The sequence below is a fragment of the Myotis nattereri genome, assembly GCF_964212035.1.
Source record: "Myotis nattereri genome assembly, chromosome: 16".
NCBI classification, from domain to species: domain Eukaryota; kingdom Metazoa; phylum Chordata; class Mammalia; order Chiroptera; family Vespertilionidae; genus Myotis; species Myotis nattereri.
Genome location: NC_138091.1, coordinates 48,748,804 through 48,820,259, shown reverse-complemented (window position 1 = coordinate 48,820,259; position 71,456 = coordinate 48,748,804). Strand labels below are relative to the sequence as shown.

At 39.7% G+C, this 71,456-nt stretch overlaps 4 protein-coding genes and 1 pseudogene across 13 annotated transcripts in view; all 5 read left to right on the top strand.

Annotated features, from left to right (window-relative positions):
- KRT25 (keratin 25) overlaps positions 1-5,925 on the top strand; it is a 7,115-nt gene extending 1,190 nt beyond the window's left edge. The window contains exons 3-8 of the mRNA XM_081109832.1: positions 63-219; positions 2,623-2,784; positions 2,868-2,993; positions 3,804-4,021; positions 4,361-4,428; positions 5,556-5,925. Of these exons, the coding sequence (XP_080965958.1) occupies positions 63-219; positions 2,623-2,784; positions 2,868-2,993; positions 3,804-4,021; positions 4,361-4,428; positions 5,556-5,665 (841 nt within the window). The 3' untranslated portion in view covers positions 5,666-5,925. The remainder of the gene's footprint in view (positions 1-62; positions 220-2,622; positions 2,785-2,867; positions 2,994-3,803; positions 4,022-4,360; positions 4,429-5,555) is intronic.
- Positions 5,926-19,977: 14,052 nt separating this feature from the next.
- KRT24 (keratin 24) lies at positions 19,978-24,653 on the top strand (the record flags this gene model as incomplete). Of its 2 annotated transcripts, none has more annotated exons than XM_081109827.1 (8): positions 19,978-20,589; positions 21,354-21,436; positions 21,818-21,974; positions 22,237-22,398; positions 22,497-22,622; positions 22,936-23,153; positions 23,537-23,649; positions 24,308-24,653. In XM_081109827.1, the coding sequence occupies 8 exons, from the start codon at positions 19,978-19,980 to the stop codon at positions 24,409-24,411; spliced, it is 1,575 nt and encodes a 524-aa protein (XP_080965953.1). The 2 variants fall into 2 exon arrangements, with proteins under 2 accessions (XP_080965953.1, XP_080965954.1); XM_081109828.1 differs by having other exon boundaries at positions 23,582-23,649; positions 24,308-24,411.
- Positions 24,654-31,153: 6,500 nt separating this feature from the next.
- Positions 31,154-31,776, top strand: LOC308532991 (high mobility group protein B1-like; annotated as a pseudogene). The gene has a single exon. The product of its transcript is annotated as a high mobility group protein B1-like (transcript).
- A 6,675-nt stretch (positions 31,777-38,451) lies between these two features.
- KRT222 (keratin 222) lies at positions 38,452-48,237 on the top strand. 4 transcript variants are annotated; one of them, XR_013996979.1, is made up of 7 exons: positions 38,452-38,716; positions 41,726-41,854; positions 43,037-43,257; positions 45,331-45,404; positions 45,589-45,724; positions 46,145-46,456; positions 47,679-48,228. XR_013996979.1 is itself a non-coding variant. In XM_081109853.1 (6 exons), the coding sequence occupies exons 2-6, from the start codon at positions 41,750-41,752 to the stop codon at positions 46,371-46,373; spliced, it is 765 nt and encodes a 254-aa protein (XP_080965979.1). In that variant the 5' UTR covers positions 38,452-38,716; positions 41,726-41,749; the 3' UTR covers positions 46,374-48,237. The 4 variants fall into 4 exon arrangements, 2 of the variants coding, with proteins under 2 accessions (XP_080965979.1, XP_080965978.1); XR_013996978.1 differs by having other exon boundaries at positions 38,458-38,634; positions 47,679-48,236; XM_081109853.1 differs by having other exon boundaries at positions 46,145-48,237.
- Positions 48,238-50,479: 2,242 nt separating this feature from the next.
- SMARCE1 (SWI/SNF related BAF chromatin remodeling complex subunit E1) lies at positions 50,480-69,589 on the top strand. Of its 5 annotated transcripts, none has more exons than XM_081109191.1 (11): positions 50,480-51,164; positions 53,363-53,414; positions 53,594-53,637; positions 56,584-56,751; positions 61,451-61,531; positions 62,430-62,561; positions 62,835-63,006; positions 64,920-65,092; positions 66,120-66,221; positions 66,872-67,082; positions 69,312-69,589. In XM_081109191.1, the coding sequence occupies exons 2-11, from the start codon at positions 53,408-53,410 to the stop codon at positions 69,518-69,520; spliced, it is 1,299 nt and encodes a 432-aa protein (XP_080965317.1). In that variant the 5' UTR covers positions 50,480-51,164; positions 53,363-53,407; the 3' UTR covers positions 69,521-69,589. The 5 variants fall into 5 exon arrangements, with proteins under 5 accessions (XP_080965317.1, XP_080965318.1, XP_080965319.1 ...); XM_081109192.1 differs by having other exon boundaries at positions 50,618-51,164; positions 56,584-56,688; XM_081109193.1 differs by lacking the exon at positions 56,584-56,751 and having other exon boundaries at positions 50,846-51,164.
- Positions 69,590-71,456: the final 1,867 nt, after the last annotated feature.

Below are 71,456 nucleotides of genomic sequence, written 5' to 3'. Positions count from 1 at the left end.
ATTGATTGTTGGCTATTTCCCCAACCATGTGACAAACTGGAAAATCATTAACACCCTTTAAGGTATGAAAATGAGCTGGCTCTTCACCAGAGCGTGGAGAGTGATGTCAATGGGCTGCGCAGAGTCCTGGATGAAATAACCCTGTGCCGGACAGACCTGGAGATTCAGTATGAAACCCTGAGTGAGGAGATGACGTACCTCAAAAAGAACCACAAAGAGGTGAGAGCTGATTGTCTATGCTTTGCCACCCCTCTGCAGACACTCCCTACCCGATAGGAGATCTCGTACTTGGCTTCTTAAACAAGACATTGGTCCTAATAACCATTATCAGACAGATGGGGCCTGAGTTGTCTTCAGAAGTGGCCAAGTCTTTGTGCAGATTCACCCTTGCTCTCTCATTATTTCCCATGGGGGAAAAAAGAATCATGTTTTCCAGACAATCAGGGTTAAAGAGCGGTAGTTGGCTAGATAATTATAGCTATAGATAATTAAAATGGTGCACTTAAAAGATTACATCTAATGAGATAAAAGATGTATACTGTAAGGACTGCCTAAGGAAACTAGATCTAAATTTCTATATTAACAGTGGCAGATTTAAAACACTTAAACATTTACTCCATACACACATTAGGCATATATACTTAATATTAATACATATTCTTAATAAGTATGGCTATAGAAATAATGAGACTGGAATTAAACTGTTACATTAATATTTACACTTCCAAATAAATAGTATATGTCCAAAGTGGTCATCGTGGGAAGCTAGATTCTAAATTAGACCATACAGCCACTGCTCCAGACACACCTCTGGGGTTGCTTTCAGAACCACTGTTTCCTGATCATATCTTTATTCTTTGAAAAGGAATTTGATATTTTTAAACAGCCAAAAAACTTCTCCAAGTCAAGCCAAGGGCTTAAAGGAGAAAAGCTAGAAATGCTGCTTGCTTAGTCATGAGGCTGCCTTGTAAATTTAAGTATTTGAAGAATAACATTTGTATAAATATATGGGTTCAAGTATGGCTATAGCCCCCTGGCAGTTACTCAACAAATTTTTGATGAATTGAATGCAATTGATTTCATTTTTTTAATGACTCACAGACAAACCCCCATGCATCTTTTAATCTTTTTCTGTTTGAACTGGGGAAGATTTCCCTAAATCCTCAGAAGTAAAAACCCCACCTGGAAACAGACAAGGCTTGGGACCAGCAGGGAGGAACGTATGCTAGACTCACCTGAGGGACTTGGTACAGGGAGGAAAGAAAGCCTCATTAGTGTCATGAGGACCGATCCAGGGCCTGGGACAGGGGCGGGGAGGAGGGCTCCTGCAGCAGAGGCGGAAGCCGCCCCGTGTTGTTTCAGTGGGACAGTCTTAGTGGTGTCTGCCATCCACAATCTTAGAATGACTCACTGCACCCCAACAGCACACACCTCGGACGAAATAACATGCAAAACTGATTCCAACCTCTCTGATGATGATAATGATCATAATGACTAGCATTTATTTAGTATTTACGCGCCAGGTAGTACTGTTGGTCTTATTACTATTTCACATCTTTCAACAACACAGAGAAGGATATTATTTGTTGCCTCAGTTTTCAGATAAGAAAACTGGAATTTGAAGTGAAGCAACGTTCCCAGGTAGCTACTACAGGGCAGAACCAAAATTCACATGGAGATCGGTTTGACACCAAAGTCCATCAAGACACTGTAATGGCCTGTGAAAGCTTAATAGCTTAAGAGACAACTAGGATTCTTTAGAAGATGATGTTCTTCCTTTACTAATAATAAATAAGTTTACAATTATAAGCAAGTATAAATATATAAACATAAATATGTATTTACTCATAGTTATTTCAATTGTTCAAAATTATCCAGACTCGGCCCCTCCACCATGTTCATGCTGAGTTCAGGATATCGCTGGGTGGAGAGCACATCAAAGCTGGTCTCAAAGTGGAGTAATGACCAAGTCCACGGAGGTGGAGACATTTAAGCTATAAATGAATAGAAAAAGAGATGATATATCACTCATTCTATATATTTGTTTAATTTAAAAAACACACATATTTTTTATTGATTTTAGAGAGGGAGAGAGAGATGGAAGCATCGATGCTGAGAGAGCATCATTGATTGGCTGCCTCTTGCATGTCCCCTACCGGGGATCAAACTGTAAACGTAGCCATGTGCCCTGACCAGGAATCCAGCAATGGCCTCCTGGTTCATAGGTTCACACTCAACCACTGAGCCATACCAGCTGGGTTCATTCCGGACATTTTAAGGACTTTCATTTGGAAAAGGAATTAAGACTTTTTCTGTTCAGCAGAACTATAACTGATGGATGAATTGGAGTTTATGAGATGGAATTGGGATCATCATAGAAAAGACCTCTGGAGCAACAAAACTCCAAGAATGAAACAGGCTATTTCATGAGGCAGTGAGTTCACTGTCGTTGAAAGTTATGTCCGCTGGACAGGATATATAAAATGCAGAGGGGGCTCATTGCATAGCCTGGGAGATGGAATCAGGTGAATGCTAAGAACGCTTCCAAAGCTAAGCTTCTAGAGCTTCTAGACTTTCTATGAGATCCCTGCTTAGCTGAGCTACACACTTTTCTGCCTCTAGGAAATGCAAGTTCTGCAGTGCGTCGCTGGGGGCAACGTGAACGTGGAGATGAACGCGGCGCCCGGGGTGGACCTCACGGTTCTGCTGAACAACATGCGGTCTGAGTACGAAGCACTCGCCGAGCAGAACCGCCGGGACGCGGAGGCCTGGTTCCACGAGAAGGTGAGTCTTTGTGAGAAAACAAGCCTGCTGCATTTTGGTGATGCTCACACCTAAGATTTTCTCCCTCAACTTACACCTTCCAGAGCGCTTCCCTGCAACAGCAGATCTCTGAGGATGTGGGCGCCACAACCTCCGCCCGGAATGAGCTGACTGAGATGAAGCGCAATCTGCAAACACTGGAAATTGAACTTCAGTCTCTCTTAGCCACGGTAGGAAAGGACAATGTCTTACCATCTCCTAGGTTATCATTTTAAATATGTGCCGGTTGGTTTTAAAGCTCTTAACCATATTGCCTGACCGCTGTGGATCAGTGGTTGAGCATTGATCTATGAACCAGGAGGTCACAGTTCAATTCCCAGTCAGGGCATATGCCTGGGTTGCACACTCCACACCCAGTGTGGGGCATGCAGGAGGCAACCAATCAAGGATTTTCTTTCATCATTGATATTTCTATCTCTCTCCCCCTCTCCCTTCCTCTCTGAGATCAATAAGTAAGATTTTTTTTAAAATCTCTTAAACATGTTGAGAATATCTATATATATAAAAGCCTAATATGCAAATTGTCCCCTTGGGAGTTTGACCAGGAGACCGATCGCTCCCTATGATATGCGCTGACCACCAGGGGTTGGCATAGAAAGAAGGGGGGCAGCTGGCAGCTGGAAGGCCCCGATCAGTTCTGATCGCCAGCCAGCCCTAGGGACCCTACCTGTGCACAAATTTCATGCACCGGGCCTCTAGTATGCATATATTATTTTATATAATTAACTCAAAACACAAAGAGAGAATAGGAGATAATAGGATTGTATCTAGAACAGCTAAAACAGCTTCATCAATGATTTTAGACTTGTTCTACCAAAAAGAAAGACTTGCTCATTTTAAGAGTGTCACAGAGTCTTCTTAACCATGTGTCCACAGGAAATCTACAACAAGAGCAGAGCTAACAAGAGGAGAAAGTCATATGTCAAAGCAAGCGTGTATATGTGTGTATCCGTCTCAGTTTCTTCATTGTTTCCTTACAGAAACAGTCCCTGGAGTGCTCTTTGACGGAGACAGAAAGCAACTACTGTGTGCAGCTGGCCCAGATCCAGGCTCAGATCGGGGCCCTGGAGGAGCAGCTGCACCAAGTCAGAACTGAGACCGAGGGCCAGAAGCTCGAGTATGAGCAGCTGCTGGACATCAAGGTCCTCCTGGAAAAAGAGATTGAGACCTACTGCCTCCTCATAGGCGGAGATGACGGGTAGGTAAAATAATTTACAGAGAAGTAATATACTGAAATCTGCATGAAACTTAGATCTCTGGGAACTGATATGACCACATTTATTATCACATCGCTAAATATTAAACATGATACTCTACTGCCAAGGTACAAATTAGCCACATCTTACAAAACCAAAATGCAATAAGCCCTGTACTTATGGTATGAAAATATAAGACTCACCTCTTGATGCTAAAGCAGATGTAACCCACTGAAATGTGCTCACCAGACAGCTAAATAAAACATAATAGTGAATTTAGAACTGAAGGGGCTCTCTCCAAATCATGTTTTTGTAATGTTTTCAATAATATGTGTCTACAGGGCTTGCAAATCTGGAGGTTACAAGTCTAAAGATTATGGGTCTGGAAACATGGGAAGTCAAGTCAAAGGTAATTGAGTAAATTCTATTTTTATGCTATACTACTTCATTTTCAATGCACAGCTTGATTGCTTTTATATTCCCAGAATATATATTATATATTATATGTAAGAGTAGATAAAGATTTGTAGTAGACATCAGTGAGTGCTAGGTGTCTGTCTTTAGAGATGTATGCTAATTTTATTTATTTTATTTTTTTAATATTTTAAATTTTTTTCTTTTTTATATTAATTTTAAACAAAGTAACATGTCGCCATATTTTCAGCTAATCAAATTGCACCAAAAAATGAGTCCAAGTATTTGTGCTTATTGCACAGTTCACCTATATAAAAATCCTATTATTCCTTAATTGATATACTTTCTTACTCATTTTTTAAGTTTATTGAATTAAAATATACTAAACATAAAATTTAGTATCTTTACCATTCTTTTGTGTGTACAGTTCAGTGGCATTATGTACATTCATATTCTTGTGCAGCCATCACCACCATCTATCTCTAGAACTCTTTTCATCTTCTAACACTGAAACTCTATACCCATTAAACAATAACTCTCCATTCCCCCTCCCCAGCCACTGGCAACCACCATTCTAATTTCTGTATGAATTTCACTACTCTAGGTACCTCATATAAGCAGAATCATATAGCACTTGCCTTTTTGTGACTGAATTATTTCACTTAGCATAATATCCTCAGGATTTGTCCATGTTGTAGCATGTCAGAATTTCCTTCCTTTTTATTTTTATTTTTTCTATTTTTTATTTTTTCTTGATTTCAGAGAGGAAGAGATAGGGAGAGAGAGATAGAAACTACAATGATGGGAGAGAATCATTGATTGGCTGTCTCCTGCACACCCCCCAATTGGGGACTGAGCCTGCAACCCAGGCATGTCCCCTGATTGGGGAATCGAACCTTGACCTCCTGGTTCATAGGTTGATGCTCAACCACTGTGCCATGCTGGCCAGGCGAATTTCCTTCCTTTTTAATGCTGAGTCATATTCCCTTGTATGTTTTTGCCATATTTTTTTTATCCATTCACCCATTGATGAATTCTTGGGTTGCTTCCACATTTTAGCTATTGTGATCTTATTCATCTTTTCTCACTCTCTACAATCTCCTTTTAAATTTTAATTTCTAGATCCAGCCAAAGCCATAGTGGTTAAGAAAGTTCTGGAGGAGGTAGAGCAACGCAGCAAAATACTGAGCACCAGGCTCCACTCCCTGGAAGAGAAATCTCAAAGCAATTAATTTGAGACACAAGAGCTAGCATATGCCAAATGCTTTCCGAGAAGAAGAGGCATTATATGTATCTGCCAAGAAAAATCAGCAAGTCTAAAAGAAGTCTGTCCCTTTGTCTTTCTGTTACTGAAATATAACCTCTAGCCATCAATAGTGGTATCTCCCATTCATCCGCAAGAACATCACATACAAATGTGATGACTCATTTGAATACCTTGTAGAAAATGTTGCCAATTCTTTGTGTTCAATAAACCTTCCTTCAGCAAGTTATCACTGATGGTATTGTCTTATATTTAAAATGTCCGTGTCTGAACATTTAACAGCTTTTCATTTATATAAAAACTTTTTAAAAATTAACAGATTTTCATGAGGCTTTCCCAACAATTCAAAATGAGACAAATTCAGAATGAATAAAAATACTTTCACTTAAATCCCCAATTTGCCATACTCTGACATAACAAGTCTATTCCCTTTCATAATAGCTAAAATGTACACATTTCAGGTTCATATGTAAAATGGGCACAATAATACTTCTCTCAACTGGTTATTATAAAGATTAACAAATTATTCTAAAGTGTATTTATTGAATAAGCATTCAGTAAATGCTAATTTACTTTTAAATACTTGATATTTATAAGGGTTAATTCTCAAATATCATTTCCCTTTGAATATATATTTAAACAATATTCCAAATATAAGGGAGGTTAAAGCAAAAGTTCTGGTTTAAAATTCAAGCTCTATTAATGGAGTCACATAATTTCCTCAAATCAAATATTACCGCTAGAGACTTAGTTGCCCTCTCAATCCTCTATGGATGGATTATCCATATTGTAATCCATCCATGAAAATTTGATTTCAAGCTCCATCTGAAAATATTAAGCAGAAAAGACAAATGGAGTTTTTTAAGGGCACTAATTATTCTTGAATTACTTTTATTGTCTATTTCTAATGCAATCTTAGCCAGAGGCCACTAGAGTCAAAATATCTAATATGTCCCCCATCAGATTATGTGAAACAAAAACATTACAATCTTAGAGAAAATTCATGCGTTCTCAGAAATGCAGCTTTCTCAATAAATGTGAGCATAATAGACATTCCTTCACAAAGAGAAAATACTTTTTTCTTTCATGCCATTCGGGCTCTGTGCCACTGTTCTCATTCATTTAATAACAATCAAGAATTTTCTCAGGCCCAACCAGTGTGGCTCAGTGGTTGAGCATCAACCTATGAACCAGGAGGTCAGAGTTAGATTCCAGGTCAAGGCATGTGCCCGGGTTGTGAGCTCAATCCCCAGTGGGGGGTGTGCAGGAGGCAGCCAATCAATGAGTCTCTCTCGTCATTGATTTTTCTCTCTCTCTTTCCCTCTCCCTTCCTCTCTGAAATCAATAAAGATAGATTTTTAAAAAAAAAGAATTTTCTAGTAATAAGACTCTATTTACTTACTTTTATTTACTACTTAATTTTGAAAGCATTTTTGAAATGTAATGATAATTGTGTTATAGAAGAATACAGCTCTGGGGGGACATTTTCAGAGCTTCAGTTCATACACTGTAACCAGTGTGTCAACACTGCTCCCTAAGGAAATGCCATCTTCCTTCTGCCACTGTTGCTGCCATCAGTGCTCATTCTGGGTTCACTGGAGAGTTTACTCACAGCAACTATGAGAATTTTCAGGTATTTACATGGCTGTCTTACCAGATACAGTCTTACTCTATGAGGAAACCAAATTTTATCGAATGTAGCTGTCCTTCCTTAGGCTTAAAGTTATAGTCACACAGACCTGCAGAGGCAATACGACTGCCCAAATGGTGGATCCATATTCAGTTATAGGAATAATCCAAGAGGAAGGAGGGAGAGTGTTGAAACTGATGTGTAATAGTCTTCACCCAATTTGAATAATTTCCTTGGGTTTGGGGCTGGAAGGACAGTCTCTAGCTGTCTGGTACCTGGCCCTGGGATGATTTAAGGCAGGGGAAGTATTGGCTTGATGTGTGAGAGTTAGTTTAATTTTTATCTGTTCCTATAAATTAGGCAAAGGAGTGGAACAAGATTCTAGTATTAGCATAATTACTGGAAGGAATGCTGCCCCACCTACTGACCGGTCTCAGCATTTGAATGCTGATAAATATAACATGAAATTATTGTCAAGTACGTCTATAAGGACGCAAAGGAACAGTTCAATTATTAACATGGCTAGTGAAATATACATTAGGAAATAAAATGGGAGCATATTTCAGAGCTCTGTCCCACCATGATGCTACAGGCCAGAGTGAGTCATGGCCAGCTCAGTTCTCCACGGAAGCAGCTGACCAAGCCAAGATGAGATCACAAAACTGAAATGCAGTCTTCACAACCATGACATTTAACTACAATCCTTAATTGCTAAGGTTTGTGAGAGCAACTAATTATAGTCTTAAACTTAAATCCAAAAGATATAAATAGTGCCCTGCCAGGTGGCTCAGTTTGTTGGAGCCTCATTCCATACACCAAAAAGGTTGGGGGTTCAGGGCACATACCTAGGTTGCAGGTTCGACCTCCAGTGGGACAAATACCGAAGGCAACAGATCTCTCTCTCCTCTCTCTCTCTCTCTCTCTCTCTCTCTCTCTCTCTCTCTCTCTCATCAATGAAAAACATATCCCCAGATGAGGATTTAAAAAATAGATATAGATAGGGTCTACATATTTTTATAAATAATTATATATAAATTTTTCAAAAATAAAATCCCTTAGTAAAGATACCAAGGACATCAGATATACATTTTTTTTAAATGGTGAATGAAGACTATACAGCACTTGAATCAGATGAAATTAGGCTGATCTTCCAATTCAGCACCAGGTGGTCTTATGGAATAAACAATACTGTACAAATGCCAAAAAAAAAAATGATCAAGCCATGTGTTTGAATATAGAATCACAATTTACAAAGCACTTATAATCCTGTGCACTAGGTAGGAATTATTATCCTTAATTTTACAGGTTAGAAAACTATGGCTCTAAAATTTTCCCTTGAAATAAAGGCAGAGGTACAATGACAGTGACAGATAATGGTCAAGTGATTTCATCTCAAGTCAACAATGTTTCTGACATAAAATTCAAATAAAAGCAAGAAAGCAAGATGTCAGCACCTGTTCTCTAGCCCCAAGAAGTAAATGATGAGTCTGAATAAGTGTAACAATCTAACAAGCCTGAGGATCCGAAGCTTCAACTATTGCTATAATTGTTTCTTATATTCCACAGAGATTGCAGAAATATAAGAAAGCAAACCTTTGTAGACTTTTTTAAAAAGAAGAAGAAAATATTTATATACTTAGGGAATGATGAAGCCTTTTAAAAACCAAACAAAAGCTGAAGGCATGAAGGTAAAGCTGTATCTCTAGGAAGAAAATAATACACAGTAAAAAGCAAAACAAAATGAAAAGAAACCCTTTTAAGCCTTAATAAAATATGCTAAAAATCTATTCCAACACCAAGGGGAAATCTGTGCAGCTAGCCAGCCAAGTCACTCCAGTTTTCTGACGCACAATTTCAACCTGTCCTAGCTGCAGTTTGGCGCCACCTGCTGGTCGCTGTCTTCCCTGTGTAAAATCAAGAGAGGATTCTGGGAAGAGCCGACTTCCAAGAAAGCCGCAGTTGCAGGAATCTGCAGCCTGCTTAGTTGGCCTGACTCATCTTCAGCCTCCCATTTCCCAAACTTCCCTTCCCAGACCACCCCTCCCAACCCTGCCTGTCCACCTGCCATATCTCCCCTAGACACCCCGGAAGATACGCACTTTAGCCCACCTTCTCTGGGGCTGGACACAGACTGTGCGCTAGCAGCTCACATTTACATGTCTGTGGGTTCTGTGAATAGAATATTGTCTATTTGGTATGAGGCACGGTCCCAGGGCCCTGTCAAGTAAACATAATCAATAAACTCTGTGCTTACTTCGTCTACATTGACTCTGGACTCTGAAGGACAGAAGTACCTCTACCCTACAAAGTCACGCGCCCATTCTCTTAACTCTCCATAAACCGACTAAACAATCTTCAGGAAAAGTAAAAAAAATAAAATTAAAATTAAAAAGAGCTGTTTAAAGAGATTCTAGAGCATTCAAACTCGACAAGTACAAAGCTAAGTCATTTTCTCCCAGAATAAAATTTGGCAAAATGGCGTGATTGAGCAGATGCTGGTGGAGAAAAGGAAGCCTTCAAACAGATATGCTTAACTGAAACTAAAAAGAGAAAGACTGGAAAAGAATGATGGGGAAAGAAGATAGGAATGATGAAGGAAGAGAAACAGTCACAGAATTTGGTGCTTCTCAGTTCTATTTTTGTAGGTACTTTGTAACTCCTTTGGTGTCTGGCAATAGCACAGGACTGACATCGATTTATGGATGGTGCCAGATCCACTGGGAGTGGCTTCTCAGGACACATATTACTGCAAAATCTTTTTTCCCTTCCAGGTAGTTGAGCCTGGTGAGGCTCACAGTGGCCACCATCATGACACTGACCTAAATAATAATTCTCTGCAGGCAAGTCCCCACATGATTCTGGCATGACCTTCCCAGTCCCCTCTGCAAACAACACCTCCTTTTACTAACAACCCCTCCAACACAGACACACATACACACACACACCCCCAGAGGTGCAGAATACAGATTTAAAGGACAGAACACATAATAAAGGACAGAAACAATCAGTGGCCCAAGCTGTTCATGAAGCAACTCAAGCAGTGTTGTTTTTTGTTAATTCAAGGGCTCTTTATTATCTCTCTTCAACATGTTAGGCATTAAAAGAGGCTGTGCACGCATCAAATTGGAGCTTTTCCTTTTGCCATACCATCTGCCAACACTCAACAAATACTCTATGCCCAGTTACTTCCCTTAACTATTCTGGTCTTATGCTTTTATTTGAAAAACATAACAGAATATTCTCTGGAGTGAATAGAAGATAGAATTTCCCCGAGTTCATTCTATTTTCAATGCTAAAGATTCATCAGGGACAAAATGCCATGCTTTTCAGTACTGACTTTCCTGCTAACCTAAAAGCATGCAATATATTAATCTGAAATTTTAAAAATACTGGTAATCTATCTCACAAAAATGGTAATGGTTACTATTTGAAAATAATTCTGCAATTATTACAGAGGTCATATTCTACAGAGGTCATATTCGATTCTTTACAGGTCAAAATAAACTGCTAATAACAAACTTTTCCAAACAATGTATGACTGATAGCAGCACTGAACTGGGAGCCCAGATACATGAGGTTCAGTCCATTTCTTTTAAACTGTCATATAACTAATGGATGCCAGGCACCAAATGTTCGGCATTTCTGAACATTTACGCCCACTGGAACCTAATCAGATTCTTGAAGTTTTCATTTTACAGATGAAAGAAATCCTAATAACTAACCTGTTAACTTGGGCAACTCGTTATTTCAAATAAAAGAGAGTGAATATTAAATTTGGGGATGTCTCAAAACAATGGAGACCAAAGCGTATTAAAGAATTCCAACACTTCAGGCAAGAATAGAATTGTATTTATATATGTGATTAAAATCCTTTAATCCACTAGACATCAAAGTTGTAGATGAAAGTTTTCAAGTCACAGAATCAAGATTAGTCTGATAGATTCACCCCTGAAAAGAGAAGGCACACAGATACACAGAAAGAAACTGCACTTAAGGAAATAGTGACAAACAAGAAAATCCTGTGGGTTTACCTCTACATGTGTTTACACACTGCCTCACTAGACAAACAATTTGAGGTGATAATGGCTGTTTTATTTATTACGTAAATGCCCTTCCCAGAAGTCATCTCTGAAGTATAGAGAATCAGAGAAGCACCTCAAATGAACTTGATTTTGAAGCTGAATTTTAAAAAACAAAGAACAGACATATGTCAGCATTAAAATTATATCAATTTTGCCCTGGCTGGGTAGCTCAGTTGGTTGGAGCATTGTCCCATACACCAAAAAGGTGCAGGTTCAATTCCCAGTCAGGGTACATACCCAGGTTTCAGGTTCAATCTCAGATCAGGATGTGTATGGGAAGCAATCGAGTGATGTTTCTTTCTCACATTGTTGTTTCTCTCTCACATTGATCTCTCTCTCTCTCTCTCTCTCTCTCTCTCTCTCTCAAAAAAAAAAAAAGATATTTCTCTCTCCCCTCCACCTTCCTCTCTCTCTAAAATCAATAAACATATCCTCGAGTGAGGATAAAAAAAAGTATAGGTTTTTATTATGTACATAATAAAATTATATCAACAAGAAAGCTAAAAAATGAGACATAAGATAAAACACCTGTCATCACAAGCTTCCTCAATGGAGACCCAGATGTCCAGATATCCCAAATCAGAAGGTAAATAAAGCTGCCGAAATGAGAAAGCTACACCTTAGATGATCACTGACTAAAAACTCCACAAACCCCAGGCCAAATTCAGAGGCCAACGAAGCTGCTAAATGTCTTTCCTCAATCTTTCCACATGAAACCCTTTCTCCCTGGGCTCAGAAATTTCTGTTTTATCAGAATTCTTTCACTTAGCTGCTGTTCCTTTCTTTAAACCTTCTTTTAACCAAATGCCAGCCTTGTGCAGGTAGAAAGATTCCATTCATAATTTTAGAGGAAGGAATAACCCCATGATGGTCCCTCCCGTCTCCAGCATTCACATTCCATTAAATCGTTAGCGTTTAGACTTCTTTGGTTTCATGGCTTTGGGGAGGGGTGAGGCAAGATGACCAACAGATGGTGCTAGTTGGTGCATTTTTTTGCCTACCTGAGAAGGGTGTAATGTGAATTACGCCCAGCTTAACGATTTAAAGTTTATAAAACACCTTGTTCTCCTTGGAGAGGCAGCACCCTGAGTATAAGACTGAAAACACGCCACTCCTGTGAAAACAATACAGGTAGAACATAAAAGCCACTGCCCTAAAGAGCCCCACAGCAAAGGAAATTACCACTGACTTAATAGTCTGTCCCAATCAAAGGCAGTCTAAGGAAAAATTAAAAGAAGGCAGAACATTGTTTAAAAAATGATCAAATGTAAGGATTAAAGCATGCACGTGGTTTAACAGACACTGCCAAGATAAAGGAGAAAGTTTTAAATAAGCGAACGTCAGCGAGCTTCATGAGCATAAAGCTAAGAAGGTCAAGTAATATATTTGAAAGCATCTATACTTCTATTAAAAGATGCTTTTTAAATTTGTGGTAAAATACATATAACGTAAAATTGACCATCGTAACCATTTTTAAGGGCACAGTGCAGTGGTGTTAAATGTATTCATGTTGCTGTGGAACCAATCTCCAAAATTCTTTTTCTCTTGCAAAACTAAAACTCTGTATCCATTAAACAACTCCCCACTGCCTCTCCCCCAGCCCCTGGCACCACCACTCTGTTTCCTGTCTCTGAATTTGACTACACCAGCTACGTCATATAAGTAGAATCATACAGTATTTGCCTTAAACACACACACACACACACACACACACACACACACACACACACACAACCTTTATTGACTAGCAGAGGTGAATGGAAAAATCTAAAGTACAAAGGGACAGAAAAACAGGAAGCAAATTATTACAGGGGAGGATTCTAGATTCAGTGTCTATATAATGACCCCAGTCATAACATTAGTTATCAGAAGTGGGTACAGGTTATTTTCTAAATGGCTTTAAACAAAACAGAAAAGAAAAGAAAAAACCATGAGCAGAGGTAGACTAGGGAAACTCCAGACTTCAGTATCTGCAAATAACTCTCTAACATTGGTTAGAAGTGGATTCGGATCCCCTTCTCCAGATATCTTTAAAATAAAGATAAAATCAGTATCATCTTCTAGTTTCACAAGATTTGATTCTAAAGAGGGAAATTGGTATCATTCTATCAGACTGAAAGTCAATCAGAAAGTCATACTCTTTGATCTGATGCTAAAACAATCTGTCTACAAGCTTTTAGACATTCTCTGATTGAGTAAACGTGTTGCTGAGATACAATAATGTGTACATGAAAGACTGTTATTTACGTTTTTCTTACTGACAGTAAGAGTATCTCATTTGATATCAAAATAAAAAGAAGACAATAACCTGAAAACCACAAACTTCAACGACCTCAGAAAGACGCTTACTGAAATAATCATAGAGAAAGGCAAGTCAATCTAAACCAATACTGGTGCTGCAGCTAATTTCAACTTTAAGAGAACAAGACAAACAAAAAGTGACACGTCTGATGGGAAATTTCCCTCACCATATTACATATTTTAATGACATTTGTGAATCTGTGCCCTGCAATTGGGAAATCATGAAGCAAATTTAATAGAATTGCTCCTTCAGAAAAGAATTATCAGTCAAAACCTCTGAAAGAGTCAAGCTGTCATTCTGGGAATAACTGTAGGGAGCTGATATAGGGTTAAGCCTCAGACTGACCTGTAGGCAAAGTCACAAACAATTCCCAGCTTAGAGGGCACAGTCCTCTTAGCATAATTAGGCTTGACTTTGTGACACTCCCTAGATCTTATCTGGGAAGCTAATGGGCTGAGGAAGTGCAGGAAGTATAACCATGGTGTAAACAAGTGAAACTCACAAGAACAAAAACAAGTGAAACTCACAAGAACTGTGTAAACAAGTGAAACTCACAAGAACTGTGTAACTAATGGAAACCACTACCTTGTTTACCTCTCACTATAAAATAAAGGCTCAGCTTGCCTTGGGATCTCTCTGTGGCCTCAGCCAGGCACAGGGAAGATCCACGGAGACTAAGGAAAGCTAGAGAGTTTTGAACGCTGTCTCCGTGTAAAACATTCTTCGCCGACTCCGTCCACACCTTTGGGAACCCCTGGACCCGCTGGGGCTGGCCCCCAGCATATGGCGCCTGAACAGGATTCCCCTAGGTAAGCCCCCCCACACACATTGAGAACCCCCGCACTCGGGACGGATAGGACTCCACCATAGGGTGCTGCAGACCCCCCTATAGACAATAAGTAGGGTAAGAAGGTGGATAGTACAGAACATAGATTGAGAAGATTTGCCATACTTAGTCTAAAGGAAAAAGACTCTGTATTGATCTTTAAACACATATGCTTGCTAGCAGAGGAGTTAAGGTTACTCCTAGTCAGACGGAACGTTTTATACAAGTGTGTCCATGCTTTTCTGAGGAAGGAAAGGTGCTGGAAAGGTAAATGTAAAGGCATGGGAGAAGGTAGGCCCAAGGAGCCTTATCCTTAACCCCACTGCAGCCTTTCCACCCCGGGAAAGTCCAGGATTGGCAAGCTCTCCCTGGGGTGATAGATAAGGACTCAGGTAATAGCGGAAAGTGCCAATCCTACTCTTAAAATGGATATAAGGGAGCATTTGGGGGTTTTCTTTTTAATGCCTGCTTTGGATTGAGTAAATGCATTTTACTTAGTTTTAACACATCAAAGTTAGCTCTCCAGATCTGTAAGTAGGCTGGGAACGTTTTCTTAACCAGGCTAACGGGGCAGGATTTGGCTTTAAAAAAGTATATTCGGCTTTTAAAAAAAAGTAAGAAACTTTATGATAAACTATTGATGTGCATGCTTAAGGAGTTAAAGTTTCAGAAGGTAATCTCTTACAGTTTTTGCATGTTACTATAGAACATAACCCTTTTTTTTTTTGAAAGAGGTACATTAGATATTAAAAGTTTGCCAAAAAGTTAATCAAAACTTGAAAAATAAAAAAAAGAAAGAAAGAGTGCCATGGTCACTTCAATGTGGTTTCTTGTTCAAATTAATATCTTAGTTTGTATTTGGAATCTAAAATCTATAATAAGAAATGAAACCCTGCTGCTGAGTCCGCCTCTGGTGTGGAGAGATTCAAAGGTGGCAGGAGAGGGCAGAGCTATAAGCTCTCCCGCAATGAGATTACTTAATGTATTGTTTAAAAATTACCGGAGAACATGTCGGGAAGTGCAAAGTTTGGCCAAGATAACCTTGGGTGCTAGCCATAACTTTGGAAAGCGAAAAAGGAAAAAAAATTTAAAATGTCTTTTTCTATTAAGCATGACTTTGGGAAAAATATGCCATCTGAGTCATTTGCTGAAACTTCCCCCAAAGCATGATGTGGGGAAAGCGAAGAAGGGAGCACATGGCGATCCAATATGGATGCCTCCTCCCCAAGTATTCTAATTTAAACTCTTCTCATGATTGAAAAGTTTTACAAAATTTAAAAATGCGTCTGGGATTTCTGTGCATGTGTAAAGAGAAACTGGCTTGGAACTAAGGCGCGCATCGTCCGATTTTGGACATTTAGATAGAGTTTTGAGCTGAAATCTCTTTCCAAATGTACAGAATAAAACCCAAGACTGATTATTTCCCAAGAAAAATGGCAAATTTTACCCAAAGGAAAAAAGATGCTGGCTAGATTCTAGCAACAAGATTGGTATATTTCCATAATAAAGAACAGTTTTTAAATGCTAATGAAGGGTGTTGAAAAGTTAACTTCAAGGCCGAAAAGGAAATTCAGTAAAATTGTCTGTTACAAAAATTTGCTAAAGAGTATGCCTTAAAATAATAATTTGGATTTGAATCTCAAGAATTATTGAACTATATTAATTATAAAAATCTAAGTAGCCCAGGTAAAAGACGGCTACACTCTTTAATTAAGGCTGGCTTCCCAAGGCAATTTCTAATGGAGGAAGGGCTAGCCTCCCTTCCCCCAACAGAACAAGCAGGTAGACCAAAAATTTCCTGCCAGTGGCAACTTCTAAAGACAGGCTTGCTTCCCAGTTTCCCATCCTTGGGAGCAATGGCAGCCTAGGACTTTGGGAGTTTGCTAAATTGCTAAATCTGCCTCATGAAAAATCTAGAGGACAGAATTAAATCTGTTGGTTGATTATGTCTTGCATTTTTGAAGTTTATTCTTAAAAATGTTATTGATTGAGAAATGCTAAATATTTAACTTGCCAGCTAAGAATTTAAAGTTCTGGTTAAATAAATTGGGAGAAATCATATAATTATAGTAAAATTTCAACATTTGTCTGATTGAAAAAAGAGGGTAAATTCTGTGATCCCAACCAAAATTTTTATATGCTAAGATCAGTTTCAATTTAATTGATATCTCTTAATAATTATAAAAGGTATATAATCTTTAAATCATATATACACATATATATTTGATGGTCTTTCAAGTTGGATTTCAAAACTATAACCAAGGAATGACTTTGGGACATTTCATGGGCCCTGGAATGTTTTCAAAAGTTTATTTTCTCTTCTTAAAAGATTTATTAATAAAGCCAATTTAATATACTTGAAATCACATGGAAAGATTTATCAAATATAAATTAATAAATATATTTTAAGTTTTTGCCTCTAAGAGAGGGCAAATCAAGTTATTTTGTTTGATATTTCTTAAAATGCAGCAGAATTTTAAGATGCAATTTAAAATAGCAAAAGCTCCTTGTCGCTGCATTTTAAATTAGGCTGCAGGTGGGACAGCATTTGCACCTCGTGAATCAGACATAAAATTTTACTAAATTTACTAACTGTACCTACTATAAGAAGCCAGTATCTTTGTAAGCAATTGAATCCTAGTAAAGTAAAATTCTTCTAAAAAAGGTTACCGAAGGCTTCCCATGATCCTTCTGTATATGCGAATAAGCCGAAAGGGAATGCTGTTTAAACATATTATCTTAAATTTAATGAAAAGGAGAAATTTTAAAATTTTGAAATATTTTCCACTAATATTTATAGGATACTCTAATGATTTGCTGTTAAAATACCAAATCTGAAAGTACAGTCACAATAAATGTTTAATGATTTTGACTTGTAATACATGGCCTTGCGGCACTATCAGTCAACATCCAGGAAGTAACCCTGTAGATTACTTAGTGTAAAAGAAAAAGATTTCTTTTTAAATTGAAGTTTTCCAAGTCTAACCCAGCAGGAGGAGGACGAGTCAGACAACAAGCAGCCCTGAGCTGGAACCACCTGTCCATTGGAAGGATCGCATGTGCCTCCTATTTGTCTGTCCTTATGTCCCAGCTTTGCCCCACATCTCCTTTCCTTTTTCTTTTTTTAAAAATCTGACTACTTGTTTGCTGGTTCTTTGGCCTTTCTCCTGCTCTCCTGAACACAGCCTTTTCTAGAATCTCCCTACCCTACTGATCCAGGAAGGGCACCTCCCTTTTCTGCTGTGACTGGGAGTGTCTGGTATATGCCCCATATGTGGAGTTGTCTTGTACCAAGAGCCCGACATCCTGGGCTGAGAAATCCCTGTCCCGGGCCCACAGCTGTTGCCTGAGTTCTCTGTTCTTGCTGAGGTCACGGTGGCTGGTACCATGGATCTGTCTCTCGCCCAATGGTGTAAGCTGGGCCCTCTCTGGAGAAGAAACCTGGGTTTCCCAAGATATGTGATCAATGCCGGGGCCCCGCCAGCAGGCGAGGGGATCCCAAGGCAGTTGCTGGGCATGGAGGCCACAGGGGCATAGGCTACCAAGGAGACAGAACTAAACCTCACATCACCCTACTTGGCCCAGAGATGGCTGGTAGTCAACGACGGGTAAGACTCCACAGGGTGGGGCAACCTAAGACAGGCACAGCCGGGGGCCAGTAGGAGAGAACTTGGGGTTCAACAGAGGTGGGGCACAGATCCTCACCCCCCCAATTGTGCAGGGGCTTGAACACTCGCCCCTTCTGAGGAAGGTCTCCTGCCCCCATGGCTGCTTCTCGCTTCCCATGTCCAGCCCAGATCGGGACCCAGATAACAGAAAGAGACTTGGCCCAGCTCAGATTGGGAACAGAAAGAGACTTGGCCCAGCTCAGATCGGGACCCAGGTAAAGACAGAGACTGGCTGACAGCAGCTGCCCTCTCACTGCAACAGGACTTGTTTCCCATTTCTACCTTGGACCACAGGGAAAGGTGCAGCTGAAGGAAAGGGCTATGTCAGGATGCTGCCTTCTTCACTTTCTTCTTCCTCTTTTTTTAAAACACTTCCATGCCTTGTAGTTCTTTTGCTTTCTCTTCTTTTTCTCTCTACTACCCTCCATTTCCACCTCATCCTCCTCCTCCCCAGTATCATCCATTTCAGCCGACCCAGAGGGCACAGTTGACTCCTCCCCAGACACCGACACCATCATCAAACACGGCCCTGATGGACCGTTTGATCCAGCCGTACAACATGGTGACACTTCGGGAAGCCCGTCACCAGTGACATCGCCCGCTAGCCAGATCAACAAGGACAACCAAATCACTGACTTGGGGTCAGCTGAAGAAGTTAACAACTGAGGCCCTGCAGATGGTAGAAAAGCAAGAAATGGAAGCTACTCTCTCAGCCAAGTCAGAGGACTCTTGAGTAAATTGGCAAAAGAAACTTTCATTTGGTAGAAAAATGTTACTGTGCTTTGATTTCTCACTTAGTGCTGTTTTGCATTGCCATTGTTTTATTATTATTACTAGTTTTAAAAATGTTATGTTCAAGTTTTAAAATGTTTTGGGTTTTGCATTGGCATTGTTTTGTTGTTGCTTTAATAGCCAGAGTTTTGTTCTTGATGTTTAAGTTTGATGCTTAAGTTTTACTGTCATTATGGTAGCTTAAAAACTCTCATTATAGTAGCTTAAAAAATAAAAGAAGGGTGAGATGTAGGGAGCTGATATAGGGTTAAGCCTCAGACTGACCTGTAGGCAAAGTCACAAACAATTCCCAGCTTAGAGGGCACAGTCCTCTTAGCATAATTAGGCTTGACTTTGTGACACTCCCTAGATCTTATCTGGGAAGCTAATGGGCTGAGGAAGTGCAGGAAGTATAACCATGGTGTAAACAAGTGAAACTCACAAGAACAAAAACAAGTGAAACTCACAAGAACTGTGTAAACAAGTGAAACTCACAAGAACTGTGTAACTAATGGAAACCACTACCTTGTTTACCTCTCACTATAAAATAAAGGCTCAGCTTGCCTTGGGATCTCTCTGTGGCCTCAGCCAGGCACAGGGAAGATCCACGGAGACTAAGGAAAGCTAGAGAGTTTTGAACGCTGTCTCCGTGTAAAACATTCTTCGCCGACTCCGTCCACACCTTTGGGAACCCCTGGACCCGCTGGGGCTGGCCCCCAGCAAATAACTTATTTTTTTTCCCTTTGCTCCACCTTGTTGGTATTTCCTTATTATAGTAAATGCCCCCAGGCTCTGACCCAGCTTCAGAAAAAGCCAGCAGAGTGGGTGCAGGAAAAAGACATTATCCAATTGTGGATTAGCAAAACTGTAATCAGGATTAAGAAGTGACACAGAAAAGGAACACCCTAAAAGGGTGCATATAAGGGCCAAGGAGGCAGCCTGCAAATACGCTCTTCACCTCTCCGATTCGCCTGGACACGCTCAACCTTTGCAGGAGCATCATGTCTTGCTCATCTCGGATCTCCTCCTCCCGGGCTGGAGGCAGCAGCTCTGTCAGGGTGTCTGCTGGTGGCAGCAGCAGCAGCAGATGTGGTCTGGGGGGCAGCTCTGCCCGGGGCTTCCGAGGAGGAGCCGGCAGCTGTGGCCTGAGCGGGGGATTGAGCGGTGGCTTTGGAGGGGGTTTTGGTAGCTGCTCAGTCGGGGGTGGTTTTGGAGGAGCTTCAGGCTCTGGACTTGGCTTTGGTGGAGGTTCTGGATTCGGCGGGGGTTCTGGATTTGGCGGGGGTTCTGGATTCGGCGGGGGGTCTGGATTCGGTGGGGGGTCTGGATTCGGTGGCGGTGCTGGTGGAGGCTTCTATAACTATGGCGGTGGTTTGGGTGGCGGTACTGGCGATGGCGGGCTTTTCTCTGGAGGTGAAAAGCAAACCATGCAGAACCTCAATGACCGCCTGGCCAATTACCTAGACAAGGTCAGAGCCCTGGAGGAGGCCAACGCTGATCTGGAGAACAAAATCAAGGAGTGGTATGACAAGTATGGGCCAGGGTCTGGAGATGGTGGGTCCAGAAGAGATTACAGCAAGTACTACCCAATCATTGAAGATCTCAGGAATCAGGTAAGACCCTATCCACCGCTGAGCTTCTATTGGTTTCTTTTGCTTTTATTCAGAACGTGTACAGTAATGAAGATTTTAAGCCAAGGAATTTTTTGAAAACATAGTTGCTTCTTGAATATTTAAAATGGGAGTTGGTGTGTTTTAACTATGACAGTTCTGCAGATTGCATCTAACCACATTAATCTTCTGTTTGCATCTCAAATGTGAGTATTTCTACATAAGAGTAAAATTTATACAATGACAGACAGCTGGTTAACATGTATATATGAGTTATGACAATGAGTCAAAACTAGCTTAATCTATTTCATGATTGATTCTGGCAGGTTGACATACTTTAGAGTCTTGCTAGATTTAAATGGTCTTTACAACCATTTTTCTTTCTAGAAAATCTGGTGCAAATATTACGTAAGAATGTGGTGGACTCTAAAGTACCTTGCCACCGTCGCATGGAAATATATATTTTTCAAGACTTTTTCAAGAAGTGGAGCTCATTTTTCACACTATTTTCTGGAAGAGCTCATGGAATAACTGATTTTCCAAAGCAGGGGAAGTCTGCAGAGGGCTGTGTTCTATGCCTCGTCCAGTAACTACAAGCTGTTACCTTTCCGCAGAAAGATGTAGCCCAAATACACCCCGATCATCAGTACAAGTGCCATCACTAAGCAAGTTCTCAAAGCTAACTCAGCGGCTTCTACCCAACAGGCGGGCATGCGGACGCAGGTAAGAAGCATCCACGATTCATTCCCTGTTTTTGCCTTTTCTAGATCATCACTGCCTCTGTTGAAAACGCCGGGATGGTGCTGCAGGTTGACAATGCCAGACTGGCTGCGGATGACTTCAGACTGAAGTAAGGAAATTGAAGACTTGAAAACAAGTGCTGTGGGAAAAGTGAAATTCAATCTGTTTGCTTAAGTCATTCTAATTTTTTAAAACACCTTCTAGGGGATCAAGACCTAAATTCACAAACGTCCCAAATGTAAATTTTAAAAACCATCATCCCACCAACAAGGAAAAGAGAGTAATGAAGGACTGACGTTTCTGGCATAAAAACTATTAGCCAGCAATAGAATTAACATTGGGGTTTTTTTTTCTTTACAAGGGAAAAAAACCCTAAGATTAGTAGCCTTCGTTGGTCAAATAGCTCAGAGGAGAACACTCCTTGTTGAGTATGTAAGATTGGGTGCACTCCTTGACGTGCACTGCCCTGTCTTACGGCTGCCCCTTCCAGGTATGAGAATGAGCTGTACCTCCGGCAGACCGTGGAGGCCGACATCAACGGCCTTCGGAAGGTCCTGGACGAGCTGACCATGACTCGCTCCGACCTGGAGATGCAGATTGAGAGCCTCACCGAGGAGCTGGCCTACCTGAAGAAGAACCACGAGGAGGTAGGAACACCATCCACACTATTAAACCACTCTGGCCTACCTGTTCCCCCCATAGCCATTCTATAAAACAAAATAGTATCAGCTGAATGGATTTCCAACTCCTGTGACCAAGAAAAAAAGGAATAACGAGCAAATTATAGTTGAATTTGGTGGGGGGTATCTTTCCCCTTCAGTGTCTTAGTTTCAACTATGCATTTTAGGAAGTCCATTGCTTCTCTGTTTTTATCACTCCGGTCTTTTTTTTTTTCCCCCTTTATGCTAGGAAATGAAGAATATGCAGGGAAGCTCCGGAGGGGGTGTGACGGTAGAAATGAATGCCGCCCCAGGCACCGACCTGACCAAGTTACTGAATGACATGAGGGCGCAGTATGAGGAGCTGGCTGAGCAAAACCGCCGGGAGGCCGAGGAGCAGTTCAACAAGCAGGTAGGTTATCACCGCTGAGCGGCTAAGCCTGCGGCCGCACAGAAGCCATGGCCGCTCCTTCCGTCAGCCCACAGTGACTGCATCTCATTTTTATTTAGAGTGCGTCCCTGCAAGCACAGATCTCCACCGATGCCGGGGCAGCCAGTTCCGCCAAGAATGAGATCACAGAGCTGAAACGGACCCTGCAGGCCCTGGAAATTGAGCTTCAGTCCCAACTGGCCATGGTGTGTGCAAAGCGCTCTCCAAATTCTCCCACAGGGACCTAAGGGATTCGGTTTGCCCTCTGTGCCAAGATGTTCCACTTGGCACATAGTGAAAGAAGCATTAAGGAGGGCAGTATCGTGGTCATAGAACGCATAAAACTTTCCAAGTAAACATATGCTATTTCCATAGATTTCATTTTTAAAAAGTAATACCAACAAAAATTAAGAAATATAGCTTGCAATTTGGTGAGGGTGAACGTCTCCCGGTACATTAAAAAATGTTGTGATTTTCTTTTCATCATGAATTTATTTTATTTATTTATTTTGCTCTTAGAAAAACTCCCTGGAAGGGACCCTGGCCGACACGGAGGCTAACTACATGGCTCAGCTGTCGGAAATTCAGATGCGGATCAGCAGCCTGGAGGAGCAGATCTGTCAGATCCGGGGTGAGACCGAATGCCAGAACGCCGAGTATGAGCAACTGCTGGACATCAAGACCCGCCTGGAGATGGAGATCGAGACCTACCGCCGCCTGCTCGATGGAGAGGGAGGGTAAATGAAAGTCATGAACGCGCTAAAAGGCATACACCTCAGTGCATTTATGCCATGAAACCAAAAAGGGGCCTGGGGGTCAAACGACCCTTTCACAGGGGTTGCCTAAGACCATCGGAAAACACATATAATTACATATTGTTTTTGTGATTCATCACTATGCTTTAATTATGTTCACTTTGTAACAATGAAATTGGGGGTCACCACAACATGAGGAACCTGTATGAAAGGGTCGCGGCATTAGGAAGGTTGAGAACCACTGATTTATGAAGTCATAGTGACGGCCCAATCAAATGACATCTACCTTCATCACAGAGAGCCCTCTGTATGGAGTTTTCCTGCCTTTGCAACATGCAAAAGAAAACAATTCTTTTTTTCTCCAGTGGTTCCAGTTTTGGAGGATCTGACTTTAGAAACTCAGGATCCAGAAATATGGGGTCCAGGGATTCCACATCTGGTGACTCAAAGTCTGGAAGCCATTCTAGCCAGGGAAGAGGTAGGTACTTCTTTTAATGTTCATAATTTATAATTTAAAAGCAAAGACAGCCCTAACTGGTTTGGCTCAGTGGATAGAGCGTTGGCCTGCAGACTCAAGGGTCCCAGGTTAGATTCTGGTCAAGGGTATGTACCTTGGTTGCGTACACATACCCAGTAGGAAGTGTGTGGGAGGCAGCTGATCAATGTTTCTCTCTCATCGATGTTTCTGACTCTCTATCCCTCTCCCTTCCTCTTTGTAAAAAATCAACAAAATATATATTTTTTAAAAAGCAGACATGTTTTGCTTGTGATATTAAAAGTATGTATACTGTTGCCTGGCTGGTAAGGCTCAGTGGTTGAGCATTGACCCATGAACCAGGAGGTCAAGGTTGGATTTCCAGCCGGGACACATGCCCGGGTTTCAGGCTCGATCCCAGTAGGGGGCATGTAGGAGGCAGCCAGTCGATGAGTCTCTCTCATCATTGATGTTTCTCTCTCTCTCTCCCTCTCCCTTCCTCTCTCTGAAATCAATAAAAACGTATCTTTAAAAAAAGTTTAAAAGGATAAAGTATATACTGTTGTTTACATAACCTTACCCAGAGAGAACATCATTTATGAATGCACTTGTATTTCTCCAGATCATTTCCAGACTGACACTGTGATTCTATGATTTTCAGATCCAAGCAAGACGAGAGTGACCAAGACCATCATAGAGGAGGTGGTGGATGGCAAGGTCGTCTCATCTCACGTCAGCAATATCTCTGAGGTGAAAGTCAAATGAGAAATTTCCAGATCTTTAAGAGTGTCTTTCAGAGAAAAAAATCTAAAGGACACACAGGAAGACATCGCATCAACCTGCCCCCCTTTCTGGATAATTTCAGGGAAAAGTTTCTGTACAGAAATAGATGACTAACCAATTTTCCTGCAGCCTCTTCTTTTCTAATTAGAATGCTCTTGAAAAAGTTGAAATGACAACTTTGCTCTAATTGCTTCTGTGCTTCAATAAACTTACTTTTGCAAGTTAATTAAGTCATTGCTGAATTTTTTTTTTACGAAATTTAATATTTTACCTAGAAATGAAGCTGCCAGTTATGATCTAGCTGCAGTATTACGTTACTGATATTTTATTATTTTTTTATATTATTTATTGATTTCAGAAAGGAGGGGAGAAGGAGAGGAAGATAGAAACACCAATGAGAGAGAATCATTGATAGGCTGCCTCCTACAAGCTCCCCACTTGGGACCGAGCCCACAACCCCGGCATGTGCCCTTGACCAGAATCGAACGTGGACCCTTTAGTTCACAGGCTGATGCTCTATCCACTGAGCCAAACCAGTTCTGCTATCTGAACCAATAAATAACCCCTTTTCTTAAAATAATTGGATTAGGTAGTTGTCATTTGGAGCCTGAAGAACCCTAATATATTTCTGGTCAATGCAACACCCCCTTGACCGGAATTGAACCCAGACCCTTCAGTCCACAGGCTGATGCTCTATCCACTGAGCCAAACCAGCTAAGGCTTAATTCAGTGATGGCGAATCTATGACACGCGTGTCAGAGGTGACACGCAAACTCATTTTTTTGGTTGATTTTTCTTTGTTAAATGGCATTTAAATATACAAAATAAACATCAAAAATATAAATCTTTGTTTTACTATGGTTGCAAATATCAAAAAATTTCTATATGTGACACGGCACCAGAGTTAAGTTAGGGTTTTTCAAAATGCTGACACACCAAGCTCAAAAGGTTCGCCATCACTGGCTTAATTCATTATTTACCATCATTTTCTTCATAAAAATAAAGATTATAGCTATTTCCTATGTGGGCATTTTTAATACCATCACCTTAGAACTCAGTGAAAACTGAAATTAAACCTCAGTGTCCCTAAATCTATAGCCAATAGCTGAGCCCACAAAGAAGGATGCCATTACTAGCATTATCAATCTATAATTAGTTAATGCCTAGTTTCTTAAGGTCCATCACTGATAAAAAGAAATATGACCTCTACCTTCATCAAGAAGGCTACACTTCAGATGGAGAGGAAGCTAAAACACAAAGAAGACAGCAAACACTAAAGGGTATTCACAGCGAAGGGCTTCATTCCACAATATTCACCACAAGTGCCACAGGAATGACATTGTGTGGCTGCAGGACATTTAGGAGACTGGTCAAAACAGAAGTCTTGGGAAGTAAGGTGGGATATGTGATATGGTGCCAGATTTCTGAAAACCTTGAAAGCCCCAAAGAGAAGAGATGCTCAGATACTTGTTGCTGTGCCAAATCTAGCCACACCTCTAGCCAAAAACTGTCTCTTAGCCAAGGTGGTGTCTCCTTTCCCCACTCTCCACTGCTGAGGTCTTTCACGCCATGGGTGGTCCACATGGCTCTCTTGTCTGCTTGGAATAACGAAGCGAGTTAAAGTAGGGTAGGAGGCAGTATAAGGTCAGTCCCAGGAAGAAACAGATATAAGACAAAGCCAGGCTGGGTAAGAACATCCCCACTTGAGGAACTTAATATGAGCAGATCACAAGTTAGAAAATCAACCCCACAAACCAATCCTCAAGGAAAGAACATGGGATTTGGCAGAAAAAAAAACAAATTTAAAATTACAAAAACATAAGCCTGAATAGAGTTCATGTGAATTGTACCTTCAAATATAAAACCAACAACTGTATGGAGTATCAAGCCTTAATAATCAAGAAAACCTAAAAATGTAGTTTTTCATATTCTAGGCACATTGAATAAAATATCAAAATGAATCCACAGGCACAACAAGACTTCTACTTAAATAGCTAGCCAAAGCCGGTTTGGCTCAGCGGATAGAGCGTCGGCCTGCGGACTGAAGGGTCCCGGGTTCGATTCCGGTCAAGGGCATGTACCTGGGTTGCAGGCACTTCCCCAGTGGGGGATGTGCAAGAGGCAGCTTATCGATGTTTCTCTCTCATCGATGTTTCTAGCTCTCTGTCTCTCTCCCTTCCTCTCTGTAAAAAATCAATAAAATATCTTTAAAAAATAAAAATAAATAAATAAATAAATAAATAGCTAACCACAGGATAAGTAGCCAAGCATGAAACCACTACTCCGAGAAAAAGAGCAATGTTAAGTTGTCTTAAATCCAACGTGTGTCCCATCAAACCATTACAGTAAATTAAATCTTGCAGGTGAACACTTGAATTATCGGAGGGAACACGTTGTAAAGTATATGAATGTCTATCCGCTGTGCTGTACACCTGAAACTAATACAAAATCATGTGGAAGACCATTATAAACTTTTGAACAATAATAGATACAGAGGCAGAGCTGCCTCAAACAGATTGTCAAACTGCAGCGGGAAGGCCGGGGAGGGTTGGGGGGCAGGAGGTAGGGGGGTAAGAGATCAACTAAAGGACTTGTATACATGCATATAAGCATAACCAATGGACATAAGACACTGGGGGATAGGGGAGGCTAGGGGACTGTCTAGGGCGGGGGGGAAAAATGGACACATATGTAATACCCTTTGTAATACTTTAAGCAATAAAATAAAATAAAAAAAATCGTGTGGAATGCAAACTGTAATAAAAAAATAAAATAATAATTTAAAAATTAAATCTTGAATTCTCCAGTATGAAAAAATTAAGAAATATGAACCAGCTGATCCAGCCTGGATTAAGGGCAGAAGGACAGAAATGGAAACCAGTTGAGTGCAGCCTCCAGAGTCTTGGGCCATCACAGCCACATCAAGAAGCCCCTCTCTGTGAATCTTCCCAGATCTAGTCTTCTGGTCCTGTACCACCCGGGACCTACGTTGATGGCCTGGCCAGTATTATCCTCATGTCAAGGCAACAATAAGCAGCTACTCCGAAAACCATGTTGAGGTGAAAATCCCATGCGGTGTTTCCTTGGCATGAGTTAAGATGCTGCATTTGTACTAAATGACTATTTCTAATTGTTTTAGAAAAGGCTAGACCAGCCGTGGGCAAACTACGGCCCGCGGGCCGGATCCAGCCCATTTGAAATAAATAAAACTTAAAAAAAAAAAAAGACCGTACCCTTTTATGTAATGATGTCTACTTTGAATTTATATTAGTTCACACAAACACTCCATCCATGCTTTTGTTCCGGCCCTCCGGTCCAGTTTAAGAACCCATTGTAGCCCTTGAGTCAAAAAGTTTGCCCACCCCTGGGCTGGACCATACTGAGATGCACTGTAATGTGTTAAAAGCACGTTCAATTTTTAAAATGGATACTATTGAACCACTTTGGATCATGAAATATATTTAGAGTGCTGAATAAAATAATAAGAACAGGATGCTCACACATTATTAACCTGCCCTAAAGTTATTTTAAAGCCACACAACAGGCATATGTTCTATTTTGAAACTAAAGTTCAGCTCTCCAGTCAACTTTTAAATGAGAGAAATGTGTTTCTTTCTTCTAAGAGTTAGACTTCTCCATAAGAAGGAAGAGCCAGTGCCTACTTGCATATGAATTTTAACTGTTGACTTTTGATCCAGATTCATATGGTTGTTCTTGTCTTTCTGACCTCAAGGGACAACAGACAAGAACGGTGAGAATGCTGGAAGCGGCATCCATTCTCACAGAGATTAGACACATGAAACAAAGTTTATAGAAGGCAGAGAAGAGGAGACAGCCAAAGGATTGAGACTCTATAGAAAGTAGCCCAAACTTGCTTAATGATGTCATGGAATTAGAGAGTGTTCAACAAGTGGAGACAAAGTGATGAATATAAATCACCCAGGATGAAGCTCAAGTCATGTTTTCTGAACAATCTCCTTAAATAATAAAATGCTGCGAGTAATAAATCACTTAAAAATTTATCAGCGGTTTAAATATGACACTTGACAAACAGGAAATATTGATCAAGTTCTGTTAAAAAAACAATTTATTCATTTGTAATATATCAATGTCAATATGAAATGATAAGATGGAAAGAAGCAAACACTATTTTGTTACTATTTAAATGGCACCTAAGGACAAGCCCAGAGTGTATCACAGATCTATTGTATGTAAAATACATAAACTGCTAGAGAGAGAGAGAGAGAGGGAGAGAGAGAGAGAGAGAGATGCAGTGTTTATTTTGTTGACGAACTACAACAAATATGAAAGCATATGAGAGCTCATTACAAAACTGCAATAAGACATGCATTGCTTGGCCCCAACTTGCTTCTTAAGGACACCATAGACTTGGGTAGTGTTCAAAAGATCTACGGAGCAGCAGGGCAAATTACAGGTGTGAAAGCTGCATTGCCATAGCTACGTTTTATTTTTTTTAATATGTTTTTATTGATTTCAGAGAAGGGAGGAGAGACAGAAACATCAATGGTGAGAGAGAATCATTGATTGGCTGCTTCCTGCACACCTCCTACTGGAGATCGAGCCCACAACCCGGGCATGTGCCCTTGACCAGAATCGAACCTGGGACCCTTCAGTCTGCAGGCCGATGCTCTATCCACTGAGGCAAACCAGCTAGGGTCATAGCTATGTTTTAAAAGGACAAAGAAAAGATCACCCAAAAAAGGAATTGTTATAATATTGTACAAATGTACATCTATAAATTACATTTTTTGCATAAACTTCCCAGGAAGTGATTTAAAATTTTGAGGAAAATTTCATTGTCTTTCTCAGAATGGATTCAGGAGCTACCCAGAGGTGGGAGAGCAGGGAAGACCTCAATCAAGTTCAGTCTGGAAATCCTGGTTGGCTGTCAGCTGGGATGGACAACTGACTTTCCAGATAGGTACTATCTTTCAACCTACCCATCACAAGACTTGTTCTAAGTGCTTTGCAACAGCCAAAGATAATGTTAATAATACGCTATGATATAGAGTTATAATATGGAATATTCTAACAACTTAGAGAACAAGGTCACTTTGGGAAGCTAATAAATATCGATCGCCATCCTGGGGAGAGGAATTACCTCAGTGACTGACTGGTTTGAAATGGCATTTCAGAGGGGAGTGCTACACCAGCAGACTGCCGCTGATGCATCCGATTCTGCTACAACTGAGATGAATGAACCGTAGCGGACTTTTCAGGTCCTCTTGAGAGAACTATGGACTTCAGGAGCCCTGGAATGCAAAAAGCTCCCCCTGGGTGAATCCACCAAAAACCAATTTGTGCACAGAGATAATTTCATGATTTCACCTCAGCAATATGTTTCCAAAATATCATATTCCCTAATGAAGTTTATTTTTAAATGCTCTTTAGGAAAAATAATCCAAGATCATAGGCTACTTCAATTAATAACTCAGACAAGTAAGTTTCCATTTCATGTAATGAAAAACACCTGGAAGCAAAATGATTAACTGCAGATATCATCCCCTATTCTGCAAATACTATAGCCCCCGAATTAGCTAAGACACTGCAAATGTCAACATAGTACAAAATGCTCAGCGTGGCCCATAAGGTGAGGGGTGAGGTACCCTCCTTCCATGGAATCTCAAAACCTTACCCCCTTTTAAAAGTGGAATAGATGATCTGTTTTACTTGAAAGAGAAGTTAGAGGAGAGAAAATGCCTGTATGTAGATATTCTTTCTTGCAAAGTGAATAGGAACTATCTGATACTAACAACAGAGAAACGCGCATGCCATATTCAGAAAGGGACAAGCGAAGTCTCTCTAATAGGTTTTAACTCAACTCAAAAAAAAAAGTTATTGGTTGCTTATAATATGCAAGTACAGTGGTAAGGTAATAGAGCTAAACTATCAAAGGAGGATATAGAATCATACACTTGAAAAAAGATCAAAGTTAATCCTAAAAGATTAACACTTAAGATTTCTCAAAGAAAACTGAAAACGTTTCCCTAATTCTCAAACAATGCTGATTTCAATGACCATTTCTTTCAAGGTATGAATCACTGTTTTGTGGCTACTTAGAGAAGTTTCAAAGATAATGATTTTTTAGAGTAACTGAACTGGTGGTACCTGTACGTCAACATATCACCAAATTTTATTTCTGGAGTGAGCAATGATCAATGGACTAAGCCACTGATGAGATGAGACATTTGAAAAGAGTGGTTAAGAAGGAATTGAAGGATTAGTAGAATAAATTTTTCTGAAGGCAACAGTGTGAAAATACCTTGTAAAATGTATGACAGACTGTGGAATCAGGGAAGGACAACTATACTTGCCCTACCAACAGTTTTGTTTTTTTATAGAGACTGAACTAAATTTCAGAAAATGCATTAATTTCCAAATGTAACTGTTTATAATTTAAGCCAAAAGACAACTTTCAATGTATTAAGCTTTTAAAAAATGTTTACTGAATGGACCTGTGGTGTAAGAAGCCAAAGAGAAGCAAAAGTCAAATTGAGGGTGCCAAAAAAATTAAAAGGAAATAAAAAATGTTCACAAGTTTCAGAACACTTTGTGCCACAGAATGAGCATAGCATTGCAGACTACGGTCTTCAAGAAATCAGCAACTGGACAGCCATTGCAGTGCACTGAGCTCCATAGAGACAGCGCCGGGGCAAGTGCGAGCCGGCCGGGCACTGGGTGACTGTGTGCTCGCTGAGGCAAAGGAGACCCTAAGAAGCCGAGAGGCAAAATGTCATCATATGCCTTCTTTGTGCAAACTTGCAGGGAGGAACACAAGAAGAAGAACCCAGATGCTTCAGTCAACTTCTCAGAGTTTTCTAAGAAGTGCCCAGAGAGGTAGAAGACCATGTCTGCTAAGGAGAAAGGAAAATTTGAAGACACGGCAAAGGCGGACAAGGCTCGTTATGAGAGAGAAATGAAAACTTATATTCCTCCTAAAGGGGAAACAAAAAAGAAATTCAAGGATCCCAATGCACCCAAGAGGCCTCCTTCGGCCTTTTTCTGTTTTTGTTCTGAGTTTCGCCCAAAAATCAAAGGAGAGCATCCTGGCCTATCCATTGGTGACGTTGCAAAGAAGCTGGGGGAGATGTGGAATAACACTGCTGCAGATGGCAAGCAGCCTCATGGAAAGAAGGCTGCTAAGCTGAAGGAGAAATATGAAAAGGACAGTGCTGCAGACCGAGCTAAGGAAAGCCTGATGCTGCCAAAAGGGGAGTTGTCAAGGCTGAAAAAAGCAAGAAAAAGAAGGAAGAGGAAGAAGATGAGGAAGATGAGGAGGAGGAAGAGGAGGGGGAAGAAGAAGAAGGTGATGATGATGATGAATAAGTTGGTTCTAGCGCAGTTTTTTTTCTTGTCTATAAAGCATTTAACCTCCCCGCCCCGTACACAACTCACTCCTTTTAAAGAAAAAAATTGAAATGTAAGGCTGTGTAAGATTTGTTTTTAAACTGTACAGTGTCTTTTTTTGTATAGTTAACACACTACCGAATGTCTTTAGATAGCCCTGTCCTGGTGGTATTTTCAATAGCCACTAACCTTGCCTGGTACAGTATGGGGGTTGTAAACTGGCATGGAAATTTAAAGCAGGTTCTTGCTGGTGCACAGCACAAGTTAGTTATATATGGGGATGGTAGCTTTTCATCTCCAGTTGTCTCTGATGCAGCTTATACGAAATAATTGTTGTTCTGTTAACTGAATACCACTCTATAATTGCAAAAAAAAAGAGTTGCAGCTGTTTTGTTGACATTCTGAATGCTTCTAAGTAAATACAATTTTTTTATTAAAAAAAAAAAGAAATCAGCAACTGTGTTCAGCACTAAGTCAGAAAATGAATCATGCACGCTTTTATCTTAATACCAGATTATTTTTCCTACATAGCTCAAAACATATTGACTGAATGTTATGATCTACGCCCATGATTTTTAACCTGTGTGTTGCAAGGATTTTTAAAGCATGCAATACCTGACCATTTAGTCAAGGAAACTGAGTTCTTTTCCTTAGAATGTCAAATAAAAAAATGACAACAGCCCTAACCGGTTTGGCTCAGTGGATAGAGTGTCGGCCTGCGGACTGAAAGGTCCCAGTTCCATTCCAATCAAGGGCATGTACCTTGGTTTCGGGCACATCCCCAGTAGGAGGTGTGCAGGAGGCAGCTGATCGATGTTTCTCTCTCATCGATGTTTCTCTCTATCCCTCTCCCTTCCTCTCTGTAAAAAATCAATAAAATATATTTTTTTAAAATGACAACAGCCAACACGATAGCTGTCCAGTGTGAATGAATCAAAATTATACCTATTTTTCTGTCAAATCAGCAAAAAATATACTTTTTTGGTGTGCCACATAATTTTAGTAATTACTTTATGTGTGCCATGAGATGAAAAGGGTTGAAAATCGCTGAGCTATGTAATTACGTTGTATTACAACTGAATAATTGCCGGTATGCTGTATTAGTGTCTCTAATCTGAACACAGCTCCACGCCCGAGAGGACAGATTACCATGCTGACCTAATACACACCAGTAATCCCTAAGAGAGCAACTCCTCTCCTGGTTATACCATGAGAAAGTCAAAACAAACCCAACCTTGCAATGAACATTCCAGAACTGAAAACATATTTTTAAGAGAAGTTTAACAGTAATCATTCCATCTTCAAGACAAGATACAAAGTTAAGAAAAGATAACCTACTCTGATATTCATTTATTTGTTCAAAGGCATTAAATAAGCGTTACGTCTAAGGGATTAGTGGGAAAACCCAGTAAATTAGTGGGAGTTGGGGCAGGTTCCAAAGAAACATCAGACATGCCCTCTTTGCCCTTGAGACGTTCACAGTCTAGTTAAGGAGAAAACAATTACCCAGCATTTTGAACCTCACTTAAAGACTGTGGAGAAATCAAACTTTTGTTAATCTGTGTATTTTAAATGCCATCCATTTAACTGCCAAAGTTGGATTACCGCCTCTTCCAAGCCTGAGAGGAAATATAATTAAAAACAAAAAATTTGTACAGCTAAAAGTTCTTCTGTAAAATGTGTCTTTGTAAAAAGCCTAAATGTGCCACTTCTGGGACTCCAATGTGTACCCATCAGGCTTACTTAGAAAGGGATCCACGTGGATATGCAAGTGCAAGAGTGCTATGAGCTATGCGCCTGTGTCCTCGAAGCTATACAGCAGTGCTGAGCAGCTGGAAGGTGCTCAGACACTTGGAGACTGACGGAGAAGTTGGAAGCAGGAAAGGGAGAGGAGGATGGGGAGACAGACCCAGATGCGCCTGTAGCAGCTGCCAGGGAGCTGAGTCCAGCCCAGAGAAAGCCCGAGGGCTCCTCCCTGGCGGCAGAAACTAAGGAGGCAACCAGCATCGTGGAGACGTCAGAAGGGAGAAGGGGGCATGCAATATGGAGAGTTCGCTTCTGAAAGAGGGTCGTTCATCTTGCAGTGTGGTCAATCGGATGGCTTTTTGTTGTTGTTGTTAATCCTCACCTGAGGATATCCATTGATTTTTAGAGAGAGTGGAAGGGAGGGGGAGAGACAGAGAGAGAGAAACATTGATGTGAAAGAGACACGTGAACTGGTTGTCTTTCTCACGCATCCTGATCAGGGCCAGGGATTGAGCCTGCAACCTAGGTACATGCCCTTGACCAGAATCGAACCCGGGACCCTTCAGTCCGCAGGCCGACGCTCTATCCACTGAGCCAAACCTGAATAATATACAAGTCAATAACTCAAGCCATTATGTGAAGACCAAGAAGCAAAAATAATATCCGAAGCTATATGAACACTTGTTACAGATGAGAACTATGTCCTATGTCAGCAGTTCTCAACCTGTGGGTCGCGACCCCTTTGGGGGTCAAACCACCCTTTCACAGGGGTCACCTAAGATTATCGGAAAACACATATATAATTATATATTGTTTTTGTGATTAATCACTATGCTTTAATTATGTTCAATTTGTAACAATGAAATTGGTGGTCACCACAACATGAGGAACTGTATTAAAGGGCCACGGCATTAGGAAGGTTGAGAACCACTGTCCTATGTGATCCACACAGGTCTCCTCACGCTTTCCACACAATCTGTCCCCGGGGAAGCTACTGGGGAGGACAACAGAGGAACACCTAAGCTGGGTCCTGCACTCAAGGCATTCGAAACACATAAGCGCTCAATTCTGAGGGCTGCCTCGGCTATCGGGCTATCGCTGCCACAATAGTTGTGCAGGGCATCATCCATGACCAGGAAGGGACCAGCCCTATTGTCAGAGAAGGTCCATTCTGAGACACACGCGGGCTTGGGTAGGGTGGATGCTGAAAGCCACGCAGAGGAATTTCTGAACTTTGCTTCCTCCATCACTGGTCAGCCTCTGATTTTTCCACTCACCGCCTCTTCCACTTTACTGCTTCCCTTTAGCAGAAAATGCTCCACATGAAGACCACGCCATCTCTGATAAGGATTCAAATCTAACATATAATGTCTTCCCACATGTGCTACAATGTTCCCTCAGATACACTCAGCAAAAGACAGTCGGGCCAATGTCATCAGGTAGAAAAAGGAGGTTTAGAAACAATCAGGATTTTAAAGATAGAGTAAGCTAAGGGAATACCCGTCAAACTGGTGGGGATTGGCGAGGGAGATATACTTAGGACCCCACAAAGACCTCCCTTCCAGGGATCTGAATAGAAAAGCCAAATATGTCGCTCAAGGGGGACCAGTGATGGGTGCACAGTTTTAGGCTAAGAACTGTGACATGAAAGGCTGGCACTTCATGAAGTCACCTCGAGATGAAAAGAGGCCGGAAGGAAAAGGGGGCTGAATTCCTGAATAGTTTTGTTTAGTGCTTATAGTCTGCAAAGCTAACAATGTAACCTAAACTATATTTGTTATTGTTTTTGAAATGTTTTTATTGATTTTATAGAGAGAGGAAGAAAGGAATAGAGAGAGAGAAACATTAACGAGATAGAAACATCAATCAGCTGCATCCCACAACTGGAGCATGTGCCCTAACTGCAAATCGAACCAGAGACCTCTTAGTTCATGGGTCGATCTTAACCACTGAGCAACACCGGCCAGGCTGTATTTGTTTTTTTGTTTGGTTGTTTGGTTGTTTGTTGTTAATCTTCACCCAAGGAGGGGAGAGCAGGGGGGCGGAGAGAGAGAGAGAGAGAGAGAGAGAGAGAGAGAGAGAGAGAGAGAGAGAAACATCAGTGTGAGAGAGACACTGATAATCAAACCCCCAACCCTTGGGTATTAGGGAAGATGCCAGAGAAAATAGAACCCAAGGCAAAGTCCTTGATCCAGGAAACAGCCATACTTTTGACTTGAGTTACAACCACAAAGAATGAATTTGGTATCTGTCAAGAACATGCCTGCATATGTACTAAACTCTGCTTAATCGCTCTGTGTGAAACGTTATGTGTGGGCCATATGGAAATGCATGTAAGCATTGCTCAAGCACCTCGAACATGCTGAGAAATGCTGACAACATGTTCCAACACAAATCTCTGTGTCTAATTATATTCCGAACTGATACATGAAACTATACCATGTAGAGGCATGCCCCTGTGAGTAAAAAAATCAACAATATAACAAAAAGGGGACAAACCAGCAAAGGCCTATCACCTAAGACAATATTTTAAAGTACAATTATGCAACTATAAGCCTATTGAAATGCATGACTGACTTAAGAAGAAACTCACAGTATCTTAAGCTGATAAAAAAAAAATTACTTAATAAATAAAAGAATACCCAAGCTCTCCGGGATTAATCCCCAAAATAAAAGATCAGCTGGACTGGTTGATATATCTAGGCAAAGACAAAAGATTCAGAGTTGCATCTGCCTGGAAGAGAAATCCATTTCATATAAACTTGTGTTGCCATCAGTTCCATCTGGTATGCTTTTTAGGATAAAAATTGATCACAACTTTAGATATAGGACAGATAAAGCATTAGAGCTGCACTGTTCACACAGGAGCCACTAGCCAAGTGGCTATTGAACACTTTAAATGTGGCTTGTCCAAATTGAGATGGGCTATAAAAATGCACACTGGATTTCAATGACAAGATCGAAAGGGAAGAATACAAAATATCTCATGAATGTTTTATATGGACTATATGTTGAATAATTATATCTTGGATATATCAGGTTAAGTAAAATCCATTAAAACTGACATCACTTATTTCTGTTTTTATCTCTTGATACAGCTACTAGAAAGCTTAAAGTCACATGTGGGATTGCCTTTGTGGCTTGCGTTATATTTCTATCGGAAGACACTGCTTTAGGGTGCATAAGAAATACTGGAACTGTCAGCCCTCTGTGGAGTCTAGTTCCACTCTGTGTTTTAGGCAGAGATTAGCAGGAACTACCTAAAGTAACCAGAGTATAATTCTTTACTTCCTTCCTTCTCCTCCCAGGAGTATAATTCTTTACTTCCTTCCTTCGCCTCCCATTACCAAGTGCCTGATTCTCTATATGTCTCCTTTGCAGTTACCAAGGAAGAGAATCAGTTTGGCCTAGATAATCATAAGTGGCCCTCTCAAGTCAGCTTTTGTATCGGGTACATCACAGGTCTCCGACCTATGGACTGGCTGTCCTTGAGTCAGGTGTTCATCCCAAGACCAATCCTTGTGATTGGCTGGGGGATGATGGGGGTGAAGGAGGCATGGGCCAGGTTAAACAGAGTACAGGAATGATCTGGAACCTCCTCTGAGCAGGGGCTATAAATGACCAGTTTTGCTTGGAGGGGACTGTGGCAATGCCTGGTGGCACAGACTGGGCTGGCCAGCAGGGAGTTAATTCAAAAACTGAGAGAGCATGATGCATGCACATTCAAAGGTCCTGTGAGTGCGAGAGCCGAGGACTATTTCCTGAACGATGCTCCGGATATAATTTCAGCCAAGCCAGTCTACAAATAACAATAACAACAGATCTAGTCACAAAAACATTTCAGTCACATCTAGCAACTAGCTGGCCAGCTTAAACAAGAACTTTAGGCAGGGAGAGGGAGAATGCAGACACAGAGGAAGCAATATATGGAACACAACCAACCAATCAAAGTCCCAGTCCCAACCATTCCATCACATCACCATGTGACTTCGGGCAAGACACTTTAACCCCTCCTGCCTCAGTCCTCACTGGTACAAAATGGCAGGGAGATGAGGATTGGATGCAATGATAGATGGAAAGGTGCTTTTTAAAGTTCGAAGAGCTGCACAAATGTTATATTTCAAGCATGAGCTGTCATTAACTCTATGTTGACTATTGAAGGAGCAACCGCACAATAAATCTGACCTCAGTGAATACACCCTGTTTGGGGACCATCTGGTGGTACTTTTCTCAGCCTTGTTAAAACGTGGCAAGTGTTAGCTCTCGGCTCTCATACTCTGTTAGCACTTACCTCTCGCTGTGGTTTCATCTGTAATATGCCTTCAGGAATTCACGCCAGTACATCAAACCCGCTGTCAGGCCAGCAGCCCGACATGAGCCACACCGTATGCATCTGAGAGAAATACAATCAATCAGACCTGTGGCGAATGACAACTATCAACTGAATCTGATGGTGGCTTTCTCCAATAACTGTCAGAATATCCAAGACTGACACCCTGTCCTAATGCCCTACCACAGCATTTGTTTAGAGAATTCAAATGGTGAGCAAAGCTGTAAAAGAAAATTCAGCTCTCATGTTTTGGGCCCAGATTTATTTCTATGCAATATCTTGGGAAAACAAAATATAATTGTCCTTATATGATGCCTGATTTCATTCCCATGAGATAAATTACCTTTTCTTTTTTTCTTTTCCCAAAGAAAGTACTCAGTTTTACAGAGAACCAATCCAGAAATACTGAGGATGTTTTCATTTTTGTTGTTGTTCCTTTATGGAGGGTCTGGCACTTCTATTATACCAACAACAGGAGAAAAGGGTTTACCACATATTTGCATAATTAAATAGAAACACAGGAATTTCCATGGCTTGTGAAAAAGGAGCTCTGTGTCTTTAAGGCTCCACGGGGTTCTGGGCTGGGAGGCAGACAGACCAGCGCTGCAGCAGCGACTCATCCTATCGATAAGGTTCAGTTAGCCAAGGTGGAGGATGGGAAAAGAATGGAGCTGTCCCAGCTACTCAATGAGATCAGGGCAAACTATGAAAAGCTCCTCACCAGAAATCAGATAGAGACCGTGCTCTCAACAAGGATCCAGGTAATGATTTCATACAGACAGACACCCTCCAGGATAAGGAGACAATCCATGTCTATCCAATTCCTGTCCCGGCCTCTCTGAGGTACAGTATTTCCTTTTCAATGCAGCGTATTCTGGGGAAGGAATTTAGGTTTTACTGCAATGTGACGGGGACGACAGGGGGAAATGCTGTGATTATACTGTTAAGCGACCATGAAATGTGTTGATTGATGCATTTAATTTTTATGTAAATTATGAGGTTATGGTCATTAATAAACCATGGGGTCAACATGCAATAAAATGGTGCACTTGAACCTCTTTCAACATCCTCCAAGGAGGAAGCATTTCAAATACCCTTCAAAGATAATACAGAGTTACTTATAGAGATAATTTAAATGACATCTTAAAAATGGCAAGCTTTATAGTAAGATTTATTAGCTTGCACACTTTGTAGAGGAAAACTAAAATATTTTAATGAGTTCAGTTGTATTCAAGATCGTTATAAATAGAAATCATCTGGGCATAAGAACAGGGCATTCAGAACAATTCTGATATAAATCAGGACAATCAACACCCCCCACCACCACCACTGATTGATAGACTCTCCTCTTACATTATAGATTTTTGCTTTTGTGCTATGAGAATGTTTATTTCCAATATTTAGGCATGCTATATTTAAGTTTTAAAGACAAGCGAGAGCCAAGGTAAATAAGGGTTAAATCCTAGTTTTATAGACTTACTTTGTTTTAAAGTGACAATCACCTTCAGCAATTAATTAGGATCGCAAATCTTTAAACAAAGGTACAAACAAATATTTTAGAAACAAAGATATAGAAATTCAGGGATTTTTTTTTGTTTGTTTTTTTTAGTTTACCTACCATATCTGAGTTCAAGTCCTATTCTGAGCACCCAAATACTGCAAAGAGTTTACTTAACAACATCACAAAAAGGGGGAAAAGTATTGCTGGGAAATCATGGGACTTTACTCCATTAGCAATTCATTTTTAGTAACATTATAAATGTTACCTCTGGATAACATTGTCAGTCTTCATAGAGAATGATCAGGATCCTGGATTAAGCAGAGTCACTGGGATAATTAACTGTTGGAATAGTTCATTCACCTTTTACAAAGAAAGGGGGGGGATGGCCATTAATTTTTAATGACAATTTCTGAAAATTATAAACCTAATAAACACTTTTTTTTGCATTAGTAAAAATACAAGTTATTTAGTTTACAAGTCACAATGCTGAAATGCATCAGCTAAAGCCAAAAAGCAAGACTACATACAGTACATTTTGTTTAGTCGTTTTAACATATTTACCTTAGAGGACTGTTTTCAAAGAATTCAGGGTCAGCTTAAATAAATTCAAGAAAGCCTGTTTAATTATTACACAATAGGGAGCTATTTCAGGTACTTATTACTATATAACAACTACCCCAAAACTTAGAGTAAAGAAGTCATTGTATTCCCTCTCATGATTCGGTGGCTTGACTAGGTTCACTGGGGGTGACTTCAGCTGGACGTGACATTGGCTGGGACTGCAATCATCTTGGGGCACAACTGGGCTGGGTCATCCAAGGTGGCTCATTCATGGACCTGGCATCTTGGGATTTTGAAAGGCTGGCTCAGCAGAGATAAATGTTTCTCTCTCTCCATGTAGCCTCGGGATCTCTCTCCATCTGGCCTCTCTATATGATCCCTCCAACAGAGCATGCAGACTTCTTACATGCTGGTCCAAAAGCATAGAAGCTCCCAAAAGCATAGAAGTGCAAGTTGTCAGGATTTCTTAAAGGCTTAGGCCTAAAACTGACACTTCTGCCACATTCTACGGGCTAAAGCAAGACATAGGTCAGCCCAGATTCTATGTGGAAGGCCACCACACAAAGACATCCATTTTGGGACGGGTGGTTCATTGCAGGCCATCTTCAGAATCTAGCTACTATCCAAGCTTCGCTGCCCATTCCAAAATGCCAAAGACCAATGAATACCATCGTTTTCATGTACTCCTATCTCCTAAATTCTCAACACTTGCTTTTGTAGTTGCTCTGATATGTGATGCTGCTTGCTTTTGCCAACAACGCTGAGAACAACAAATCAAAAGAAACATATAAATGTTATCTAATACTTTGCCCTAAACTTCATTATCGACTTTCATGTACTGCAGTATTTCCTCCTTTAAAACATCTGTTGTACCATCATATTACATTTTTTAAATTTTAAAATGCATTTTTATAAAAATATAAAAAGGTTGTAACTTTTGCTTCAAAATATTACAACCAACTTCATACACTGCTCCTACTGCTCATGGGGCCAAATGTTCAGAATTCTGTCAAAAGATACTTTCACTGAATTTCAACATCAGTATAAGAACATTTAAAGCTAACCATCCAATAATCCATTTGTTATTTAATATGAGGACATTCAGAAAACAATTTTGAAGGAAGTCATTTTTTGCTTCTACCTCAGATAAACAAAATTAGCATGCCTTCTAAAAAGATCATATTGAAAAAGATAAATCAATAGTGGGTTAGCTTAATACCGAAATCTATTTTAGAGTTTCTAATGTCTATGATAACTTAATTCTCTAAATTATTCATAGTACACTTTCCAGAAATATTTACTCCCTGTGTATGTATCCGGTCCAATAATTGATTAATATAGGGTATATAACAGTTTATCTGCTTTTATAAAGCAACCAACAAGAAAATATGGGGGGGGGGGGGAATAGTAGCTAATTTCAATCCTTCTTCATTATTAATGCCATAAATACTGGAAAGTTAAGAATCAGAGGTCTCAAACTCAGGTCCTGTAAACTGTTACTTTTTGTTAAAATAGGTGTATTTTTTCCCTGCATTTCATAGACTGCCATAGTAGGAAGAGACTTCTGAGGTTCGTTTTACACCTGAGAAACCTGACGCTGAGTGTGCAATGGACTTGCTCCGGCATTTAAATGATTAGTAACGAAGCATCAAACATACATTTGTGATCTAACAACTTAAAGAAAATAATGATTCGATTCCCACGCTATTTTTCTATCATTGCTCTTAAGTGCCTCACTCTCAAGCGCGCTCTTTCTTTCCCTGTTACTGTTGTCGTTGGCTCTCTTCTAGCTGGAAGAGGATCTGAGCAAAAAGATGGACAAAGATGAAGAGGCTTTAAGGGCAGCTCAGGCAGAACTCAAGGAGGCCCGGCGCCAGTGGCACCACCTGCAAGTGGAAATTGAATCTCTCCACGCTGTGGTGAGCCTGTCTCCAGAGCAACCGGCCCATGGAGCCCCCGATGCTACATGGTTAAGGGGGAGGGGGAGGGGGCAGGGGGAGGGGGAGATAACCCCATTACCTTACAGTGAGAAACTGACTGTGAGCAAGAAATCCAGGCCATCAAAGGACTTGTATGCATGCACAAGACACTGGGGGCCATGGGAGGCTAGGGGAGGGTCAAGGGGAGAAAAAAAAAGGAGACATATATAATACTCTTCGTAATACTTTAAGCCAGGGGTCCTCAAACTTTTTAAACAGGGGGCCAGTTCACTGTCCCTCAGACCGTTGGAGGGCCGGACTATAGTTTAAAAAAAAAAACTATGAACAAATTCCTATGCACAGTGCATAGGAATATTTTGAAGTAAAAAAAAAAACAAAACGGGAACAAATACAATATTTGTATTTGCATGTGGCCCGCGGGCCGTAGTTTGAGGACCCCTGCTTTAAGCAATAAAACAATTAAAAAAATAAAAATAAATTAAAAAAATAGAAATCAAGGCCACTGAATTCTACCCCAGGTCCTAGTTTAACTACCCCTTTCCCTCCTTCACTCAAGGTGTAGTTCACCCCGATACAAATAAAGTGATCCTTGCTTATTGCCCTGTGATTCTCTACTTGTTAGAGTGGGGGACTAGAGCTCTTGTCATTATACAAAGTCACCACAGTGGAGAGTCCATACTTTTGAGATGTCTAATAAGACAATATTTAAACACTTTCCTAAAATGCTTTTTATATGCAGTCTGCTTTGGCTCTGTTATTAATAGTCTATATTTTTAATACTTAAAAAAGAATGATACGCAGAATTCTTATTCTTTCTTTAATTTTTTCTTTTTTATTGATTTCAAAGAGGGAGGGAGAGGGAGAGAGAGAGACAGAAACATCAATGATGAGAGAGAATCATTGATCGGCTGCCTCCTGCACACCCTCGACTGGGGATCGTTCCCACAACTTAGGCATGTGCCCTTGACCAGAATTGAACCCAGGACCCTTCAGTCCGCTTAATCTACTAAGCCAAACCATTACCTCTCATCTAACTAATGTAGTGTTATTACAACCTTTTGAAAAAAGAGAAAAAATACAATAGAATGAAGACATTGCAAATAAGAATTCAGAAACTCATTGTGTTTCACCGACTCATTGATGAAGATCTATCTAAAACAGGAACGGGGCCTGGAAAACTCCCTGCAGGCCAGTGAGCAGCATTACCAGATGCAGCTGCAAGACCTGGAGGCCGTGATTGAAGGACTGGAAAAGGAGCTCCAGGAAGTAAGGCATGGCATCGAGAAGCAGCTCCAAGAGCATGAGATGCTTCTCAACACGAAGATGAGGCTAGAACAGGAAATAGCCACGTACCGCCGCCTCCTGGAAAAGGAAGAAATCAGGTACCTGATCCCATGTGGTTCATGACAAGCGGCCAGAAATGCGGAGCCCCTTACGCCATTGTTGACGTAATCAGAGAAATTGAATCTAAAGAAATCGCCCCCATGGCAGGACCACTGAGTCTCTACAATTAAATAGGAGTAGTGCGCACTGCAAAGAATATGAGAAGTATTTCCAGCCTCCACAGATCACGGACAAAATAACCAAAGTCAGGGACATAAGCTACAACAAGGAGCACAGCAAGGCTAGAACAAAATGTCAATAATTACCAATCAATACAAAAATGACCGTTCTAAACTTTCTCACTCTCCTTGCCACGCCAAACTTTTAGAATTAGTCATTGCCTTATACGGACCACCCACAAAGAAAGTTTGGAAAACTATTACTACCACATTCCCACACACACAAAGGCCCACTCCCACCACACATTGAACACAAAAATATTACAACCATGGAAAGCAATGGTGTTTGGAGTATATGATTTAGAAGACTTCCAGATGTCCCAATAACAAAAGGTACCAAAGAGGAATTCTTATTGATTCACACAATTTCAGAATCTGCAATCACTTATAGGGTCATATGGCTTTGAACACAGCACAACCTCCAATTTTCCATGTTCCCATAAAAACAAAACTAGTCTTTTTTTTTAACCCTTTGTATGCCATAAGCATCAATGGCATGTGGGGACGGTTTCCATTTTGGATGTGTGGCAGTTAACTGGTTAAATATACTTTTAAAATTTTCAAGTACAGTCAACATACAATATATTAGTTTCAGACATACAACCCAGTGATTAGACATGTATATAATTTTTTTAAATCATCTAATAAATCTAGTAACCATCTGACATCAAGCATAGTAATTACAATACTACTGACTATATTTCCTATACTGTGCTTTACATCCCCAAGACTATGCTAGAACTACCAATTTGTACTTCTTCATCCCATGCCTCCAACCCCCTCCCATGGGCATCTATCAAAATGTTCTCTGAATCTATGATCTGTTTCTGGTCTGCTTGATCATTTGTTTTGCTTTTTAGATTCCACATATAAGAAATCATATGGCATTTGTCTCTGTCTGACTTACTTCACTCAGCACAACACCCTCTAGATCCATCCATGTTGCAGATGGCAAGATTTCATTCTTTTTTACTTTAATGGTTGAGTAATATTTCATAGTATATAAGTACCACTTCTTCTTTAAAAATAAACCTTTATTCTTGCTTGCTTCAAAATCCTGAGTCTTCTATAAAACTAGATGAAACTGCTTTAACCTATAATGTCTTGACACTTACTAAATCTTTGAAAACCGTAAATTAAATTCAAATATACCACTTACTAGCAGAGTGAAGCCAGGCAGGTTATTAAACCTCTCTGTGCATCAGTTTTCTCATCTCTAAAATGGGAACAATATTACCTACCTCATAGCATTGCTGTGAAGATTAAACAAATTAATGTTTGTAAAGTGCTTAAAATAGTATTATGTAAATATACATACAATTTATTATTAAATAAAATTAAAGGTTGTGAAATTTATTTAATTCCTAATCCTTCAAAATATTGGTAACTTGGCCTTTAATATTCCTGTAATACAATTTTTATTATGCTGCATTTAATATATACAAGAAAGTATCAAGAAAGATGTAATGAACTCCCATGTATGCACGTCCCCCAGCTCAGTGAGACATATACAATGTTATTGAAGTCTGTTCCACTCCCCATCACCCACACCTAAACCACATCCCCCCAATCTCATCCTCCTCCCTCAATCTAACCTGACTCCCAAATTTGATGCTTATTATACGAATATGTATGTATCCCTAAACAAAATATGAAATTGTTTTTGCATATTATTTTAACCTTTATAAACTTACTCTTTTTTTTCACTCAATGTTATATTTGGGAGATTCATCCATAAGGATCCAGTATACCCTGAGTTCATTTATTTTGACTGCTAAATAGTATTTCCGTTGTATGAATATACTACAGTTATCCATTCTGATTAGTGAGCATTTGTTTCCATTACCTGCTAATATTTTGTTGCTCCTACAATACAATTCTTTCCAATTTCAGATATTATGGTTGTATCCAAGGAGGAAAAAAAGAAAAAAAACCTACAAGTAGAGTTGGTTTTGTTTTACCTTCAGGTGAGTTTCTGATATTAGTAATTTACCTTGAAAAGCGAAGTGCCATTAGTAGGGATTGTAAATAAATTGAGCACTCTAACGTAGCAAAAATATGCAATATTTACATAAATGTTAACATGTGAATTGACTGTGATTAATGCTTCAACACTGTAATTTAATATTTCATAAATAAAATTTTTCACAGCCATTATAAATGAAATCTCTTTTTCAACAAAAGTCCCACAAAAGTGTGAGAATGAAAAAGTGGAAACAGTGACCAAACAGGCAATATTAAATGGAAATATCGTGAAGGCGAGCACTGAAGCTCATGGCACTATTCAGTAAGTAAAGTAATTCTGACTAAGAAATAAACATGTAAAGAAATTAACTTCAATCAAATAATCTCAGTGATCTTTGTTTGAATGTTTCCAAACATAATTTTAATTTGCTGTGATTTTTAATCTGACATGAGTAAGTATATATAAACGAAAACTCAGATAAAGGAATGCTCAGTCCTTAATTCACCATTTTTAAAAAAAATATAGCAACACATGAGAGTTCTATAGAATCCCTTGAAATTATAGTTATATTATTTTTTAAAGTATATAAATTTTAAATGTCATGATGTACATTGTAAAACTTAAAATGTCAATTATAAATCATTCAAACTTCTTGATTTCTTTTTCATATGGAATATATATTACATATTTCTTAATACATCTGTACTTCTTCATATAGAAAGGTTTATTTTATCATTTCAGGACCGAGAAAGTGGATGAAGTTATTAAAGAATGGGAAGGTTCCTTCTTTAAAGATAACCCTCGGTTAAGGAAAAAATCTGTTTCTCTTCGCTTTGACCTTCATTTAGCAGCCACTGATGAAGGGTGTTTACAGACTAAACAGGATAATCTACCAGATATAGAAGTCAGGCTTATCATGAGGAGATCATGCAGTATTCCCTCTATCAAACCTCCATCAGCAGCTCATTAACCCAAAGACAGTATTTGACTTGACTTGAAAATGACATTAGGATGGACCAAGGTGGGCGATGCTGACTACCTTCTGTCCCAAATGTAAGTTTAAGTATGAATGTTATGATTGATGTGTGATTCTCTTCGTGGGCGGAGGGATGGCAAGGGGCAAAATTTCTCTGCATTTAACTATGGATATATTTTTTGGAAAGGGAAGTGCAAATAAAATCAGAAAATCAGTATGATTTCTATTTTATTTATCCTCCAAATAATCATTTTTGTTCCCTTGAAATTTTATCAGAGATGGTAAGCATTAGCAGCTTAGTAAAATCTGTGACTTAATGCCTGAATACTCTAAGGAAAAGGGAATGGTTTATCTAAATATGATTGTACTATGTTAAGAATCACACTGAGTAATTCATCACTCTTCTATGACTGGTTATATCTACAAAGATTTTTCTAATTGAAAAAGAAAACAATTACTCAACTTTTAAAGAGGACTCCCTATTCCCTTAACCAAAAACGTTCCTTTTGAGACAATCATTTGCACACTTAGAAAAATAAGTTACTTTCCATGAGCAGTTTTGAGCAAAGTATAGAACATAGCCCAATACTAATTTGATTAAATAAAATTAACCTTCATCTGAAAGTGTTCTGTAGTCATGTGATTTCCAGAAGAGTTACTTTATTCAAAGAGCTTTAAAAATTGTCCTCTATCAACAACAACAAAAAAAGAGGCCAGTTGCACAAAATATGAAAAACTGATTACTACAGTTTCTAGAACAGTTATCCAACCTCCCCCTATCCCAGTTTTTCCATCTGTAAAGTTAAATGTGATTAATGGGAGTATTTGGTGTGAGCATTAGGTAAAATATTATATAAAGTCTTATAAGTATTTCCTGCAATTATTTATGTGAATTAAGACAACAGTATTGTTATCGAAGCTATGAGTATTTGCAGGATTTATGTTTTTAAATTGTTCCAAGTGTAATAAATATGGATAGAAAATATGAGTAAGTAGTGTTGCAGAGGTTTTTAAACAACTTAATTTGTTTAATACAGGTATATTTCTTTTAAGACCTTAAATTAAAAAAAAAAACTGTTTTAAACATTAGAAATTTATAGGCTATTAATTTTTTTCTAAACAGAAAATATGTTGAGTATCACTCACCATACTGTTATCCCAACTAAAGAATTATCCAAGGGCTATAGCTGTTAGCATTTTAGTACAGCCTTTTCAACTGAAACCTCTCTCTCTGTCTCTCCCTCTCTCTGTGTATGTCTCTCTCTCCTCCTCTCTCTCCTTTATTTCAACAACAAAAAGGTATATTTTAACCAGAAGAAAATTATGTTAAATAATCTTTAACATAACACAGGGATATCGTTAAATTTTTCTTTCAATTACTTCCGATTTCTTTAAGCCTTGCTTATTCTATTTAGTGAAAGGAATAATTTTGTCGTCAAGGTTACGACAGCATGTTAAGTGCTTATTCGTGCATAAGCATCTAACCTAAAATACATCCTATATGTAAAAGTGTTTAATTCACTATCAGTTAAAAGCTACTAACTTCATAAAGCTTTGAAAACGCAGTCATATAAGCTATTGTACTAAACTTACTGTACTAAACAACAGTAATCGTAATGGAATATATCTAGTGTCATTGATATGCAGTGTAAAAGCTTAATAGTGGGCATCATAAATGTAACTGCTTGTAATAGTAATTCCACTATGCAGCTATTGTGTGTAACGTATATTTCAAAATACAGTATTTGAATTTATAACAAAGTTCTATTTGCTCTGGGACATTTTAAATTGGGATATGAATTTACCAAAGTAAATGACACCACTATAATAAAAATTGTAAAACTGAGACATGAACTCTAAATCTGCATTGTGTTGAGTTTGAGACATGGTGTTGAGTTTAATTGTTCTAATATGGTTAGTTCACTTGGGGACTGACAAACTGTAACCATGGCAGAGAGAGAATTTCTTATATAGTTTTTTTTAAACATATTTTTTATGATTTCAGAGAGGAAGAGAGAGAGAGAGAGCAACATCAATGATGAGAATCATTGATCGGCTGCCCCTTACACGCCCGACACTGGGGATTGAGCCTGCAACCTGGGCATATACCCTGACCAGGAATCTAACCATGACCTCCTGGTTCATAGGTCGACGCTCAACCACTGAGCTATGCCAGCCAGGCTATAGTTTTTTAACAAAAGGAAAAGAATGGTATATTCTAATAAAAAAAATCAAAATAATCCCATAATCCCACAAGTATAACAGCCAGAATTTACAAAATGCTTACTCTGCTCCTCACACTGCACTCAGCGTGCTTGTACATAATCACTAATCCTTACAACGATCCTACAAGATGTATAATGTTATCCTCATTTTGTAGATAAAAGAAATTAATATTCTTCCATTATTTTGGCATAATTAAAATGTATGCTTCTATAACAAAATACAGAGTAATTCCAATTACTAACTATTGTAGCATCCCTGCCCTGGCATTGTCGCTAATTATCCATGTAACCAGGAAGGAATTACTTACATTTCCTAGCCTCAATTTTCACACTTGAAAACAAAGGGAAAGGTGTTACTTGGGAACAATGCCCACCTCACAGTTGCTTGAAATAACATATATGTGGAAATATTTGACAAAGCCCTATTCAAATATTTGGATGAACTTGTCATTGGGAGAGAATTTCTGAGAACAATTATTGGTGACAATGATAAATATATGAGCCTAATATGCAAATTGTCCCTGTGGGAGTTTGACCGGGAGACCGACTGCTCCCTATGATGTGCACCGACTACCAGGGGGCGGCACAGAACGAAGGGAGGCCCCAGCTGGCAGCCGGAAGGCCCCGATTGGCCCTGATTGCCGGCCAGGCCTAGGAACGCTACCCATGCATGAATTTCGTGCATTGAGCCCCTAATTAAGTAATAATTTAAAACACAACAGGTAATGAGAATTTTTTAAATTCTTTGTTCGCTTCCAGGAGAGTTATTTTTTCCCAATAAGTTACTCAATTTGGACTGCTCACCCGAGAATATTTTTCCATTGGTTTTTAGAGAGTGGAAAGGATGGGAGAGAGAGAGAGAAAGACACTCTATCCACTAAGCCAAATCGACCAGGGCTCTACCATAGTTTTTAAAAATACAAAAATGTTCTCCAGAGTCAAAAATGCATACATTATTTAAAAGTGTCAAATGGAATCATTATGGTACATGAGCCAAAATTACACTGTAATTAAATAATATGCACAGCCCTCGCTGGTGTGGCTCAGTCGGTTGGGTGTCATCCAGTACAGGGAAAGGTCGCCTGTTCCATTCCCGTCAGGGCACATCCTGGGGCTGCGGGCTGATCCCCATTGTGGGGGGTGAAGGAGCCTACCTCTCCATATTACACTCTCACACTGGATGTTTTTCTCTCCCTCTCCCTTCCTAAAAATCAATTAAAAAATATTAAAAAAACAAATATCAATAAATAATATGCAGACACGTTACTCAAATGATCAACCAAAGAAAAAAAAAAGTTTGTGCAAAAGGCAGAATTTAGCTCTGCGTTTACAAGGTATGGCCAGCATGTACACGCAGATTACTCATGGACATGTTACAAATAAACATTTTGAAAGAAGGTACATGTGCAAAGCACTACAAGCCCTTTCCAGTTTCCCTCACACACTCGGACCCTAGACCACCGTCAGCGAGCTTGGGGCCGCACCTCCACACACATTTCCTGAGCATCGAACCGCGGGCCCAGCCTTGGCAGACAGTGGCAACGCGCAGGTGACCGATAAGATGGCTGGGCTTTGTTTGCAAGCCCCTCGCCCTGCATTAAAGGTGACCAACGCGCTCGGGTGCCTTGGGTCAGGTACAGGCTCCAACCAAGATGTCCAAGAGCCATGGCGCCGAGAGGAAGGATTATTGAGGGTTGGGGGGCAGGAGGGCATCAGAAAGAGACGTGTGAGCCGGGTCCTAAAGGACAGATGAGTTTAACCTGAAAGCGCGGGGCAGGCATTCCCGGCGATGGGAACCCAACGAGCCCAGACCCCGTTGGGCCGAGACCAGTGGCACCTCCACTGCGCAAGGGCGCCCCACCGAGGCCAGGGCATCCGCATCGCTGGGCCTCGGCTCGGAAGCCGGTGGCAACGGCACCAGAGTCGACCTTGGAAAAACGGGGAAAGCCCGTGTCGCGAAGGCAGGAAGCCCGCCCGAGAGGCGCCCGTGGGGACGGACACGCCGCGCCTGCATCCTCGGCGAAAGGAGAAAGGACCCGGCGGGGTAGCGGGGTAGGGATCGCCGAGCCGGCGCGACCCGAGCCTGGCCCGCGCCGCCACGGTGGTTCCGGGGCCTCCTGCCCGGCGACCCCCGGCGTCTTCCGGCCCCGCGCGTGGAGTCGAGGCCGCAGCTCCCGCCGCCGTCGGCGCAGCCTCGCACGTCCCGCCCCCTCCGCCGCCGCCGCCGCCGCCGCCCCCTCCACGGCCGCGGGACGCAGGCCTCTCGGGCGGGTCGCCCTCCGCCTCCCGCCGTGACGAATCGGCGCCCGCCTGGAACGGCACCCGAACTCGGCGGGTTCGGCGGCGCACACAGGACCTGAAAAAAAATCCGTGACTCCCCGAAGCCTCGGGCGTCCTCGCGAGGAGGTTTTCCTTTTTCCAAAGACGGTCGGCGGCGCCCGCAGAGGCATCGAGGCGCGTGTGGAAAGTGCGGGCGCGGACGCTGCGCGCGCGAGGGGCGGGGCGTGCGCGGGACAAAGGGAAGCGAGGCCGGAGCTGCGGGCGCCTTTCCTGCCCGCGGGTGAGTGTTTCCGACGGGGCCCCGGCGGGTCGGGAGGGAGGCCGGCGGCGGGGGCCCGGCGCGGCTGGACGGCGGGGGCCCGGGGGTTGCTGGGGTTCAGGCCTGGCCGCGGGGCGGAGCCGGGGGCTGATCGCGGCCTCCCTGCGGCCTAGCGAGGCGGGGCGGGGAGTCCCTTTCGGGTTTCCCATTCGGGTTCCCTCCTGGGCGGCCAGACTCGCCCCTGCGGCCGACCCCGCGAAATGGGTCCAAGCAGCCGTGCCGACCCCGCGTTCGGGGGGTTGCGGGGGGCGTGCATCCTCCACAACCAACCCCCAGGGAACGACCGCAGAGCAAGCCCTCGGGGGAGCCGGGCCGGTGGGCACCGCTCCCCGCCCCCCGCCCCCCGCCCCCGGGAAGGTGGTTTCCCTTGGGCTCGGGCATCGACCTGAGGCCTCGCGCTGTGGCTCAGGGTGAAGGGCAGACCGGCCTGGGCCGGGGACCCATCCCCGGCACTTCCTGGCGGTGTGTTTTTAGGCCTGTTCCCTAGACCCACCATTTCATCGGTAACATGGAACTAGCGGTCCCCGTCTTGTGGGTAGTCGGTGACAATAAAAGGACATGTGGGTAATGGATTAGCCTGTCCCCCAGACGGTGTTCAGCAAACACCTCTCTAGCGTCTTCTGCCCGGCGGCGCCCCGGGGGCAGGGGGCCGGCCCGGCCCGCCCTGAGGATGTCTGGCGGAGCCCAGGAGAGCAATCGCTTATTCTACGGCGGTTCTCAACCTGTGGGTCGCGACCCCTTTGGCGGTCGAACGACCCCTTTCACAGGGGTCGCCTAAGACCATCCTGCATGTCAGATATTTACATGACGATCCATCACAGTAGCAACATGACAGTTAGGAAGTAGCAACGAAAATAATGCTATGGTTGGGTCACCACAGGAGGAACTGTATTGAAAGGGCCAGAAGATTGAGAACCACTAAAAGAATCAGCCATGGGGGCTGCCTACCCGGGAGCTCGTGGCAGCCTTTGTCAGGCCTCCCCCACCGAATGTTGACAGCTTCCCTGAGCCTGAGCGGGAAGGAAATCATACACAGAGGCCGGGGTTTCTGCCTGTTCCTGAAGGAAAGAGTGCGAGACCCAGTTGAGGCCATTGAGAAAATAAACTACAGTGTTTTCCTTCCACACCAGGTCTCTTATGCCTCGGGCTCCAGGGAATTTCCCCTAAAATGCAAAATAGGAGCCAATAAATAAATAAATAAATAAGGCATGTTTGTTGCACAGAGCGTTGGAGGGAAAGTACTCCAGTAGCCATAGAAGTTATCTGCCTTTGTTCTAACAGTGAACATGGCTTTGTTTGCCCTGCGTGAGGTATACTGATGTCAGGAACCAGCTCGTGTGCACGGCCAAGGCCTGAGCTGGTAAATAAATACTAGGGCAGAGTTTACTAAGAATTGAGCTAGGTCCTGGGACCGGAATAATGAATTAGATGGTCCCTGTGTCCAGGCAGCACACAATCTACCCACATTAACAGGTATATGATACAATACACAGTATCAGAGATCTAGGTAAATTGGGTAGGAATGCAGATGAGGAAGCAATTCTGACCAGGTCATTTATCAGGAAAGCTCCACTAAGGGGATAATTTTGCAACAGGCTGTGAAGGGTTAATAAGAGGTGGGTTTTTTTTCTGATAGATTCTTTAAAAAAATTTATTCTCAACAGTTATAAAGCTGTTTACCACTAAGGGGGAATATAAAGCTCATTCGCATGCCAATTACCTCTTGCACTGCCTCCAGGAATAAAATGCTGCTCCATCTTAATAGACGCTGCTAGGCTAACAGGGAGGGAGAGCTGCTGCTGGTGTGGGAGCTGTCAGCCTCTGCGGGCCTCCTTAGCGTGGGCCCTGATAATGTATCACATTCTACTGTCATATTTTTATCGGTCTGATTAAATGTGTACATGGCATCAGTGAAACGTTTTCCATCCAAGAGGTGGCTCAGTAGCATAAGAAAATTTTTTGTTTTAGTCGTTTTAATTCTGATCAACACAGTGGCCTAAAGAACTAGTTAAATATGCAAAAGGCTTGGTTACTAGAAGCTAATGTAATTTTACTAAGAAATACCAATTAAACTACCCTATTCTTTAGGAAAACATTCTCTCATGCTTGCTGAGTTTTGATTCTCTTTTTTTTTCTTTTTTTTCCTTTTTTTATTTTAGTGTCTCAGATTCATTCTTAAGGAACTGAGAACTTAATCTTCCAAAATGTCAAGTAAGTTTCATTTTTTTTATATTTATCCATCTATATAAATAAGAGACTAATGCCCTAGCAAATGGGAATTCCAAAATACTCTCATTTTTTTTTTCCTTCAAACAGGACCATTGGTAGTTTTGTTGCATAGTATTATATCTCAGTTGTTTACAAGAAGTTATTTATTTTCTTTCAAACAGAAAGACCATCTTATGCCCCACCTCCCACCCCAGCTCCTGCAACAGTAAGTTTTAATTTTCTTGTTAATGTAATAGCCAAGTCTGGCCTTGATACAAAAACCCAGATGTCTTCCAGGAAGGGTCACTCAATCATCACAGCAATAGGATGAAAAATTCAGCTAAAAAAAAAAACCAGCACTTCCTACTAAATAAAATAACTCTTTGCATCTTACTTTGAACTAACCCCAACATTTAAAGAAACATACTGCTGAAAAGCCAACCTCCTATGCTTGGTTCTTTTTTCCTTTTTTTTTTTTAACTGGGAAATAACTGACCAGTTTAACACTTCTTTCTTGTTAATCTCTTATTAAAGTTGATATTGAGTGAATGCTCTCATTCTGGCATTTCTTATTTTCAAACCTAACCTTAAATTGGTTACATTTTTTTCTCTCGTCTATATATAATTTTCATATTAAATCAAACAAAGCTTCCAGTTCTATAATAACACTCATTGTAAATCATTATTTTCAAGCTGTTCAAGTAAGGATTTTATTATCTGTGGGTCAGATCCTGCTATTGAATTTTATTCCACTCCATATATCATTGGTTTGGAATTTGATGTGTTTCAAAGTGTCTAAATAATAGTTGAGAACTGGTTTTTTCACCCAGCAAGTTCTGATCCAGCTTGGTCAGCATGTCAAATAATTGTCCAATCCATATAACAAATTGAACAGTAACTCCTCAGACCTTGCTGAAATAGATTCCTGGTTGTTTTTTATTAAAAAAAAACACACACACACTATTAACCTTGACCATATCCTACAAAAGCAATTCTTTAAATTCTTTAGCCCTCCTTTTAAACCCCCTCCCCCCTAAATTTCAAGCTAGTTTACTAATTAGGTCCTCTTTGTATAATTTTGTTTTCTTCACTAGATAACTATTCTTAATCACTAATCCCTTAGATAAATGTTTTAGTTACGTTTTTCAGCAATTTGGTTTTCTTCAGTAAGATGTTTTTAAAAAGAGATGCTATACCACATGTAATCAGTTCAATTTTTATAGCATACAGTCTCAAGTTACTTCCAGTAGATCTTAAAGTCCTGTGTTTGCTTTGTTTTCTTTCTTAAATCAAAGAGCATATCTTACGATCACCTCCTTGGCACTCTGCTAGTGGCTATACAGGTGGAGTTGAACAATTGAGATTCCTGACCTCAAAGAACTAACCATGTACTTCATTTTTGGAATTGGTATAATTGTCATGTTTTAGGTTCAATTTTTTTTTTATCTCCCCTACTTAATTTTCTTACATTATTGCCTCAATTTTGAAGTGTCTCATTTTTTATGCAACTTTTGAAGGTGTCATTTTTATATAAATACTGCCTCTGACAGTGTATAGTAAATGGAACACACACTTGATTTTTTGAGATAATAAAAATAGTCCAAAACCAAGTGTTCACTTATGACTTCTCAAATATAGAAAGGGATTTTTTATTTTTGCCTTTCTTTAGTCATATTTCTGTACCGTCATAGCTTCACATTGACACATAAATACAGAAGACTAGGGACTGAACACCCAACAGAGAGGATATTAAATGAGTTATCCTCCTTCCTTTTTTTTCCCATTATTTCAACCACCACCATCACAATCATCATCACCACCTCCACCACCCAGATGTACCACTCTAAGTAATATACACTTCTTTTGTGCCTTTGATACTTCATCTGTTTTGCCTACTTTAATAAGCTTAATTTGCGTCTTCTATAACTACATAGATTAGAAATTGATCAGTTCTCTTCTAAAGAGTATCAAATGTTTGAATATCTTTCAGAGACTAAGGATATGTGCAGCGGCATGTTTTAGAAAATTGTGTTTATTTTATAACAGTTACAGTTTAGTTGGAATGTGTTAAGTGTATTTTACATCATCATACAATTCAAGACTGTTAATTGCATGTTAAAATGAAATTACTGTCACTTGTTTTTATTGAATTTCATTAGGGAAAATAGTCTACTTTTGGTCTCTGCTATATTCTTTTTATGTATTATAGCTTGATTCTCATTAACATTGGATGTCATTATATTAACCACAAGGGGACTGCTATATAAGAGCCCATTTGTAATCTCATCAACACATAATTCACAAAAGCCAAGAATTCTGTTGCTGCAGCGAGTAATTGTGTTTTTGAAAGGACTAGAGCTATCAGGAAACTATATTTATTTTTAAAAAGAGAGAGTTCAAGTCTGTCAACTAGAAAAATAGTTCACATTAACTAAATGCAGAAATTATCCATGATTGACTTACGGAAGATGGATCAAAGAAGAGATGGAAAAGAAAGCCTATAAAAGAATGGCTGGGTTAAAAAGATCAGACAATACCCCAGAATGAAATCCATGCATTTCTTACAAGTCTTTGTTTTGAAATCATGTATGTGACATCCATTGAATCTCACATATGTTCTTTTCTATTGACAACTTCTGACTTCCTGATTTGAGTCTCTTCTCATTTCTCACATATATAAAATGATTTAAAACTGTCTTTGAAAGCAGTCCATTTCTTGTTTTTGTTTTTAGTAGACAAATACATTGGCGGCATCCACATAACTGTCAAATAAATCATGTTTTGTTTTGCATGTAAAGTGTTCTCACACTTGTAGTTTACCACATTTCAAGCTTTCCTCTCAGACATATATTGCTAAGTTGTTATATCATACTATTGACCATAAAGTAATCCTGAATGTTTGAGACACTTCACTGTATTGCTTATCCCCAAAATGCAAGCACACATTCAAATTCACACAAACACCGCTGGCCCCTGCAAAGAGAGAGAAAGAGGAAAAAACACACACTTGCAGACTGGTTTCTCAATGAAAGAAAAAACAACTACAACACATCATTGCTTGTTTAAATCCAGGTTGCTTTTGCATGTCATATGCAGATCATTTTTCATTTCTGTGTTTTCCTCGTTTGAGCTCATTTCTCATTCGTGTTTTTGTCTCATTTGTTTCCATCAGCAAATGCCCAGCACACCAGGGTTTGTGGGATACAATCCATACAGTCATCTCGCCTACAACAACTACAGGCTGGGAGGGAACCCGGGCACCAACAGCCGGGTCACGGTAGGAGAATCAACTATTACAGCATCCGGCAAACAACTGGAATTGACCAGAAATGCCTTCAGAGTTAGGTCCTTGTGAATCATCAGCACAGCCATTAAATTTTTTTAACCTGGCTTTTCGACTATTTTGAACATTTGTTGTATGATCTTACACTGAAAAAATATATATATAGTGAGATGTGGATATGTATAAGAAAAACTTCATTCTCTTTGGTGGTTGGTAGAGATAAAACCTTGGGCACTTACTGCTTGTACTGTGTGTAGACAAACCTAGAAGTTCTTATGATTAAGATACTCTAGTTGAGCTGAAGCGTTATTTTTCATTTAAGGTAACTGGCATTAGGCTCAAGAACTCAAGTTTCTTAGTAAATGCTGGGCTTACAGACCTGGCTTTCTTTGGCTGGCCTACTAGTTTGAATTGCTACACATAATTATTTGTCTTTTGGATTTAATAGTTGACCTTCGGAGATTCATCTGTCTTGAGTTAAAAAGAGAAAAAGACTTTTGTGTCACATCAAAGAATTGCAGAATAAAAGTTGAATGAAATTAAGTTGAAGTACCTACAGACTAGATATCTACAACTAGAAGTATGCTTATAATCCTTAGGATAAGGGATATGATTTCTGAAACTGAAGATGTTTCATTTAACTGATCAATCCAAGAAAAAATAAATATTAAAGTAAAGTAAATTATAAATCTAAAATAATCAAAATTGGGTGACTTTTTATTTTAGAATCATCTTAAACTCCATTCAAGGAAGTTTAGGTACCAAAGAAAAAACATAGCTGTAAAAAGGATTTATCAAAAATAAATAAATAAATTGAATCCAAAAGCCAAATATCTGCATACATTGGATTATGGTATTGGTGAGAATTTATACCACCCAGAATGGCTGTAAACTTCTCTACCTGGTTTTTGTTTGCTCTATTCATAAATAATTCAATTCTGTGAATTCAAAAAGCCCTCTCACCCTGTAGTCAAGCTAGAGCAAAAAGCTTGTTACTATCAGACTATCTTGGTAAGCATATTGCTTAGCTTGATAGGTTTTGTTTGTCTAAAATTTTCATTGTTTCTGCATAATTCGTACTTCATAAGCGTATCAAGTTTTATGTGCCATGCATATTTCATGGTATCCGAAAAGAATTCTGACAGTGTGTGTGTGCATATGCATTTCACAATGCATACAAATTTTATGTGCATCAATACGTGTTTTTTTCTGGCCTAAATGTGTTGTTTCATCAGTGTAATGGGTGGCAAGGTTATCAAATGATAAAAGAACATTTTAAATTAAACAAGGAACAGAATCAATTTTGGACCACTCATGTTAATGCAGAAAATTACTCATGAGCAAGTAAACAAGAACGATTGCATTTTAATTGCTCTATACAGTCAGCTCTTGATTATCTATGTTAATGGAATAGAAATAGAAATGGTGGTAACTGTAATATTAGAATCATTTGTATTTTGGTTTGTGTAAGCATTTTGTTCTTAACTTGGACCTGTGAGAATTCTCTTAATAAAATGAGATCCTTTAATGGAGACTTACTAGGAAAAGGCAAGGGTGCTGTCTGTCTTGGAACCTGGATAAATTACCTATTTATCCCTATTCCTCCTTGGGTGTGTTGGGACCACAACATTAAAGTGGGCATTAGCTTCAGGGTAGATTTGGATAAACGGGTTGTTGGGCGTGGAAAATTTGGTGTTTGGATTATTTGTAGTTGTTTTCTTTGTATTATTGTTCTCTCAATATCAAATTAAATTATAATTAAACTGCTGTTCAGACTCAACCTAACGGCCTAGAAAATATGAAGGCTTTTAGCCTGTGTTCATTCCAGCCCCTTCAACTTTTAGTGACCTCTGTCTTAGGTCATTGAATCATCCTCAAGCAAATTAGTTATGCCTAAAGTTTTACACCACCTTTTTTAAATATCTAATTTAAGCCATGTTAGGGCTCTGTAAATCTGATTTTGTCCATTATTAAAGTGTTTTAAGTTGACCCAACTATGTATTACTTTGGCCGAATTTGGGGGGGGTGTCTTATTTGGCTTTATTGCCTGCAAATCGCCTTAAGTCAGTGATTCGAAAGAATGATTCTGTGAATCCCTGTTGAGTAGCTCCCTATAGGCTCCTGTACACTTGAATAGTTTTCAGACACCTTTCGGAGTGCTTGTGATAGCTATGAGATGGAAATCACTCCTAGCCAGGTCTTCATTCAGGTGATGATTAATTTCTCTTAAGTACAGTGTGGAAAACAGGTTGCGATAAAATGTTAAAAACAACTTATTTCTGTACTTCAGTGGAAATTCTATCCCAGGAGAAAACCCTTAAATAAGATTCTGCCAGAGAAACAGCCGAGAATTGGAAAGAAACAACAACAAACTCTTGAGTAGCCAAAATAAATTTCACAAGATCATGGACTTTTTGTGTAGGAGATCCCAGGACCTTACTCTTACGTAAGCACGTTTTAACAAGCATAGTTACTTGTTTTCCCCCAATGCATTGCCAGTTAGAAGCAGAAAACTGGAAAGAGGGAGAGTTGCTGCTAGAGATGGATTTCATGGTAACAGCAAGGAAAGAAAAGTTTTAAAAAAAGCATAACCACTGGGCATTGAGACATTATAGAACAATGTCTGTCTGAGATGGTGAATGACAGGGTGTTTAATGATGCAAATCTTCAGTATCCTCAAAATCAGCTAGAATTTAACTTTGTTAATGTTTTCAATTTTGTTTCGTTTGCATTTGTAAATTGGTCAATGTAATAAAAATAGGGACTCAGTATGTGAGCGATTTGGGTACCTTTGGGAGAAAGGAAGCTAAATAGGCAAACCCATTAATGTTATAAATGCAGTTCTTTGAAAAATATCCACAAGCAAATATTACTATAACTTATCTTTTAAGTGTTTTAATTCAACATATTTAAGCATAGACATTTTAGAATTCTTTACCTCTTTTTTTAAAAAAATTGTTAACAGTGACCTACCAAATTCAATTATTGGCACAATTTCAATTTTATTTGTAACCTACTTCATGAAATTCTGAGGATTTGTGTTAGCTATGAGTTGGAAATGCTTTCTAATAATGTCATGCATGAATACTCAGACTTTTAATGTCTTGCTCTGATTTTATGATATAAGATTAGCTTTGTAGAAATTCCTCCCTACTCCCTTCCCTCCTTGAAAGAACTCCTACAGACCCTGAGACAGATCTTCCCTTACTCTTCATACCACCACTGTTGACAGTTTCCATCCCCAAGGCTCACCTCCTTCCTTCCATTGTCCACTGTGGCTAAAAGCAAGGTCTGTCTGCATGGGCACCAGCATGAGATGTGGTAAGAATGTATATGAAGAGTGAGAAGAGAAGAAATACTGCTTCAAAGGTGAAATGCCTTCTAATAATTTTGTGTATGAAGAAACCGTTACTGAAAAGCATATAGGGATGAAGGAGACCCCCATAGTGAAAGGAAGCATTGATTGAAAGCAGTGGAGTAAGGTGCAAACATGCTAATCTCTGAGCCCATGGATGAAAAATAAGGTTGTGATTGAGGTCCTAGCCCAGAATGGAGTTTTCCCTAGGGTTTTGTCACAGCAACAACAGAAAAGCAAGGGAACCAAATGTCACTAGTTTTCTTACAAGGATGTGCCAATCTCTATCTTGATAATTAGAATAAGTCAGCACTTCTTACCCCTTGCCTGGCAAGAATCAATATTGGGGGTCTTCTAGAAATTGGGGGGAAATAAAAGTAATTCAGGCATGGTTTTATTCTGAGTCCTTGAGCAAATAGAGTCATATATATTAAGATGAGACTTAGTTCAGAAATGGGCATTCTTGGATTGGAGTTATGTGGGGTGCCCACTAAAAGTTATCTGGTATCTCTTGCATAGATATTAGCCCGTAAAAAGAACCAGTCTTTTATCTTTCTCTTTCTAGTTTTAATCAAGTGGAGTTTCTTGATATTCTATAATGGCCCATGTCTGCCATTTCTCTGTTCCCGGTAAACTTGTTTGCCCCTACACTAAGGATAAAAAAGACATGACTTTATTTCACACTTCTTGATCCCCTTTATAGAAAACCACTAAATATAGAACCTTAAAATGTCTAGTTGTAATAAAGGAGATGAAGTTTTTTGTTGCCTGTTTTTGAATTTAAAAAGTAGTTTTTGTGGTGGTAGTGTCATTTATGTAGGGGTGCATTCTGAAATAATACAGATAGATAGATAGATAGATAGATAGATAGATAGATAGATAGATAGATAGATAGATAGATAGATAGATAGACAGACAGACAGACAGATACAAAGTGCCCTGTAGACAGTGTGAGTGTGGCTGAGTGCTGAAGGCATTCAGATTCTGGTGCAGATAATCAAGTGTTGACTGTATGTGTAATGGTAAATTAAGCAAAACAACAGGGTGCCAGGTAAAGTCCTGAATGTGGGACATTTGCTATTTGACCATATTTTTTTGATGTTTGGATTATTATGTAATAATTTATTTGTTCTTACAGCCAGGTTGTCAAAGCAGTAGCAATAAACTGCTATGTAAAATATTTTAAAATTATGTGCATAAAGTCATTTTCTTCATTTTCTTTTTTGATGTGAACGTTTCTGAATTTGCAGTGATAGCTATTTTCAGTGGAGAAAATATAAGAATCTTGTATCCATGGACGAGTAGAAGAAAGGCGCATTAGAATTTTTTAAGGCACTCTCTTTTCATTTTACTGGTGAACTTCTTGCAATTGAATAATGAATGTTTTTAACTCTTTTGTAGGCATCCTCTGGTATTACGATTCCAAAACCCCCAAAGCCTCCAGATAAGCCGCTGATGCCCTACATGAGGTACAGCAGAAAGGTGGGTGCTGAGGAGCGAGGAGTGGGCACTGCTGTCTTAGCTTCCCATCAAATTTCAGATTGGCTTAGCCAGCTTTTCTGTGCAGTCAGAGGAAAGGATAAAGAATTGCAGTTGTTAAAAGAAATTAGTTCTGATTTTAAAGTTCCAGGGCTAAAATCCAACAAAAAGAACCTGATTAAATACACTGTTGAAATCTTTAAGACCGTGTTATATAGCCAGTGTTATATAGTCTTTTGGAGAATACTTAATGACATTAGAAAAATCTTGAATGAAAAAAGGGATATAAGACTACTGTATGTATTAGTGTCTTATTTTTATAAAAATAATAGCAACTACATGCTAATTTGAAGGAAGAAAAAAGCCAAAAGACATAGTTATCTCTAAATAGTAAGCTATGATCATTTTTATTTTCTTTATACTACCTTGAATTTTCCCTCTTTTTTTGTTTGTGATGAATCTGCATTACTCTTAATAGATACAGCCAATAATATCTTTATTAAAGATGAGCATTTAGCTATTTCCATCACTATTTAGAATTTTTTTTTATTTTTGGTCATAATTCTATGTGTATTTGATGGTACATTGTATTGTGCAGATTAACCACTTCTGAATTTTTGCGAACTCTTAGACACAGACTATGTTACTGCATTAGCTTCTCTTAAGTATCTGTAGTGATTGTTGATGTCTGAGATCTGCCTTAAAGCAATCTGTCAGACTGTAGAGGAAATGAGATTGGCCAACTGTTGATAATTGTTACAGCAGGCTAATGAGAACATGCAGACTTGGTTCTATTCCCTCTGCTCTTGTTTATGTTTTTAAATGTTCATATTAGAAAGTATTTTTAAAGGTCTGTATTCCTAGGCATCAATACTAACATTTCAACTGTTCCCTTTTTAAGGTCTGGGACCAAGTAAAGGCTTCCAACCCTGACCTAAAGTTGTGGGAGATTGGCAAGATTATTGGTGGCATGTGGCGAGATCTCACTGATGAAGAAAAACAAGAATATTTAAACGAATACGAAGCAGAAAAGGTAGAGTGGGGACTGCAGTGGGATGGATACAGTGGGAAAGGCATGAACACTTGCTTATTATTTAGAAAAGAAGCATAAGATCTAGTTGGACAGCTGAGGCTGCACTGCGGCTTTGTCTGCCTTAATCAAGCCACCTAATTTCTTAGGCTTCAGATTTCGTATCTGTAAAAAGGAGATAATTATGGTGTCTTGGATATTCCTGTGAGATAATATAGGTGTTCATTATAACCTGTAAAATGTTCATTATAAAACTGAAAAACGTTTGCATTTCAGATAGAGTACAATGAGTCTATGAAGGCCTACCATAACTCCCCCGCATACCTCGCTTACATCAATGCAAAAAGTCGCGCCGAAGCCGCTCTAGAGGAAGAAAGTCGACAGAGGCAGTCTCGCATGGAGAAAGGAGAGCCTTACATGAGCATCCAGCCTGCGGAAGATCCGGATGGTAAAAAATAATAACAAAAACAAAGCGGGGTTTTGTTTATGCTTTCTCTGAGAATTAAAATAAGACAAATCTTTTCAGTTTTTACTTCCCATCCTAAATGGAAAACAAAGCATAATTTAAGTACCATTCCATTATTTTGATTAACTATTTTTTGTAAGATTTGTGCGTGAATTTCCCACAAGAAAAGGAAATATCCTTTTGAGTGCAGAAAATATCATTTATCCAAATCGTTGTACTCAAAATGCCCAAAAGGTTTTTGAGCTAAAATCAGAATTTTGCCTCAACTGCTTTTAAAAAGAAAATGCCTTCTGGTTACATCCTGTTTTCTTATTGGTTCCCCAAGTCCTGAATTAAGGACTCCCAAGAGAGAAAGTTAATGAGTGGGAAAAAAGCACTATGAAATTTCTTTCCCAGTTAAGTGAGAAATCCAACTAGCCCATGATAACACACATAAGGGTACACAAATTTTATACACACACACACACACACACACACACACACACACACAAAGATCAGCTTCCTCGTTGCCATTTCATGAACAGTTTGCAGGTCTACAGATTGCGCCCCTGGCCGTGTGCAGCCAGGCAGAGTCTGTAGCTGAAAGGAGCCCCAGAGCTAGCCACCTCTAGCTGTGGGCATATTCGTCCACATAGCAGGCATCTTGTACAAATAATATTTTCTCTGTGTGCTGCTGTGATATGGAAAAGGTTGGAATTTCTAACTATAAGCAACAGAAAACATTGGAATCATTTAAGACCCCATTTTAAAGTAGTGGTAACAATGCTTGTAAGAACTTTAAAGAAAATACACCATTGAGAGAGGAAGCAGTAATACCACCTACAGACAATAAACTGATATACTTAAAAGAAAAGCAAAAATGCTATTTTAAAAGAATAGATTGGGATATTGGCAGATATTCTCATATACAGAATAGGATATAAGTATAATGAATAGCATATGGAATAGAAACTATCAAGCGTTAAACAGAATCAGGAGTGCTAAAGCTATACTAGCTTACACAGACCTTAATTGCTCAGAGTGAATGGTTAATGCAAAAAAAGCATGCAGACCTGAAAAAGGTAGGAGAGCCCTGACCAGCTTGGCTCAGTGGATAGAGCATCGGCCTGTGGACTGAAGGGTCCCAGGTTCAATTCCAGTCAAGGGCATGTACCTTGGTTGCGGGCACATCCCCAGTAGGGGGCGTGCAGGAGGCAGCTGATCGATGTTTCTCTCTCATCGATGTTTCTAAATCTCTATCCCTCTCCCTTCCTCTCTGTAAAAAATCATTAAAATATTTTTTTTTAAGAAAAGGAGAATATCCAGTCTACAAATAATCAGAAGGATGGGGCTCAGTGTAAGAGGAAATAAAGGCTAGCAATGTAGAAACCATAAATAGAAAATGGTTTTCACTAGGTGAAAAATAACAGCATGAATATTGAGACAGACTGAAGGGATCACTCAGGAACAGTCTTTAAGAAAGGTTCCTTTTCTCTGCTTCTCAAACTTCTGCCCATTATGTTTTTTAAGTTTAAGACAGGGTCTTAAAGCTGCTCGTAAGAAAGGACAGGTACTACCAAGAGAGTGAAACATTGGCAGAATTTTAGTTTTGCTGTCACATGCAGACTTCACATTGATTTCCAGGCTAAAGACACGTGCTTATATCTCCCTTGTGTTTCAGCCAAATCTTTCTGACATGTATCATCTCTTAAAGATTTTGTGAGAAAAACCAATACCTTCGCCAATGAACACAGCATGTCCTGTATGGTTTTTATCGAGTGACTGCCCCAGGGTTCCCACGGTGGCCTTTAGACCCACTTGTGAGAGCCATGCTCCTTGGTAATTAAGTGTGTACATTGTTACACTCCCCTGTTTATGGTTACTGGTGACCTAATTTTCAGAACATCTCATTCCAGATTATGATGATGGCTTTTCAATGAAGCATACAGCCACCGCCCGTTTCCAGAGGAACCACCGCCTCATCAGTGAAATCCTTAGTGAAAGTGTGGTGCCAGACGTTCGGTCGGTTGTCACAACAGCTAGAATGCAGGTCCTCAAACGACAGGTCCAGTCCTTAATGGTTCATCAGGTAGAGTCACAAAACATTTGTTATAATAAAATGGGCTTATGCCACAGGTCCAGGTGACCTGGTTCTATATAATGCATCAGTGCGCCTGTGAAATATGTTTGTGTTCAATCTAACCCAGTGGTTCTCAACCTTCTGGCCCTTTAAATACAGTTCCTCATGTTGTGACCCAACCATAAAATTATTTTCGTTGCTACTTCATAACTGTAATGTTGCTACTGTTATGAATCGTAATGTAAATATCTGATATGCAGGATGGTCTTAGGCAACCCCTGTGAAAGGGTCATTCGACCTCCAAAGGGGTCGCGACCCACAGGTTGAGAACCGCTAATCTAACCTGTTCCTAACTCAGGAAGGAGGCTTGAGGGAGTGGACCTTTCCCACAAATTTAATACATTTATCCTTAAAACTGTAACATAGAGTCCTGTAATGGAAAGTTTATCCATGAGAATTTTGAGACATCCTACCAACCTTTTACTGCTTTACTCAATATTCTGAAATTGCTCAGGCCTGAAACAATATTTAACATCACATACTTATTAGTCATAGTGATTCCTCTATGCTACATTTTACTTTTATTTTAAAACCTTAGCTTAAAATAAGTTGTTACATTTAGCTTAAAATCATTTATTACAGCTGTGTAATAAATGACTTAAATTAAGAATTCAGGCCCTAGATAGTTTGGCTCAATGGATATAGAGCGTCGGCCTGTGGACTGAAGGATCTCGGATTCGATTCTGGTCAAGGGCACATGCCCGGGTTGCAGGCTTGTGGAGGGCATACAGGAGGCAGCCAATCAATGATTCTCTCTCATCATTGATGTTTCTATCTCATATCTCTCCCTCTCCCTTCCTCTCTGAAATCAATAAAAATATATATTTAAAAAAAAAACAATTCAGGACATTTGTTACATTGTAAGAAAATGTGGACTATTAAAAAAATGAGACATGTTTTCTATTTGACATTTGCTTTAAAGAAAGTAATGCAGTAATTATAAAACAAGTATAAAGCGTGATCATATGTCTTACAGCGAAAACTAGAAGCTGAACTTCTTCAAATAGAGGAGCGACACCAGGAAAAGAAGAGGAAATTCCTGGAAAGCACAGATTCATTTAACAATGAACTTAAAAGGGTATCAATTTAATATGTTAACTATACTTTTATCACTGTGTCTTCTCATCACTTTCATTTCTCATTCTTTTTTCCAAAATAGTGTTTTTGTTTAATATTGTTTGCTTTGAAACGGGCAACTTCACTATAACCAGTAGATCTTTGCTTTTTGAAATTATTCCCATTTTTTTGGCAAAATTGTAATAGGCTTGAAATATATAGTATGCATACATATACTAGGCCTATCGACTCTAGAATCCTCTGATGTTTTAATTACTTTCACCCAAGCATGAATTATTTTCATTTTTTTGAAATTTATTTATCAAATGTTGTTATTAGATGTAGTTCACAGTTTGCACTTTGTATTAAAACAGGTAAATCTAGTGTTTGGTAGCCTAAAATATAAAATGGAAATTTTATATATAATCCAGCACTTTCAGTATTGCCTCACCAACTATTTTGTAATATTTGATGTTACATGGCTCTGCAACTTTCTTTTCCTGTAGACACAAGAGTCTCAGAGAAGACCTAGAGCCATGTTTTTTTCTCCCATATATATATATAGTTTATAGCCAATAAAACCCATTTTTGAAGTAATTTTTTCTGATTGAGAGATTATAAGAATAAAACATTACTAAGAGATTTTTTTTGTGTTGGTTTTTTTCTGACTAGTTGTGTGGTTTAAAAATAGAAGTGGATATGGAAAAAATTGCAGCTGAAATTGCCCAGGCAGAGGAACAGGCTCGCAAAAGGCAGGAGGAAAGGGAGAAGGAGGCAGCAGAGCAAGCTGAACGCAGTCAGAGCAGCATTGTTCCTGAGGAAGAACAAGCCGCTAATAAGACCGAAGAAAAGAAAGAAGCAGAGAACATTCCAATGGAGACAGGTAAGCCCCCAGGGGACTCCAGTGTCAATGTTGGGTTTTACAGCTCTTTAATCTTTATTTCTCTTTCTCAGTGCTTTCCAGAGGTCACTGTGTCCCTGCTACCTCTTCGGTTATTCTTTATATGGCCTACCCATTTCTTTCCAGATCTTAATTTCTAAAAGTAGATTCATGTAACATGTTTGTATCAGTGCAGAACAGCAGTGGTATGTTATCTTTAGTCTTGCTCTTTGAGGTCTTGGTTATTTCCCCAGATTGAGTCAAGTTGTTTTCCACCTTGAGAATATAAAGTGTGATGGTTAAGGAGGCTGGCCCTGCAGTCAGATCAGGGTCTAACACTGCTTCACCACGTGCTAGCACTGTGCCTTTGGATAGTTACTTAATCTCCGTTCCTTCATGTGTAAGTATTCTAGCACCTGCCTCAGTGAGTTCTAACAGATAAATTCAAAAATGTACATAAAATCATTCAGTATTGGGTTTGACGTGGTATTGGCACTCAGTATTTGAACCTTTGTTGCTAAAATTATTTAAATAAGATGTGGTCATTGCTGTTAAGATAAATCATTATTGGTGCCCTAGGACAGGGACATATCCTGCCTGCCACCTGCTTTTAAACAAAGTTTTGTTGGAACACAGTTAACACCCATTTGTTTACATACTGTCTGTAACTACTTTGGGCCACAATATAGTTGAATGGTTGCAACAAAGACTACCTATAGCCCACATAACCTAAAATATTTCCTACGTAGCCTTTACAGAAAAGTTTGTTGACCCCACCCTGGAAAATTCCTACTTTCAGGTGTACTCAGAATTTCTGACTGAAAGCATTCCTCAAGGCAAAAAAATGCCATGCAAAACATATATAAATACTGATTAAATTGGTTATTATTTGATATTTTGAGATTACCTTATCTTCTGGTACAGTTTTAGCCCTGACCAATGTACTATGTAAACAGGACTAAACAAAAGTATTATGGGAAACACAGCCAAAAGTCTCCTGGACCATCGGAAGAAGTGGGAAGGGTAGTAATCATGCTTAGTATTCAACTGACGGCTTCCGATTTGATATCTGGAAAACATTTGATGGAATGTAAACGTTGTTACCAGATATTTCTACAAAATATAATTCAGCAGATTAACATTTCAGATAGTCAGATTTTAAGTTTCATTATTTGAGCCTTCTTCTGTTTTGTGTGAACATGTTTTTTATCTTAACAAAATTTGAGCATGGGCATATTTTTGTGGTTAATGCAAGAGTTTGAGAGGTAGAGTGTGATATGGTTCTTTGCTCATTTTGCAACTAAATGGAACACTCTGTCCTTTGCCTCTGTTTTGTCTTCTCTGAATAGAACATGCCTGTAGGTCTTCACTCAGATTTTTATCCTTCTAGCCTACCGGGAAAAACTGAAGAAAATCGAGCCTATTAGAGCAAAAACCTCATGCTCTTAATTTCTTACAGAAAACAGCCCAACATGACTATTAATGAGATACCTAAAATACTGACCTTATATCATTTCCACACGCACTTTCTTACTCCTTAAATACAAAGCACTCCATGACAGCATTGTCCAGTAGAAATACATGTAAGTCACTGTGTGACTACATTTTCACTAACATTTTTTCAAAGTAAAGCAAAACAAGTGACATTAATTTTAAACATATATTTAATTAACCCAGTATATCCTAAACAATATCATTTCAACATGTAATTAACGTCTCTTTTCAATTACAGTTGACATTCAATATTATTTTAGCTTCCAGTATATAGACATATAATTTATAAAATGATTCCCCTGAGAAGTCTGGTACCCACCTGACACCATACACAGATATTATTGACTGTATTCTGCATGCTATACTTTACATCCTGTGCACATGTAATCATTTTTTTGAAGTATTGAAGTATTAATTTCTTACATTCTTTTTTCATAAAGTCTTTGGAATCTGATGTGTATTTTGTACTTACAGCACATCTAAATTTGAAGCTAAATTTTTAAATACTAGTACAGGTCAAGAAGTACTTGACCTGTATTTAGATTTCATAAATTTACAGTTAAAAAGTAGATTCTTAAACCCCAAATGATCTCAAACATGCTGAAAGTTTCTCAGTCACACTAGCTCATTTTAGGTGCTTAAGAGCCACATGTTGGACAGGGGAGCGCTCGGCTGTCAGCCTAGTTAGAAGAGTACGTTTCTGTCTTAGAACTAACAATGACAGATGTGTGCTTACAGAGGAGACACGCCTTGAAGAAACAACAGACAGTCAGCAGAATGGTGAAGAAGGCACATCTACTCCTGAGGACAAGGAGAGCGGACAGGAGGGGGTGGACAGTATGGCCGAGGAAGGGACCAGTGACAGTAACACTGGCTCAGAGAGCAACAGCGCCACAGTGGAGGAGCCGCCAACAGATCCCACACCAGAAGATGAGAAGAAAGAATAAATGTTGCCTTGTTTTATGTATTCTAAATCCTTTTTTAAATGAAAAAAAAAAAATGTTTTTGAGTTTTAATGGTGTTATGTGGTTTGTGTACTAATATTTTTCTTGTCCATATCACGCCACCCAAAGCTTGTGGACCATATAACATCATGAGCCAAATGGCACAGTCTCCTTTAAGTGGTGGTGAGGACGGTTCTCTTCCTTAGATCTTGTTTCTACCCTTCACTGCTGAAAGCCTCGGAATTTAGATTAATTGAGAAAATGCCCATTTTTGGAGAATTTTCCTTTGATGCTGCAGAATCTACTCTTACAAATGCCTTCCTACAGCTCACTGGGGTGCTTACCAAAGCCATAGCTTTAAGTCTTCTCAGTCCCTTCAACAGCTTCCTGAAAGTTCCCTTTCCTGTGTACTTCCACAAAGGTAGCTTCTTGAAAACGTAATCATGTATGAGTATATGTTTGTTCACTTGCCCTTTTCATTTGTAATCAATGTCAGGTAACCAAGAGTTGTGTTAAAGTGTTGAGTGTACCTGCAACTATGCTTGGATCGTATTGATCAAGAAATAGTCTCCATAGAGTAGTCACCAGCTTATGAAATAGTCATTAAAGCAAACATGGCACATGTATACTGTCCTGCTTTTTGTTATAATTAATATTGGGTACGTTCTGGTCAATTCATCCTTATTGTACAAAAAAAAAAAAATACTTTTTTATCAAGTTTTCCAAAGATACAGTAGATCACAAAGCTTAAGGAATTGAATATTCTTGCAAGGGAGTATATAACTTCAAAATGATTGGCCCATTCTAGAAGAAAACAGCTAGGAATTAAGTTCAGTCACTTGAAATTGTTTTTACAATAATCAAAACATTCAAAACCTCAAGGCTCAGGATCTCACAGATCAGAGCCTACCTTTTTGATAAACTTAGTTAAGTTTTAGCGAGTAGAAATGAGATGGTTTGTGACACATGCTTCCTAAAAACTAGGATAGATTTTTACTAAATAGTGGTATATCTGATGGTATATGTTTCTTAAAGGTCCAAATGTAATAAATAAAAGGAAAAAGAAAACAGTCTCAGTGTTTTTAATGCATTAAATGTTTATATGCTAAGCAAGCAATAATTTTGTTACTGGAACACTGACAGTATGGAGTGGCCACTTGGCCATTATAAAATTGCATACTCACAGTCCTATCTCACCCAACTGCCGCACTAGCAAGTTCATTTGTACAAGACACTGAAAATTAGTTTCCCTACATTATAGTCATGTCACATAGGGAGGTTGGGCTTTTACTCCAAAAGTAAATGTTTCTACATTTACATATGAGCAATAAGAAAAAATTTATGACAAATTAGTTTTCTCTGTGGAAAATGTGGCTCAATAAATAGATGGAAGCCGTCTGCTTACATAGAGATAACTTCTCTATAGAGGCAAGACTTCGTTTATAGTGAATTCACGACCATGTAGAATTCCATTCGACATTCAGCCTCCTGAGTAAGGAGGAAAGGAAACTAGCTGTTGGGTGGAAACAACCTGTTTTTCTAAATGGTACATGGAATCTTTCTCCTGTTTCTTTTAGAATCCAAGAACTAGTGTATTTGATAATCTCTGATAAATGGGGCTTTGCAGGGCTAAGAACTTAAGCCACCTCATTCCCTGCAGATTGGATGTCCTCTTTGGTTCACTCCCTAATAGACCAGGCAGAGAACTTAAATAATATGGATGGAGCCCAGCTGGCGTGGCTCAGTGGTTGAGCATCGACCTAGGACAGCCGTTCTCAACCTGTGAGTCGCGACCCCTTTGGCGGTCAAACGACCCTTTCACAGGGGTCGCCTAAGACCATCCTGCATATCAGATATTTACAATTCATAACAGTTGGCAACATTACAGTTATGAAGTAGCAACAAAAACAATTTTATGGTTGGGTCACAACATGAACTA

Bases quoted from the DNA above. Each gene is read 5' to 3' on its own strand.
- SMARCE1 (XM_081109191.1), top strand. The intron at 66,222-66,871 runs GTATCAATTTAA...TTTTCTGACTAG, and splicing joins TTAACAATGAACTTAAAAGG to TTGTGTGGTTTAAAAATAGA. The intron at 67,083-69,311 runs GTAAGCCCCCAG...GTGTGCTTACAG, and splicing joins GAACATTCCAATGGAGACAG to AGGAGACACGCCTTGAAGAA.
- KRT222 (XM_081109852.1), top strand. From the start codon at position 38,539: ATGGAGCTGTCCCAGCTACTCAATGAGATCAGGGCAAACTATGAAAAG. The intron at 43,258-45,330 runs GTACCTGATCCC...TTCCAATTTCAG, and splicing joins CTGGAAAAGGAAGAAATCAG to ATATTATGGTTGTATCCAAG. The intron at 45,725-46,144 runs GTAAGTAAAGTA...TTATCATTTCAG, and splicing joins GAAGCTCATGGCACTATTCA to GACCGAGAAAGTGGATGAAG.